This window comes from Pyrgilauda ruficollis, unplaced genomic scaffold, assembly GCF_017590135.1.
Source record: "Pyrgilauda ruficollis isolate IOZ18807 unplaced genomic scaffold, ASM1759013v1 scaffold4, whole genome shotgun sequence".
In the NCBI taxonomy this organism is placed as follows: domain Eukaryota; kingdom Metazoa; phylum Chordata; class Aves; order Passeriformes; family Passeridae; genus Pyrgilauda; species Pyrgilauda ruficollis.
The window spans coordinates 21,757,031-21,820,934 of NW_024525489.1; the positions used below are offsets into that span (position 1 = coordinate 21,757,031).

The 63,904-nt window shown below is 41.1% G+C and overlaps 1 protein-coding gene across 4 annotated transcripts; it reads right to left on the reverse strand.

The window, feature by feature from the left end:
* Positions 1–13,963: 13,963 nt before the first annotated feature.
* Positions 13,964–56,592, reverse strand: AFTPH (aftiphilin). Of its 4 annotated transcripts, XM_041476989.1 has the most exons (10): positions 56,571–56,591; positions 46,264–48,049; positions 35,834–35,985; positions 35,201–35,327; positions 34,833–34,889; positions 33,142–33,264; positions 26,646–26,706; positions 24,909–24,992; positions 20,892–21,015; positions 13,964–15,191 (listed from the first exon to the last, which is right to left on the reverse strand). In XM_041476989.1, exons 2-10 carry the CDS (start codon positions 48,037–48,039, stop codon positions 15,047–15,049), a joined length of 2,649 nt encoding a protein of 882 aa, XP_041332923.1. In that variant the 5' UTR covers positions 48,040–48,049; positions 56,571–56,591; the 3' UTR covers positions 13,964–15,046. The 4 variants fall into 4 exon arrangements, 2 of the variants coding, with proteins under 2 accessions (XP_041332923.1, XP_041332924.1); XR_005955917.1 differs by lacking the exon at positions 13,964–15,191 and having other exon boundaries at positions 20,961–21,015; positions 24,909–25,080; positions 56,571–56,592; XM_041476990.1 differs by lacking the exons at positions 24,909–24,992; positions 56,571–56,591.
* Positions 56,593–63,904: the final 7,312 nt, after the last annotated feature.

Sequence of the window (63,904 nt, forward strand, 5' to 3'; positions counted from 1 at the left end):
TTGGATGCTGTGACACAGGGACACCACGGGCACAGCCCCGAGCTGGCTGTGCTCCAACAGTGTCACCTCACATTCCTTGGAGCAGCCCCTCCTGCTGAGGAACCTCGGAGCACTCAGACTCGCGCCAGGGAGGGAGAACTGCACTGTGCTGCTCTGGGAGCCAGGCTGCTCCCACCTTGGAAAGGAAAAGGATTCAGGGAAACAACAGGGCAGCGGGACTGGGGAAGAGCTGAGCTTGCAGTTTGCTCTTTTTGCCCTCAGATGCAGCTCTGCCAGATCAGCAAAGCCACCCCCATTTGGATGACACCCCTGCTTGGATGACACCCCAAAGACACACAGCAACAGCCACAAACAGAGCAGAATTTCTAAGCAGAGTTCAAAACACCCTCTCCATCCCTCTCCTGACACAGATGAGCCCCCAAACACGGTGTGGCTTCAGCAGTCTCATGGCTTATTACTTACTACAAGCTGAATTCAGGATGGTTTCCTTTATCCAGCCCAAGCGAAGAACTCCAATGCAACAAAAAAAAAAAAAAAAAAAAAAAAAAAGGAAAAATTAAATCACCTCATCACCTCTGCCACTCAATTTGGGTTACTAAAAAGCCTTGACTTAGTGGGTTAGGGATCACCAGCACACCCAGAATCACTTGCAGAGAGGAGCACAACAGTGATTTGTAGACCCGTGGTGTGTCCCAGGGGCTCTGGGGATGGCAGCGATGCAGAACAGCAGCCACAGCAAAACCAGACACTGCGGGAGCAAAGCGAGGGCCCAAACGTGCCGGTGAACCATCCACTGCGAGATGGCTCAGCCAGTCTGGGGTCCCACACACGAAAGCAAGGACAACCCAGCACTGTGTCATCCCTGGCAAAGGAGTGGGGGAAAAAGGGAGAGAAACATGCTGGGCAGGAGGGACGACTCTTCGATGTGGCCCTGGGGATGAGCTTGGACAGGTGGCAAGTCCCAGCTTGCTCCCTCCTGCCAGAAACTCCTATTCCTGCCTCTCCTCCCACGCCCTGTGCTCCTGCTGTGACCTCCCTCCCAGCTCAGCCACCACACAGCCGCTCCCAGGCAGTTCCCCGTGGGGAGCAGAGGGGCAGGGGATGAGGTGAATGAGACTGGGAAGGAGAAGGGCTCCAAGGGCGCAGGACTTGCCAAACAGGAGCATCCCTTAGAAGGGATGGGAGGAAAACCAGCCTTCCCACCGTCGATGGGCTGCTCCTGGGAGATAGCAAATCCACGTGGCTCTAACTCCATTTCACACCCGGACCTGGGGCGGGGTAAGTGCTCTCCAAAGTTATGGATGAAAAAGATGTAATTTAAAAATAAAGAGTAATCCTCTCCAAGATATCCTAGCCTGGCTGGTGCTCGCCAGGCTCAGAGCAGGCACGGTGGCTCCAGCCTGCCCAGCACCCCTGCCCAGGCAAAACTGGTTTTGGCACCAGCTCTGGGTGCCAGAACGTGCCCAGCTGGCTGGGAAGGGCTCTGTGGGACAGTGGCACCAAGGGAAAACTGCAGCCTCAGGAACACACACACACACCGAGCCTGCTCTCTTGTGCTGCTCTAAAAGCTTCACTGCTTCAAGGGAGAGGCATCAAAATTTAAGCCTAAATTAAGATTTAAGATAAACAGCAGGAACAAACCCATTTGGCCCAGCTCCTTTCTCTCCAGCAGACTTGCAATCTGTACCAGGTGAGCAGGGCCCAACCATTTCTGGTTATGGTGTCTGTTCTAAAGCAACTGATCTAAACTTCAGTGAAACAGGCAAATTTGGCTCTGCTGCTCCAGAACACCCTGTGCCATCTGCAGATGATTCTTTACACAGAGAAAATGTGCCCTGACAAACAGAGTTAAACAACCCAATAGCTTCGTGTAATATATAATTTATCACCCAGAGTAACCATAAGAAAAGCACATTTTAAATGTGGGGTTTGACTGTGGTTAACCCTGAAATTAGGGTCTTTCTTTTCTCGATTACTGCACTCCTCTTTTTGAAGCACAGCTACCCCCAGAGCCAAGCTCAGCTCTGCTGCTTTAAACCCAGCTCCTAACCCCTGCTCCTCACACAGCCTTTAGCATGAAACAGGTCCTGCAACTGTACCTTTGGAGCAGCAAAGGCAACACCTGCCATGGAGAAGAAGAGTTAAAAACACCTTGTAAAACACCACCTCCTTGTTAACCCAAGAGAGAAAACCCAGGCACCCACTCCTGGTTTAGTGTCTCACACACCCAGAGCAGCAGAATAATTTACCAACATATAAACAGAGGGCTTAGGGGCAGCTGCACCACATAAACAGTCACGGTGGGGCTCTGAAGTTGCTGTCAGGATATGGGATATAAAGCTGGGTGAATAACTGATTTTTCGGTTCACTGGCAACCCTGAAAAAAGTTTCAAAAGAAAAAAAAAAATTCATTTGGGGTCGACTGAAACAAATGTTTCGCTTTGACTTTTCAGCCCCTTTAACAAAAGTTAGCTCCGAAGATCATTCCAAATGAAAAGTTGCTTCAAATAAGAAGATCTCAAAGCCTTTTATTCAGAAAAGGCTGAAACAAAATAGGTTTGTTTCTTTTCTAGCTAGGAAAAGAAAATGTGGCAAATCAAAACAACTCATTTTCATTTTGCCAAAATTTGCCTTTTTTGCTCAAGATTTTACCCAGCTCCAGCACAACCAATTTGCACATGCAATAACTTAAAGAGAGACACTAGTAAGCCTGATGGAATACAAGTTTGTTTTGTTTTGTTTTTAAAAAAACAAACCAAACAACAACACTGCACAAATGTCCTGAAACTGAAACCCAACAGAAAGTAAGCTCAAAACCACTAAGCTTTTCTTGGCTCGGTTAGAGAATCTTATTAAGTCTCTGAATCATAGAGCCACAGATTTGGGATGTTGTGAAAATTAAATTAGTCTTACTTATTATTAGCAAGGCAAGAAAGGAACCAGGAGATTAGGATGCAGCAAGTGGCATTGTGAGCCAACTTTTCAGCGTGTCCCTGCCTTTCTCCTGCAAACCCACAATTAGTGGCGCCCGCGCTGCTCCGTGGTGTTTTTAATCTCGGGATGCAGGTTCCTGACTCTCCCCTCAGCCTAATGCAAATCCAGGATTTAATGCCACGCCACAGTGAGATTCTCATTTCACTTCCTGCCTTGTTTCATTTGAAGCCTCTGCTTGTCTGTGCTCTGTAGGTGCATCTTACCCTACGGCTGCAAACATTTAAGATCCAGGGAAAGCAGGAGTTAAACCTTTGGGATAGAGGAGGAAAGGCACCCATGCATTTGGACTTCCAGAGAGTACAGTCGGGATGATCCCACCCCTCTCCTCTTTGGCCTTTTTCCCTTGGGAGTTTAATACTGGAGTTTGCTGGCTGCTGGATGGCTCTGATGCCTTGGGGGACAGAGGCTGGCCAGCTGGGACAGGAACACTGCCCTACACCACAGGACCAGAGACAGAGATGGGATTTATCCAGAATTATTCATGCTTTCATTCAGGATTCATTCATTTACTTCACATGCCAGGGAAGAAGTGGGAGCGAGGCACTTTGTTTTTCTAACTGCTGTACTTTTAAATTAAGCCAGGCTATAGCACAGCTCACCTTCGTAACTCACAGCTTCCAGACATCCCACCAGACTCCTCAGTGGAAAGAAAGCAAAGAGCAGATATTCCAAATGCCTCACCCAAGCCTGGGTTTTAAACAGTAGGAAAAAAAAACCAAACTGGTTTTCATATGTCAAAAAGAGACAAAGACAGGCAGTGACAGTTTGCTGGAAATTGTTTTTACAGATCACAACTGAAAGTGGCTTTAAACCCACAGAAGTCCTTGGAAGGTAAAAAAGCCCATCCAAAGGAGAATTTGGACCATCTCAAATCACCGCTACACTATGAAGCCGTAGCCTTCCTGAGGGCAAACTCCAAGGCAATATTTAATGAGCCAATACTTCCATTTATCATGAGCTCATTTGAATACCAGAGTCCCTACATAATAAATCAAACCTGCCTGCAGTGTTTTTATTATTGTTTTGTTTAAACAGCTCCTTTAATCCCCAAACAGCTGGATATCAGCACAGCAGGGCTAGGGGTGAGCAGCTGGGCAGCACAGCACCTCTGGTCCCTCAGGCCACGGGGCTTCCAGCAGGTGAGGTGGGAAGGGCTGTCCTGCTTTCCCAGCCTCAGCTCTCCCAGGAAACAGCACTCACACCAGAGAGGAACCAGACATCTTCAACTCTGCTCAGAGCAAAAAGGAGCTAAAACCTTCCTGGCTGGAGATGGGTTTTAGCCCTGCACACTGGGAGTGGGAGCCCAGGGAGTTCCAGCACCGACTGCACAGCTACAGTCACCACTTCTGTCCTTCAGCCAAGGACAGCAGCTCCTCATCCCTTCCCCCTCCAGGGTACTGCACCCCACAAAACATGCAGGCTTTGCAGAGGGGCTTCCCAGCCTGACTCAAAGAATAAGCAAGGTGCAGAAGAGCATGGAAAGCTGGAGTTCCTGCAGCCAGCACTTCTGCAGTCCTTGGCCACACCTCTGGAAGCGACAAGCTGCAGGGAACTCCCAGCACACACATTCCTGTCCCTTGCGTTTACTCCTGGTTTCACATTTCCTGTGGTGTGCCAGATGAACAGAGGGATGAACCAGATTTGCTCCAAATCTCCCCTCACAGCCTTTTGGGAGCAGAGCTCTTCCCTTGTCAGAGGTCTCCAGCCCAAGGCGAGCACATGCAGCCTGCCAGGATAGAGCAGAGCCCAGAGACTCATTCCTTGGAAAACTGCAGGCTCTCAGAGTACCAGGACCCCAGTACCACCAGGTGAAACCTACAAGAGATGGGATGTGGTGCCACTTCCAGCAGAGAACAAGTAGCTGGGGTTCTGTAAGCACCCTGATCACTGCTGCAGCACTGAAGGTGAGCAGCTCCCATGTGCACTGTGCTCATGAGACACAGCTCTATCAGCCCAAACAGCATCCAGTGCCTCTCAGGATAATTCCAACTGCAGGAAAGGTCTCCCTGTATCAATCATGTGTGTGTGTGTATAATCATATACAACTGTGTATGATAATTATCCAAAATCAGCTCCTCACAGCAAACTCTAGATAAGGAAAATGGTCTGGGCCACATAAATTACACAAAAAAGCAAACATAAATCCCTATTATTTTGACACAAGTTGAAGTGTTTGGCTAGAGAGTGCAGCCTTGAGTTCATCAGCCCCTTCTGTGACCAGCTCCCAACAGGCAGCAAACATCACACTGAGACTGTAGCATCTTTCCTGGCATCTCCCTCGGCAGGGAAAAGACACCTCTAACTCTGGGGCTACACTTCTGCACAGCTACAACAGTAACTGCAGCCTTCACATCAACTTTTGTGAGTTACTGAGTTTCCCACACGCGAGTTTGTTTCACAGGAGAAGAGAAGGCCTACCTCTGCCTCGCTTTCCCCTTTTCCAGGGGCAGCTCTGTTTTTGGGGAGCTTGGAGCAGCAGTGGGGTCTGCAGTGCTCTGACAGGCAGGAGGGAAAGGCAAGCCCTGTTGAAAGTGGAGCAGGATCTCCCTTGTGGTCCTGCCAGCGTTCCCTCGCCCGCCTCCACCTGTTTGGGTTGCTGAGAAGAAACCAGAGCCTATTATCAGGCCGGCTGCTTTGTCAGGTGCTCCTTTGATGTAAATTCAGCCACGATCAGATGTGCTGATGGCAGCAAACAGCCAAAGAGAACTCAACTGCCCTGCACGGTGACCTGCAGAGATTAGAGCCAGCGGGCTGTGGACAAATAATGGAGATTAGACATGAACGAGCTGAGAAGTCTTGGGAGAAGCACCCAGGGAGGCAAAAATAAGCAATGCAGACAGAAAATAGGAAAATGAGGTAGACCAAGGATTGATTAGACCCTACTAATGCAGAAATCAAAGCCCTTCCCCACCTCTTGATACTTCAGCCTTGCCCAAATGCTCCTGCTCCACTTGCTGCAGGCTAGCTGGCTGACAGAAACCCTTAGTGCACCTTTGCTGGATTCTGCCTGTCACAGTCATCACTGCAGAACCAACTCAGCCCTTACAGGGGGTGGGGGGAAACCAGACTTCCCCCACCCACCCTTTTCTTTTATCCTTTTTTCCTTTTTCAAAAATTTGTGGAGAGCTGGTGACCTTTTGCAAGGGTAGAGGACCAGGAGGCCTGAAAGGCCAGACAATCCCACGCCCACATCTAAGTTGAAGCAATGCAGCTTTCCCTCCTGCAGATCTGTCCCTGCCTGCAGCTCAGCTGCATTTTGCAAGGTTTCTTTAAAATTTGGAGAGTAGGACTCTGCTTTTGAAGGTGGAAACATTTAATTTGGGGCAGTATAGCACACCATTGCATTACCTGATTTTTTCATTTTTTATCTGTTGCTAGTGGTGATGTTCTGCCCCTGCAAGCTCCCAGATTTGAGGACCATTTCTGATTTAGGGACCACTCAGCAGTGTGCCAGGTGACAGATGGTATTCAGACACCCAAATTCATGGGGAATACCAGAGAGCGCCAGAGAAAAGTACTTTTTTCACTGATCAACCTTCCTGCAGCTAAAGGAGGCCTGATGCCTTATTACAGGCACATCTATCCTTGGAATCCCAGTTGCAGACAGCATTTTCTGTATCCATCAAAAAGGGAATTTCTCTAGCAACAGCAGCAGAACTGTAAAATTCCTCCTGCAAACATATTAAAATCCCCCTTGCCACCGCACACCATGGCTCTTCTCACCACCACCTGCAAACCAGGGCAGCCACACTCTGTTCATATTTGCAAACACAAGGGTGAATTTTCAACCCCGCTGACCAGAAGTGGCAGAGTAAGACCAAGATGTCATGGAGGCAGATTTCTGCACACCAGGCCATTATTTGCTAACGAGATTTCAGCTGTGATGCTCCTGACTCAAAACAAACTCCAGGGACCAGTACACTCAGGAATTTGTTGTCAGGAAGTCCTGCACTCTTTTCCCTCATGCTATGGTGCCAGGCTGGCCTGGGCAGTGCTGCACCTCACCAGGTATCTCCCTACACCCACCCCCAGCCTCAGGGGAAAGTGGCTTTCAGGAAGAGATGAAAACTGAAACGCACACACTGCAACATTTCAGCAGTGTCCTGAGACAGCTTCACCTCCACAGTGCCAGAAAGGTCCCCCAGTGCACTGCACAAACCAAACACAGGGAATAAGCAGGAGCCTGTGCCAGCTGCAGTGGTCCTACAAGCTGGAAAGGACCAAACTCCCTACCTCTTCAGCCCTGGACTGGGGAGAATTGGCTCAGGCCACCTTCTGAATGAAAGAACAGCTTTCCTAAGGACTGAGCTCACACTGCCAGCCTGCTAAGGAGATGCATTGACTGGAAACCTAAAGGACAGCTGTTTGTACCTCCCTTTCCACCCTGCTTCCTCCTCCCCAGCCAAAGGAGGGGGAAAGTTGCCAGAAGAGACTTCATCTAGGTGGCTAAGGACAGAGAGAAAGGGATAGGACACCTCTTCAAAATGGAAAAGGGGAGAAAATGTTCCCGTAGGAGCACAAAGCAGCCACACAACTGCTCCTTTTGCCTTTGTCAGAGGGAGGCAGCTCAGTCCAAGGGAGAGTGGAGTAACCTGCATGAGTCTGAACAGCTGCAAAGCACCCCACCAGCTGCACTTCAGTTCTTAACTCGCTTCACCATCAACTCAGTGACAAAAGGCTTTAGTGCTCCTAATGAAAACACAGTCCCTGCACCAGTAAAATAACACAGCCTCGAAAAAAAGCCCTTTTTGGTAGCAGAATTCACGTGCAAACAGGTTTCAGGTCCAAGTTGCTGAGATTGGGACAAAATGTTTGATGTTGTTTGGGGCTGGAGACAGGGAGGAAAGGGAGGATTTGAAGGTGTTAGGGAGACACTTCATGACTGCTTTTGATTTGTTTCCAGAATATCCATGTTTTCTATTTGTGCTAATGCTCACTGTAGTTTAAAAGCCAACATGTGATCAAAAAACGCCTTACAGGTCCTGAGCCAGTCTTTGCATTTTTGAAAGTGCCTGGTAGGTATTTTCTGCTCTAAACTCCTGTGGAAGGTGCTCCCACATCCTTCTCCAAGACTGTTGTGAGCAAGTGCTTTAGGGAGAGATTCAGCAAATCTTGCCTTGTCTTCTGTAAATTCCTTGGACTGGTGAGCATAAAGAAGTAAAAAAAAAACCCAAACCAATGGTCCAGCTACTCATGGAGTGTCTGCACACAGCTGCCAGTGTTCACTTGTTCTTTCCAGGTAGTCTCCTCACACACTTCTTTTCCTCAACCGAAAAGACCTGAAAAACCAGCTCCAACCACAGCAAAAATTACAATTCAGACAATATCACAGCTCTGCAGACCTGAGTGACAGCCCAGAGGACACCAGAACATTGAACATTACACAGAGAACATGGAACAAGAACATTAGACAGAGACAGTTCTGCCATGACCAACACATGTGTCTTCTGCACATCCCACTGTACCTCAATCTGCTCCTTTGATCATAGAGCTGTCCACTGGCTTTGGGAAGACATGTTGGGATTAAGCTGTGTGGCATGAGCAGCAGGACTGCCTTCCTTTCCCCTGTATTGCTGTGGCCAAGACTTGCTGCTCCCTCAAGCACTAGGGGAGACCTTTACTAGGGATCCTTTGGGCTACTTACACCAACAAGCTGCAGCTGACAATTAGCAATGCGGATCTAGCATGGGAGAGGCCAATTTGTCTGCTCCTTTTATTACTGGAGTTGGAGTCTGTAACAGACCAACTCCCAGTGTGGCACAAGGTGCTGCATCCATGCCACCAAAAGTGCTTGGGGTGGGATGGACTTTTCCCCCCAGGGTACAAATCCAAAGGGTTCACCCCTGTGCACAGCCAGGCCAGCTCACGTGGCTCACAAGGATGGAGCTGAACACCACCGAGTCTTTGGGGTTTGTGCTGCAGCAAGGTTTGGGGTGCCCACAGCACCATGGCACGACCCCAGCTCCCTGAGGTACCCCTGACAGCTGCTTTTCCTACGAGGTATCCTGCTGAGCAGCTGGAGGCCAGGCAGCACTATAAGGTCTGATCCAAAGAACTTGGTTTTCTCCCCTTGTGCAATGCCTCCTGAAGACCAACTCAGCCAAGGCAACACTTTCTGCTGTTTGTAAGATGAAGACAGTCTTGAAAACTACACCTGGCCTCAGTAAACTGCCCTATCTGCAATTCTGTGCTGAGGGAAAGGAACACTGAGTGTTTAATCACTTAAAGAGTCTAAAACCAACTGAGACACATTTCATTGGAAAAGCAAAACCAAAAGCACACACATGCTGCTGAGCTGAACCTGCCCCTTGGCTTCCCCTCCCTCTCCACATAACTTCCTTGCTTTAAATATGGAAGGTGAGGCTCACACCATGGCAGAAATCCTAGCAGGGAACCTACTGATATTTTGGGGTTTGTTTGCTGGACCTGGTGTGAACCATGCAAACACCAGGACCTGCTCATGCACCAGCACTAACCCCGAGGAGCAAAGATCACTCACAGCAGCTCCACTGACAGTAGGTGTAGCAAACGCCACCTGGGCACACAACCAGTGAGGGCACAGGTGACAGCCCTGCAGAATCCCTCAGGGAATACAGCCCAATCTGATGCCTCAGATCAGTATATGGCACACACAGGGTACATATTCTAAACACACAAAACTATACCAAAAGGATCATTAAGCATATGGAAAACCAAGTCAGAAGAATCATTAAGGATGTTTAGGCAAACATTAAAAATATGTACAATACCCTAGTTTGACTCTCCTTTGAATTATTTTGTTTTCTACAGGACCCCAGTGTCTTCTAGTTCAAGGAGAAATATTTGTTTGCCCCTTCATATTCTAGAAGTAGTCCCAAGCCTAACTTGAGGCACACAATGCAATTACTGCATGGTGTACAGCACCAGAAACCTCTGTAGATATGTGCCAGGGCAGCAGGGTCCTGACAGAATCAGGGGACCTGCAGAGGAAGACTCAGAGACCCTAAACTAAGAAAAATACTTTTCTGTGGTGAGCATATAGTGAATCCAGACATGAGACAGCCAGAATTCCCCTCTGCCTTTGAGATGTGTGTGAGACCTGTGCCAGCTGAGTCCTTCTCAGATATTGCTGACAGAGTTGATCTTCGCAACCTGTCTGTAACACAGGGTTAACAACATATATTACATTTTTTAAGTACAGGTTGACACGATGAAAACAAGAGCTCCATCAGTTTTGAATGCATCACATGTGAACCTGACCCCCAGTGCCACAGAGCCACGACTGAGTATCAAACAAGCAAAGCTCCTAACTGCTTAAGCTGCATCCCACAGAAATTAGCATTTCTGCACATTCCAATCAGGCAACTCATGCTGGGTACCAAATGACAGAAGTGCACAAGTGATCGCCTGCAAAAAAAGCTGGCATGGCCAGCTGCTTCCAGCCAGGAGAGCATCACACTCCTCTGTGCCTGCTCTGCAATTTCCACACAGGGCTACCCCTTCCCTTCAGCCACAGGAAGCAGGGGCCCTTCAGAGAAGAGTTTCACTGCACTACGCCGATTCAGAGAATAAATCTGCGCAGGGCACGAGGCAAGGATCAGGTGAAGACAGAAGGATATGTAGCAACAAATGTCACATTGCAGACACATGACAGGACTGAAGCTGCAGTTCCAAATCCATGGCAGAGCTTTGCTTTGGAGGATTTGATTTTACACCTACAGTGAGAAAAGACATTGTATCTCCTTATCACAAAATAATTTTTGAAAAAGGTCTTCTAACATCTGGACTTGTATCAATGCTATGACAGGCACCAGCAGCTGCATTTAAACCCTCAGTCTGCAGTCCAGCTCTCTACCAACAATAACCGACAGCAATAGGGGGGCTGTGGTGATGCAGCTCCCACGCACCCCACGGCTGTGACACATTTCTTCTGCAGAACAGGAACTCAGACCCGTGCAGCTCCAAGGCTCAGTTCCAGATTTTGGAGGAAAGCAGCCAGTGGGCACAGTGTGTGCACCTGTAATCCAGCCCAGGCTTTCCCTTCTCTCCAAATGCTCCTGCTCCTCATGCTTGTATCCCACTTTCTCCACCATCTGCTCTTCCTACAGCTATCCCAGCTGCCTATACTCTGAGTACTGCTTCACCTTCCTGTTTCTTCTTCTGCTGAGCTCTTGCTTTGTGTTTTCTTCCAGCTCCTCCTCCAATTGTTTTTAGGCCTCTGAATTTAAATGTGTTTCTTCCCATCTCCTTTCACATACCAGACTCTCTGGAGGGAGCAACCAGGCTGCTTGCTGCCTTTAACAGCTATGCTCTTTGGCAGAGGCCAGAAGACAAAAAACTTCTCTGATTTTGTAGCAGACACTCCTAGCAGGTACTATGCAATGATTAGATGACCTACGCTTTTATAAATGATACTCAAGTGTATTTTGCAACTATCCTGTATTTTCAAAATGCTCTGAAATTTACAAGATAAATATGCAGAGTTGCAGAACTGGCACAAAATGTAAATGGTTGGACCAAGGGTGATTAATCTTACATGCACTGGGCTACATCTCTCTCATATCCTAAAAGCCCACCAGATATTCAGCTCAAGTGCAGCAGTCCAACAACCGAACTTTCCACACGATGATTTCACTACCAGGCAAAATTCTGTACAACAACTCAATGTGATAAGAGTTAACTTCAGTACACACTCACTGCATTTGAGGACATGTACACACACTTATTTGCAGCTTTACTTTTGGCATCTCAAAATGAATTAGCTAATGATATTCTGAGAAGGTATCAACGTTCCAGGTGCTGTGGGCAGTCCAGCACTGCCAGCACCTGCAGCAGGTGGTGGTGCTCTGGGTAAGGCAGAGCTGAACCCCCAAGTCTCACAGCACAGTCTTTCAGATAACACTAGCAGAGCCCAGCCCATCTCAGCAGTCATTCAGGAGCCTGCAGCTCACTTCACAGTGGGATCTTTGGACTTTGCTTCATGGCCATGTGCCAACTCAGGGAATTGCATCTGAACCAGGTGTCCTCCGCTGCTTGGGCTGGACGGGCACATAGGCACTCCCTCCTCAGTGACACCAGATCTGGGGGGAAAGTGATGCACCCTGACATGTCTGGTGACAATGCACAGCAACACAAATGTGCACAAAGCATCAACTGCCATCCTGCCCATGAGGCTACTGGCAAGATTAAACCAGACACTGCATGTTGTGTCAATGGGAACAGCATGGAAGGATAACCCCGATGCAGCTGAATCTCTAAGCCAAAACTTTCTGAGTAGGAACAAAGCTGCCTGTACAAGACAGAGAAGCAAGAGGATCCTGTCTGTCCATCCCACCATCAACAACAAAAAAGGAGGCTTAAGCTAGGAAACAAAAAGCAGTCCTACATTTTAAGGCAGGCAGCATCTACTGCAAAAGGCTGAATTTGGATATAAGCTTTACATCTTTCAGCACTGTGAAGGCCTGTGGGATGCAGAAAGAACATAAAAATCCCATAAACACATTCTGGATAGTACCAGGTTTTACAAAGTTTCAGATTGGTACATCAGTCACAATAGAAATCTCCTTTTTCCCCTCCCCCATCCACGGCAGGCCACCAGAACTGCACTCAGGGACTGGAAGACAAATGGGCAGCTGCCTCTGGAGGCAATTGTGAGGAGACTAAAGATCAACTTGCAGCTGGCACTTCCACCCCCACCTCTCCTTAATACTTCAGTCCACTCGCTGCCAGACAAGGATCATGAGTCAGCTCCTAAACATATTCTCCTTGAAACAATAGCTATAGCTCTGTGCTGCAGCTATCCCACTGCTCCAGCTCCAAGGGACATGCCACAGCCACGGAAACAAAGGCACCAATTTTAACCTACAGCAGCCCAGCACCAGAACTGAAGGATACAATAAGCATGCACTACAGAATACTGTGCTAAACCTGGGAGATTAGCAAAGCTAATTTTGACATGTAACGGGCATGAAGTCAGTGCTGTATTGAAAATCTGCAGAAACAGCAAACAGAAGTGGGTTTGGGGCTACATGCTAAAGCAGATGGCTTTTGCTTAAACATTTTCTGCTACAACAGGGTGCAGTTTGATACCACATCATTGTACACTGCAGTACTAATTAGAGGGCAAAGGAGGCAATTTAGCCTTTACAAATTAACTTTACCATAGCCATAGGAGCTGCTCTCTCAATTCCGAGTAGCCACCACTCACTGAAACTCCTGCACTCACAAAGATGGAACCCCAGCACTGGTCTCTCAAGGAGAGTAAAAAGCTTCCTTTTGCAAGGACAAGCTTTCAGCTTACCCAGCTGATGACATCAAACTCAGGTTTTTCCAACCCAAGTGCTGTCAGACAATAAGGAATTCAAATAACAGATAAAAAACACACCAGAGATTTCTCAGAACAAGATGTTAGGTGATGAACTGGTGGTGACTACTAAGCACTTCAAGAGCTGTGCACATAATAAAGACAAGGAAGAGTCTATGTCCATGCACCATCCAGAAACAGCAGCACCCAAAACATGCCTTACCTGCAGCAGCAGAGACCCTGAGAGCCCCATGCCTCAGCTCCACTGAGACCCTCTGATGAGAGGCTGCACACAGAGCTACAGTGCAAGCTAACACACGAGAGGAGAATCCAGTGGCTGCTGTGTTTCTGGTTTTCTGTAGCTAAGAAATCAGCAAACCCAGTTGTCCTTTCTCACCTCACCATAGCTGGTGTTTCTTACAGCTGAATCTTGCCCATTGCTCTGAAGAAGTCTCTAACCCTAAATATCATGAGCCACATTGCCCTACAAGCCAGAAGGGAAATTGGAGACAGAAGTAAAAGACTGACTCCCAACACGACCAAGAGACAGGAAAATTGAAGGAAAATCTGCAGGCCCTGCCAGGTGTGGTTTGTGGGAAGGTCCTATAGCGCATCAACTTTACCACTAACAGAAAAGTGAGCAATGCACACATTCTGTAAAAAAAGATAGCAGGCTGTATACATATGTATCTTTTAAATTATTTTATTTTGTGTAAGCTAAAAGGAAATTTACACACTTAAATCTCAAAAGACCTTGGGCATGCATATTGACCTTTTTAGAGGTTCTTCGACATAGCTCTCTTTTTTCCATAGGAATTTCCCCAGACATTTACAACCCATAGTTTTTTACTGTATATACAGCCTAAAACCATAGCAATCTATGATTATGTCATTTTACACTGTGCAAAATCAAACAGGAATAGTGGTACAACAGAACATAAAAATTTTTAACAGGTAAATTTCATTGTAAGACATTCATATTGTTTTGGTCCTTCTTTTCCAAATCAAACTGATTAAGAGCAGACAACCTTCTAATGACCAAAAAAAAAATAAAAATCAAGTATCAAGTGTTTAGACAGTAATCCATAACTGGAACAAGAAATTACTGACAGCATACCTTTCAAAAGGCTATACAATGACAGAGCCATACTATTGAAGTTCAAGAACATAAAAACTGATCAGCCAACCAATCAAACAGGGGGAGGGGATGGGGGAAAAGAAAAGGAAAAACACATCTTAAGCTTGTTAAAACACAAAAGAAATTACTGGGTTTTAAAGAAACAATAACTGAAAAACCCACAAAAGGGACAACATTACCTTTTGATTTTTTTTTCCAGCAAGAAGTATTTTAATATATGCAGGAAAGAAAAAGTTGCTCAATGCAATCTGAAAGTCTTAAGGGGGAACTTCACAGATTGTGAAGACTGAAGTTTTCATTATGTGTTTATAGGATTTTTTTTTTAACTTTTAAAAGTTTTTTAAGAAGGACACCACCAGTGTATTTCACAAAGACATAAATGTATACAGCCCAGCACAACAAAAAGAATAGATCTTCAAAAAGATTTACCCCCAATTATTTACATTTTTCTCTAATATAAATTTAGGACTCCAGTATGTAAATAAATATACATTACTATGTATACCTTTCTAGTGCTGCTTACCAACAAATCATCTGAACTTGATATTTTTTTAATTAAAGCAAGATTGCTTTTTACGACCCGCAGAGGGAAGAAAAAAAAAATCAATAGAAAACGTCCAATTCACATCACTTTAGTCTACCTTTTCTTGGCAGCTTGTTGAAGGTGTTAATGTGGCTGGGAACATCAACACCTTGGCATGCATGAAAGTTAAGTCAGGAAGGCTAGAAATCACCTTGGCAGCCTCTTCACTAAGATGTTCTTCCTTTTTAGGCTTCCTGTTGGGAAGAAAAGAACAAAGTGCATTAATCCAGTACCTGATAGCCCTGGGATCACTGAAACAATCACTGATTGAAGCAATGTTCTGTCAGCTTGTCTCCCACTGACAGGCACTTCTGTAAGCTACTTGAAGGTAGTCTAATGTTATAATACCTACCTGCCTACCAATAATGTGGTAACAGAGAGAGTCAGCAAAATGTTCCTGTGTATATTGTTGCAATAAGGAAAAGAAGTCCTATTCAAATGATAATTTTTAGAGATTTTTTCCTTTGGTTTTTTAGCAGCTTCAAGAGTCAAGAGACTCACTTGAAGAGTCAATCATGCCCATATTCTAGACATAAAACAGTTGGAGCATTAGTTCTAAACTACCTAAATCTGGTACAATTCTTCAAAAATAAAATGGAAAAGATCTTAAAAGGACATTAAGAAACACCTAAGTTACTTCTCAGTAATTTTAATATAAAAAAGCACTTATCTTGTGTTTTCAACATGACTGTTCTCAGACTGCCCATAATGCCACTCTACATTGTGATCCCAAAACCCTTTTTCCCCTCAGGATTCAGCAGCAGCAGAAGGTGCCTCACAAATAAGTGTATCTACTTGCTTTGAAGTGCAGGAGTATGAGCAGCCACGATGCATACAGCAGTTTGGGAATCACTAGGGTTTACTTTGCCCTTTGCATTATTCACAAGAATTACTGAGCACAAATGAATAAAGAAGTCTGAATCCCATGTCACTTGGTTCTCACTATTATGCAAAAAATTCACACTTCCCAAGTAAAATGAAGCCTGGCTCAGACTGCTACAGACCCCCCTCCTTTGCCCAAACATCCACACTTTACACATATCTGGCTTATCTCTGAAGAACACTGCATACCACTAGAAATATTCAGTTTTCCATCAAACATTATTCCAGTTTCAAAAAGGCACCTGCTAAATCCTGTAATGATGTAAGAAATTGCAACTGAATAAGCTCCCTCACCTTTGTGGGAAAAAAAGCTGAGACAAAATGCTTGAACTAAAGAAACTGCTTTCCCTAGAACGCTTCAGCAATCTCCCTTCTGTATCTGGTCTTATTTATAAACTTTAAACGAAGCCCATGAAAGGGCAATGTCCACTCCAGTCATGAAGCAACAGGTACTTTTGTCAGCACCCATGAGGATTGTTTCCTCAGCTGAGCAGAGACCAGTGGAAAGTAAGGGGCCACATGTTTGCTTCCACAGAAACCTCAGAATTCCTTAGCTAGAAGAAAAAAAGAGCTGGAGTCAAATGCATCCTCGACATCTGATGATTGTGGTGACCATCACCACTGATCATTGTGCTGACACTGAACTATCACTTCTGTTTGCTACTTGAAATCCCCACTTAAGGAAACTTCTCTAGATGAGGCAGCATAAATACTAAATCTGACTTACCTTCACAGAACAGCAATACTTTTTTTTCTCTGCTGCAGTGGAATTTCACGAGCTACTGACTAGGCAGATTACCAAATTCTGGAGGATAAACAAAGCTGTGTGCTGGTTTTATTGAAGGAAGGAGCAGAGAGCCAATATGTGCCTCCTCTAACAACTTCACAGTCAGCTCTGTTTGCACTCAAAGGACTATCTCTGAGCTGTTGAAATGTGGTTCTCACCCACCACTCTGTTATCAGTATCTGGTGCCACTATTAATAATCACTTACCACAAGCCTCTTAAAGGTACCAACTCCTGATGATCAAGGACTTAGAGCTAACAAAGGAGTGTTTGGCAGAGGAAGCCAAGGGAAGAGGGCTGCCTTGGAGATGTTCCTGTAATTGTTCATCAGGCTAGATGGAGCTCACACACTCCTTGCTATTTATATTCCTCTTCCTCCTCTGCTCAATTACAGCATGCTAAGAAACGGCACTGCTGGGTCCCAGAGGCAGTGCTGCCTTTCACTCCGTGGTCACATGCAGCACCTTTGTCACAGGACAGTGCCATCACTCCTGCTGTGCCAGCTGCTCTCTGCAGAACACGCACATCAGTGAGGTGCCAATCTCACCCAGTTACCCACTGCTCCCCTTCTGGCTGGAATATTCCCCTTTGCAATAATTTACCAACTCCAATGCAATGTAAAAGGTATCTCTAAAGCAGGAGAAGCTAATACACTAACACAGCAACCACTGCTTAACTGTGACCAAGACAGAACTATAGATACAACCACTTGCTAATGAGACTCAAACCCTTTCTAGGAATCATCTCAGTGCAGAAAGAGATGAGATGGCCAAAATTCTCCATTCCTCAATGGAGAGAGGCAGGTTCCTCTGCAATACAACAAAACTGGACACTGCAAGCACACTTTCTGGGTAACAATCAACACTTCTGGTAGCAAATATCACCAGAGCAACCCTAAAGAGCTACTCATTAGCTCTAATTTTAAAAGACAAAGTAGCATCACCACTGCAGACAGGTTTTAACTTTTAAAGGTAGCAAACTGCCTACTAACTGTGATGTTCTTTAATACAGGCAAGAGAAGGAACTGTGCATTAACTTCAGGCACCCCTTTTGCTGAAGATGCTCCCATTACCAAGAGCTTCTTTTGCTGAGCCCTGATCTGTGGAAAGGAGCCCTGCAGAGCTTCTCCTGCTCGAGCACTCCTCATTTCTAGGTGCCATGGCTTAAAGAACAGACACCTGAGTGAGTGGACCATCAGTGGCAGCTGTCCTATTTCTGTCTGCTTTGAAATCAGAACTTTTGATTACAAAACCATGAAAGGACCCATCCCTGGATCAAAACAAAGTCTCTGCCTCATTGAGGTTTCAAAATAATCCTCTACAGCACACTTTGCCCCTATCCATCTTTTCTCTTACACTAGGTTACATTCCCTCCCAAGAAAGACAGGAGGGATACCTCTACCCAAGCATTTGTACCAGCCCCTCTATCCGTAGGCACTAAATTTCCTTTTCAAAGGCATGTTAACACTAAGCCACAAGAAATGAACCAGACTTACAGGCAGGAAAGTTGTTGGAAGAAAACCTGGCAAGAAAGAGGGAATGCTTTGTCCATCCATCACTTGCATGTCACTGTTCTATTTTGCATTCCAACCCCTTCCTGCAGCATTCAAGTCTTTCAGGGCTTCAGTCACCTCTCATGTTTGCAAAGGGTTTTTAGGATAGCACCAGCAAGGCCAGGTTTTATCAGCAACAACGAGCTGATTAGAGAAATGCACTTTAAAAACACTCTGTAATTAAGAGTTAGCCTGCTCCATGCAACACCATCCCCAAGGAGTATTTCCAGTTTAAATGAGGGTTTTGGCCATTTCTTGGAAAGGTATCAGTGCTCTGCTTTCCTTCAAAAAGACAGCAGATAAACTTTTGATCTCTGCCAATTCTATGGAACTAGGCAAGGCTGGAGACTGTGGAATGCTGCTCTGGATCCCTGACCTTCAACACTTACTGCTGCTGTCAGGGTTTCAGGCTCAAGCTGAGGGGGAAGTTTTCCTCCTCTCCCAATACTTTCCTGCTGAGAAACAGACTTTCTGGTTCAAGAGATGGCTTTGCAACTAAAGACAGGGCTACTTTAGACAAAGATGACTCTTCACATGGCATCCCACAGCTGAACAGTGGTATTTTCACTCTAAACTTAACCCTAAAGATCCTGAGTTCAGCCAAGTCACAGACACAGGATAGCCTCAGCACAACTAAAGTTGCCATCAAAGTGATCCTAATCCACTGGTTTTGTCTTCCTCAGTCAGTTACCATGGATGTCTAATAGTTAACATTTCCAGGCTGGTGCATGAACCTTATTCTCGTTGAGCTGGCTGTACCCAGCCACTGCTATTTTAAAGTCTCCAGTTCATTACAAAAGAATTAAAAAAACTGAAAAAAACCCCAAATTTATTACAAAAAGCTAACATTGTGCCACACCAGTTGGCATACTGCTGAGGCTATACCTTCTTATTTCTCAGGAGGCTTCTAGCCTGAAAAAACAGACTGTTTTACTTTTGGGGAGTTTGAAATTAAGAAGAAAAAGCACTTGAATTTTTTTTTTAAATTCAGAGTTGATAAGAACATGCAAAATGTATCAAACCATGAAAACAGCTAATCCTTGTGTGTGTCTGAACTTAGCCTCCAAGACTGCGGTCCCAGTCTGACATATTGCTACATCACAGATCTAGAACCAACTCCTGCTGGTAAGCAATGCTCTCCAGAACAGGGGAAGAGCTCTGACATCTGGATAAAGAGCTTTAAGAGCACAAGTAAGAGCTTTCAAGTGCATTGTGGAAGCAATGGGAAAAAACCCCACACCCCTCATATGAAAAAGACAGTACAGAAAAATGAGGGTCAACACTCATTTAAGCAAAGTCTCTTTGAAAACAAAAAGCTAAGACAGCTTTAGCAAGGTACAAATCTAAGAGTGCAGACGCAACAAAGATACATTTAGAGTTTGCATGTCCTGCTGTGGTTACTTTTAAATTAAGCTAGAATATAATACAAAAGTATTTCAACTGTAACTATGTTTTCTAATTCCTGAAAGCCAAACTTCCACTACAGTATCTCCAGGAAGAGTATGTGCACTCCATGGATAGAAAAAGAGGCAATCCAAAATCAGCATCAAAGTGGGGAGTTCCCTCTACTGGTTCTCCCTTGAAATTTCATGGCTTGTTGATTTCATGTTCACTTTCAAAATTATCACTGCAGGAAAACTGGGAAGATAGTTTTCTCAGTAAAAGAGCATGCTTGAAAAGAACTCTTGAAAATTACAAATTAGTCATTTTAAGCAAGCCAGCTCCACCCCACCATTACTGTGCCTCTTCCTAAGGGCTGTTGCATGAAAACACATCTACTTTAAGAGTGCTGAATAAACCCTAAAGCTCACTTGGGGGTGAAGATATGTTATCATGTACTTGTTGCATGTTGAGACATACACTTCCAAAAAACCAGTGTTTTACTTGGTAAAGATTCCTCAACATTTCTTCTATAAAGGACACAGACACTAATTATACGTTAAGACGGTCTAGGATCCTACTACTAAGATACACATAAAAAAATAAGCCCAAAGAACACAAGCTTATAAATGGAGAGATGATTCTGGACCCAATCAACGCCCTGACTTCAAGCAAGCTATTTGATGTCTAAAGCCTTTCTATAGATACTACCTATAAAAAAGCACAAAACTACTTCACATGTGCTCCACTGAGGCAGAAATGACATCCTAAACCAACTACACATTCAATCCTTAACCTGCAATAGCAAAATTAAACTGATGTTTGCTCACTGAAGTTTTGACAGTTGTTAGATATATTTGTGAAGGGACACATATAGTCATAATTATTAGTCTGTTATCATTTTACTTGTGCAACATTTTGTATTTATAAATTACAGAGTCCAAGGAGAGCCTTCTGTCTCAGCCCTAGGTCACGGAGCTGATTCAATTTACCCTGCCCCTCTCAGGAATCAGCTCTGATGTTCAGAAAGTTGCTTCCTCCAGCTCAGTCTTTTCAGTCTTTTTTTTCTAGCTTTTCAGCATAGGTCCTGGTGATCTTTTTCCTTCAGCTCATAAACTCCTACCTATCTCATTTTAGACTTCTCAGATAATTTGAAAGAAGAACTACAGTACAATGAACTTCAGATTTAAAATTAAAAGCCTTTTGATCATTCAGGAACTTCCGTCCTAAAACGGCACACACATTTCACACCACCCTTAGAAACAGAAGAATAATGTGCAATGAAGAGCATTTACCTTGTGGACGTGCTTGCCTTCTCCACTGTGGACATGAGCCTTGCAAAAGCATCAGTCACTCTGCTGCTTGCATTGGAAGTTTCCAGTTTTGAGGTTGTCAATTCATACAACTCAGGATCCACACCTTATAGTATAAAATAATAATCAGTGATGGTTGGAGGCAAGTAGAGTCGTAACTATAATTAGTCATAGACCAACTTGCTAGAGACTGTTTTCTGTAAACATCTGAATCATTTATAATTTCAAGATACATGAAAAGAACATGACAGAACATGTTTGTGTTTCTGAAGCATCATCCTCTCTCCCCATCCTTTTTCAGCAGCTTTTTTAGCTGTAGTACAAAACACATGCCTTGGATCAAGTCTGGCATACAAGGTCTCAGTCTGTGAGTAAACAAAACCAGTCTGATTGACTTTTTAGAGTGAAACCTCTATAAAAATGTCAGCTGTGTCAGAAATGGATTGTTTCAATTATTTCAACTCAACTGGCTGTATTAAAAGAACACTGCATGTTAACAGGGACCAACTCTTCACCTAGAGATTACAAACAACACTGGCATGCAATAGTTTGTCATTCATTTAGTATATGGCTTTTCACTAGGGGTTGTGTTTAAGTTTAAGAAATTTTAAGTGAGGAAAAGAAGCTTTTATGAAACACAGAAGTGGAATGGCATTAAAAAAAAGTTACATACTAATATGCACAGGACCACCAGAACTTTTAGTCTGTGCTCCCTTTTCAACTTTCAAGTATTTCTAACGCATTAAGAATCTGAATGTTTCAGCCCTGAATTTCTAGCTTCAGGTATCTGAGGTCAGATGCTGAATTTTGACATCAATTTTGTTGCAAATGGATTTCAAATTTTAGCAGCAAAGTTCGTTCTGAAAACACTGCAAACAGTAGAAATCTGTATGCAAAAAATATACATGTATGAGTTAAATTCTGTTTAGTATCAAGCATCACATCTCAGTAGGCAGTAGCTCTAGGATTTTTAAATATTACATACTATTTCTTAAAAAAATTATAGGAATTAGAATTACCAAAATAAATCAAGAGGAAAGACTGTTACAGCAAGCTTTGTTGCATTTGAAATTGCTGATACTTCCCTAGTTACAGTTTCAGATATTTTATGCTTCGCAGGTCTCATGAAGCGTGCATATGTGCCATTCACAAGGTGTTTTTCAAAGACAGCACAAAGTTTTTGTTCATAAGCACTGTGTTTATTCACAGACACCTCTGTGCTAAACAGGTGTCACACTTGTGCCTGTTGGTGTGGACAACACAAAAGCATTTCATCCTTCTGCAGAACAAACACTGCAAATACTGGGACCTGGTGGTCCTGTGCAGCTCCCTGATACAAAACCTGCATTTATTAATGTTTGCTGATGATTCTCAGGATCAAGATGCTTTTAGAAGTATTCCTGAAACACCAAAAGATTACTAAAAATAAATGCCAGTGCCTATTGTCCTGCCTTTACCACCACTAACTGCAGCACTGTGTGTGCTAACAGATGATGTTAATCATCCTCAAACCTGCTTTGCATGAGCTCTCTACAAGCAGTGTCTTGACCATTTATCCTTTTGGGACAAGTTAATTCTTCTTTTATTGTGAGGAAACTAAGCTGACCAAAATGTGAAATAAAGAAAATCATCTGGTTAAGTTGCAGGATGTGGAAGATTTGTTCCACATAGTATGAGTTGATTAGAAATTAATCAGTTGTCCTTTTAATATACTTGTTTTTTTAAGTCTGGATTTTGACAGTTAATTTGATCCAGTTCCATGCAAAATATCACAATATGTACTGTCCTGAGACCAGTATACCAAGACTTCTAGAAATGTCAGATGTTTACAGAACTTAGAAATAGGAAAAAGCCTAAATATTCCATAAAATATCCATTTTCAATCAGGGAGAGGAAGCCTTGAAGAAATACACTTTGACTTGCAGAAGCCTGCGAAATCCCATTAAGGTACAAATTGGAAAACTAATTGAAGGAAGGAGCGCTTTGACATGCAACTCTGCAACAAACATTAAATGCAACCTTGTAAATTACATCATTTAGATATTCCCATTTACAGTCCTGTCTTGGGATGTCACTGCTCAATTTACTGCTCTTTAGGCACCTCTTACTCAGCTGCATTTATGTTAAAATATTAACATGAAAAATAAAACAATACACTAAATCTGTGGGAAAATACTAGAAATTAGTAACTTCCTATTCATAACGTGGAATGAAAATTTTTATTAAAAAGTTATTTTGAGTACTGATGAAATCAGACTGAGAAGAATTCTGTCAATCTATAGCCAGTAAAACTACAACTCCAAAGAAAGAATAAACTTCTACTGATAAAAGTATCTTCTTTAAGCAAAAAAAAACCAAACCAGCAATTTGTCTTTCGATTATTTTATGTATTTTTTAAGAGTTGCATATTCTCCATTTTATTCAGATGCTGAGAGAGTATTTAAGGAAACCACTGTAAAACCTTAATGAGATATTGAAGGAAAGTTAGCCAACCAAACCCCACACAAAGCTCCTAAACACACACACGAACACACGAGCTGCAAGCCATGAAACAAATGACTTTCCCAGAAACAAGTCAGTAAGAAAAGAAACCCAAAGCCAAACCAAAAGAAATGAAGAAAAAAAAAAGTAAAAGCACTATAGGGCATACCACAGAAGGTGATACCTGTAACTTGATGAAACAACAACATAAAAAATAAAATGCAATAAAAGACTAACAGAGTATTCCTCCAGTAAGCCCTTCCAGTGTGCACACCTTCTGCACAAGCAATAATGCATGTACCCAACTACACAAGCAATAATAAGTGTAATGGGCACTGGTGACTTGTGTCAGTGGACTTGGCACACATTTACAAAAGAATCTGTAGGACTCAAGCACCTTGACTTTGCTAGCTGTCACTTCCATGACAAATCTGCCCTCTTTCACCTGATAATGGTATTTCTCAAGGGTGGAATAAAAAGTCATTTAGATTGCCATGTCATAAAATTGCTTTCAGTGATTAGATTTTAAAACTAAAAAAGTGTGTTTTTAAAAAGAAAAAAACCATAATAACGATAATAATTTATTTGAAATGTGGGAGGACCCCAAACATCTTATAAATGGGTTTTAAAAATTAAAATCACTAAGAGGAAAAATATCTTTCCTGTGAAGAAATTGATTATCATGGCTTCAGGCATTGAATTGAAGGAGTACTTGCATTATCAATTTAACCTATGCACTGGAACAAATCCCCAAAGTGTTCCCTGAAATTCCTGCAGGAATTTATTCAAAGTGTAGGTTTTCACAAGCTCGTGCAAAATACTCAGAGCACGTAAAAACCACGTGAAAAATGAATTCAATTACTTTCACACATTATTCAATGAGAGAGTGGTGTTTTCATCTCCTTTTTAAGGGAGTAAGTTGCAGATAAAGTGCTTTGGTTTCAAAATTAACATTAATGAATTTCTAATATCCCACAAACATGCAACTATCCTTCTTTTCTATTATAAAGGCTGTTAAAACACCTTTTTCACTGTATTATTAGGAGTAGTCCATGACCTCTTGGGCTGTCATGTATCAAGGTTGATAAATTTATTTTCACACATGGCTTCCAAACATTCTCATAATCCTGTAATTTGGAGGCACTCAGAGAAGAGAGCAAACCTCATCTTTTAGGAATTGCCACATCTACACCATTTTTCCTTAAGTGCTTAGAAGAGTTAACTTCTGGAATTTCTCATTTGAAAAAAGTGTTTTAACATCCTATTTGCAAGAGCATAAAAGCCATTCATTCCTTCAGCAGGTGACAAATACAGAGCTGACAGTACCTTTTAAATACTTCGTACTCGATACAAAACATCAGAAAACAGAACACAGATTAAAGGAAAAACGCAGTAGAGAGACATTTTAGAGAAACGCAATGTAAAACTTCTCCTTGTTTGTAGGAAAGTCAAGTGATGTGCTCATGCTTTTAGTAAGTTGTTATATTCTTACAGTTGTGGTTTGAACACTCTGCTGACCTGGGATTGTGGTGGTGCTGCTAGAGCTACTGTCATCCACGGGCCCAAAGAAATCAAGGTTCAGAAGAGTGGAACCTCCACTAGCTTGAAATTCAGTGACCGTGTTGGTAGGCAGCCATATAGAAGGTAAGCCAAGGGAGGGGTTTATGTGTAAAAAGGGGTAAGACACACACTTGAACATGCAAGTTATAATTAGTACTCAGTACGCAATTTAAAAATCGACATGAAAACAATGCTTACAGTATTAGTTTGTACCTTCTAATATGTTAACAACTTAATTCAGTGCACATTTCCTCATGTACAATGCAGCAAGGAAATCAACACTAGTAACTTTAAAATAGAAATATTTATTTCAATCTAAAAATGAAAGAGAACCAGCACGACCCAGAGAGAGAGATGTGACCAGTTAAAGGGAAACAATATATAGGTCAATTGATAGTTAAAAATAATGGACTTTTTCTCCCCTCACTGAAATTGAAAGCCATTCTTTCATCAGGAAAACTTAGCAGATCCTCCAATAGCAAAGAGCAAAAAGAAAAAAAAAAAACAAACCAAAATTTTATTTAGTGGCTTTAAGCTATTAATTACCATTATCTTAAAGCAGTGTGACCACTGGGTAACAAATGCCACTCTTATGTCCAGTTCCTCACTGGCAAATTATACTGTTCCCCTTTAGTACTAAAACAGAAATCAAACCAAGATACATTTTAAAGTTGTTTGTTAAAAAGAAAGCATGATGATTGACTGAAGTAGTAAGACACCAGACAACAGCAAAAGGGTCCATCCAGGCTTTCCTTCAGCACCATGATATTGCTATCCAAGCTCTTACACCCCGCACATTCTGCAACAACACAGTGTGGCAACACCAGTGCAGTAAGAGATGCACTTTATCTGAGCCTGCCTCTGAACTTGTGTGTCATCAATCAGCTGCCGTCAGCAGGCTCCTTGTAAAGGAGTTTCTCAATAGGTTTCTAGTCTGTCAATTAAACAAATTTCCAGAACTTGTTTTATTTCCTTTGCATGCACTTACATTTCTGACACTGGAGGCAGTGGCACAACTTACTTTGCTATTAAAATAGATATAGGTGAAGGGTCTTTTAGGTGATAACTATATACATTTACAGATACAAACAAGTTTGTAGCTACCTCTTTAATATATTAGCTATAATTAGCTCTATCGTTTAAGCAAAAGTGATAATGAATGAAGTCACATTTTTGAAATATAAAATTATCTTTAAATCTGAAAACTTTCAGCTAAGGAAGTGTATTATTTGCAAACAGTTTGTGGTTAAAATATTGTGCTTTGAAGTAGCCACTTTACAGAAGTTTGTCATTCAGAGGATGTCTAAAGAGATAGCTGACTGGTGAAAAATACTTTTAGGAAGTAAAACTCATCAACCTAAAATGCTCATTTGTTCAGAGTTTCATTATAATCTGCAGTTATACGTAATGAAGTGTTAATATTGCCACTGTGTCACTAGCATATGGCAGGAATCTAAAATAATACTTAACTTCGTATTTTTCAAACTATGTAATACTTCACATAGGGGAACTGTTAATCAGAAAGAAAGCCTGAATTTCCAAAGTTAGGAGTAAGAAATAAGTATTATATATATATTTTTATATATGTGTGTGTGTATATATCTTAAAAAAATAATCAGCAGATAGATGTTTGTCTGAACTTTGTAGCTTTCTTATCTCTAGCTCTGGTGCTAGAGGCTCTACGGAGAGACGTACCATCTAAAGGGTTAGTAAGGCCACTGCTACTCCAGTCAAACTGGACAGGTGGTAGAGATTCCTAGAGTTGAAAAGTCAGAAATCAGATTTTATAGTCAGTTCAGGTTACAACAATGCAAAGCAGTTCAAACAACAGATTCTTTAGCGTCTAAACACTAAAAAAGACAACTAAATGATCAAGCTCCAACTTTTGGGAGGTATGTCTTTTTATAATATGCACTAGAAATCCAAGTATATTTGTTCTACCATAGGAAGTCCATTAAATTCTGATCAGCACAGATTAGAGATTAGGTAACTTCTAACTCAAATAGGATTTGCAAATTAACTAAAACATTAATTGAATAACAAACCTTAAGGCACCATTGAAAATTAAACTATTACTTTCATGGAAGATGAGGCACTTAGCATAAAAAGTTATGTATACACAATTACAGGGCAAATTCAGAACAGTGAAAGCTGTCTTTGTCTTGATCATATATATTATTTATCATAAAACAACCAATCATTCTTTTGGTTTGTTTTGCTCTTAAGAAACACAATCCCCACATGTGAGGGACAAACTATCAACACCCTCTCCACTTCACCCCCTTTAAAAATAAAAGTCCTGCAACTTATTATCCTTTCACAATTACCTCATCTGATCTATATACAAACCATTGGCAGCAATGCTTGAACAAGAAGAGTATGGAAACACTGACTCCTTCTGGGAGCCCTTCCTTGCCTTTTGATTTCCTCTTGTTAAGCCTTTTGGACACAAGCAAGCAGCAGGGACCATGCTCTGCAGGGAAGGTGTGTTCAGGTGCAGTGTGACTTGCAAGCACTGTCTTCCTGTACTCTCAGGACACAAACTGATGGGACAGTAGCAGAAATGTCTGAAAGAAGATGCTACTTCTGTGCATTACACTCTGCTCTCTCCCCATTGAAGTCAACTGGGAAGGGACTGGGAAAGGATGTGCCCTCAACTTCTAAAGAAACACAGTATGGAAGAAAAATGATGGATGTTCTCAGCAACAATCTTTAAAACACATCAGTACTTGTTAAGCTTCCAGTGGCTGAGACATACCTTCTCCTTGCTTTTGTAGAAAATCAGCCTTCATTTTATAATTTTAAAACTTCCCAACATCTGACACTGAAGAAAAATGCAGATTCACTAATCGAGACTGTAGCAACCTGAGGTAGCTTTGTAGCACAATTAAGCTCACTGTAAAAGGCATTTCCTCGGTGCTAGATGTTTGCAGGAAGCAAAACAAAGGGAGGGAGCTTTCTGTATTTACTTGTAGGAAAGATTTTCCTAAGCACGACATTTACTATCGAATGTCTTAAAAATACTTTCAGTACTGAGCACAGCTTGAACAGTACTTTCTCCATGGAGGTTAAGAAACTGATTCTTCACTTTTTACTTTGCTTTGGGAATGGTATTGTGGGCATTGAAATGATTTGCATATAGATATAATGTCAGCAGTGTGGAAGCTCCAGCAGATGAAGTAATGATCACTGTTATCAGCAGCTTGTTTAAACTTTGTCACATGTAAACTATATTAACATTAAAAGAAGTTTGTAGGAAAAGAAAAGGGTAGTGAATATGACAATTTACTAGCTTTCTGCCCTGAGCAAAATGAACTCAAATTGAAATAAAGTGGCTTCCTACCAACTCTTACTGAGGAAAACACCCAGTAGATTTTGTGTCAAAGGCCTGAGTCACAACTGATGACTGCCAGAGCTGCATGGAAAAAGTGGCAGCAATGGCTTGCTAAGAGTTTGCCTTTAATGATGGCCTGACTCTCAGATTTGACAAGGAAAGGACAAAGGATGTGATGAATTCTTCCTAAAGTGGGAAAAAACAAGTCTGACTCCAAATGAATAAGAATATACCAAGTATATTAGTCTGCTCTGTGGGATGAGGCCACTCTGCTGACTTCAACTACTTTGCAAAAGAGAGGGTAAGTAAAGCAGCCCTCACCTACACAGATGCTGACAAGTCCCAATCTACACAGTAGCTAACGAAGTGAAAGGAAAAGGCAGAGGAAAAAGCAAAATTAAACAGAAAGTTTTCTGTTTCTTGTTACCTCAGCCCTAGAAACACCTGAACACAGGCACTGAAACCTCAGCCAGCGGGAACATACCCAGCAAATGGGAATATAATGTTCAGCCTTTCTGAAACAGTGAGGTTGTTAGGTCATTACAATTATTATTTTAGTTACATGCTTTAAGGAAAAGTGCCCAATCTAGGAGAATACTGAGAAATGGACCTCATTGCTTTCACTCCTCAAGACCTCCATCTTAGATTACAGGACACAGTACAGAAATGAAAAAGTATACTCAGCTGTCAAAGTACTATTCTGAATGTTAAGGAAGTAAGAAAGAGGAAATTAAAATGCCTGCGTGTTTTACTGCATCATATTTCACTTTGATACAAGTGAGAGATGTTTTCACACAGTAATTTTAGAATGCATTATGTAAGAGCTCTCATAATCCAAAAAAGTAAAATGTAAATGTTTGTGTCTGTGCCAATAATTACTCAAGGAAAATTAAACAAAATTAAAAAAAAAAGGCAGCATTTTGTTTTCTTAAAGCTGGGCAAAAAGAATAAAAGGACTTGTAATACAAATAGAAGGTCAATATTCAGATGGATCCCAAAAATGAGCATCATACACATTCCAGAAAAAGCTTTACATGCAAGTAATTCATACATTTCATTGTGTGTATTCATTGGCAAAATTTTACCAGTTCTGAAAATTGCTCTTTTCCAACAACCCCTTTACACAGCTGTCACATCTGAGAATAACAGCAAGTTCTGTAGCATCTCTTACCCGCAAATCTTTCTTTCTTACTCTGTCAACAAAGCTACACACACTCTCACACTCTTGGATCTTTCTCACACATATAACTGGAGAGCAGTTCCTGATGGAGCCTTTGGCTGGTGGCCAATAATATGGTAGTTTGCATCTGTCATTGTTAGAAGTCCTGATGGTCTCTTATGTAATTAAAAGTGTTTTTAGAGACTGTCACCCCATGGGGTTTAATTAAGGTTCAGTCCCTAATAGCCACCAAGTGTAAAATGTATATTTCTATTATAACCTGATCCCTAATTCAGTGGCTTACATGCAAGCAGATGTGCTGTAAGAGGCACCTGCAGAAAAGAAGCACTGGTAATTTTCTTCTAGAAAGGTCTGGGTCACTGCAGATTTTTATTCCAATATAAAACTTACTAAGTAAAACTTGGCAGGTAACCCTGCAAAAGAAACATAGTCCCAAACGGAAAGAAGAGAATGCTTTGAAGCAATAGCAGAAGAGCAAAAGTATCTGGACAACTTTCTTCAAAAAATGTAAAGAGAAGCAGATAAATAAACTTTAAAACAACATTAACCAGAAAACAGTATCAAACCAAGAGAAGGCAGTCATCATTAAGTCCAGACAGCAACCCTTTAGACAAACACTGGAACATATTTTGCATGCACTGCCTGAAGACTTGGCTGTCATTTAGAAGCCCACTAGAGCTGTACAAAAAAGAAGAGAAAGGCACCTGTCTTGGGTCTCACAATCAAAGGGTGCCTATTTCACCAGCCACTCCTTACACCTGATGTGCCTTGACAAAGCCTTTTACTTCAGCCCTGTGAAGTCTTTGAGACACCATGCTTAGATCAAGGCAACAGTAATCAGGGGATTATTTCATATTCTGTTTACTGCCTTACAGTTATGAGCACAGAGGAGCAGAGAAATAAACCCCTCAATTGTCAAGATAAACAACAGATCAAAAAAGAATTTAGATTCCACCTTCAAATATAAAAGAGAATGACTCTACAAAAATCATCTTTATACAATAAACTAATGTGACAATCCAGTCAGTGACTTGCTTGAGAACTCAATTTCAAAACCCTTGTCCTTATAGCTTAAATGGCTCAGATGGAAATTTGTCCACTCTATTTCCCCAGCCTAACTCAGTGAGACCCACTGGAGGGAATGAAGGCAAAACATTCAGAGTTTGTATCATAACTAGGAAGAAACATTGCACCTCATTTGCTGCTTTTTACCTCATTCTATTAGTTCTAAAGTTCTCCATTTTAAATCTCTGCATGCTTTTGTCTGCTTTCCTACAACAAAAACATTTAGGAGGCATTCCTGTGTTTCTACAAATGTTCTTTCCACTATTACTTTCGCCTCATCAGTCTTCCAAAGTCTTATTCCCTTAGCAGGAAGTCATACACATACATGCACAGACACTGATCTGTATACAAGCGCCATAAATGCCAGCCCTCAGAGGAGAACTTTTCCCCGAGCAAAGAACATGAATCTATCAACCAGAGCCTCTCCTTCCAAAGAGAATGTCAATATTCTGAAGTTTCTGAAAATATGGATAAATCTTCATTCTGAAAATGGAGGAATTTAGAAGTTTAACTAAATAATTACACATTAACCAGGTACACTAAAGAAATACTTGAATTGCTGCACCTAAATAACTTGCACTTAGAATAAGTTTCAGAATAAGAATAATTTTAGAATAAGAAGTTTCAGAGTCCACTAAAACTGCTTGTATTTCTACTGATGTGTGTTTGTAGCATAGCTCCTAATGAAATGTTTGGGCACATCATCTTATTACCACAACAATCTGGAATATTCTGAAAGAGCCACTTACTTGCACAACGTGACATGAAACTGGATTTTCCCCAAAGCAAACAGAAGCCACCAATCATTGACAGAAGATGAGACCAAGAAAGAAAGGAGGTCTCTGAGGTGGAGAATTGATCGTTCATGCCCTAAAAGTTTCAGAATGTCATCTAACTGTAGCCTCCTAGAGTTCTGAATGGTTACAATCTCTAACCCATCTCTTCCCCAAAAGCTTATTGTAGTGTTTTTCTCTTTGGAAAAGCTAACTTAATGCCAACAGTGCAGACAGCACAGAAGCTTCTCAGATGTACTCATGGACCACAACTATTGAACAGAGACGGCCTTATCAGAACAAGCTGTAGGCCAAGATTATCACACTGTGACAAGTAATGGGAAATTCTCTAGCAGGAATTCATAATTGCAGGGAAAGAGAGACTTTGCTAAGTAGAGATTCTTATTTTCAGCACTATGACTGTCAAGCAACTGAGAAAATGGCACTTGTCAGGGATGTTGTTACTTCAGGCTCTTGCAGCTCTCTACACTGTTTAGTGTATGGCTTAATTTATGTTTCCTCCTCTGTAAAAAAGGGTACTTTGGATGCTGCAAAAAGACTCTGAAATTTTCCTACTTTCTTACCACACAGTAGATTTCTACAGGTCAGACTATTTGCAGTAATCACTGTTGTTACCTTTTCTTATATCCATTTCAGCTGCTCAGTTCCACCACATATGAGGAGAGCACAGGAAGCACCAAAGGTGTATTGCTTTATAAAGCAATGTGAGCTCCGAGCCCACTGACAAACTGCTGCTCAACAATGAAAGAGAATTCTCCTCTGCTACAAGCATGTCACACTTAGAGCTCTGCAGTGTGGCAGAGCAAGGACTGCAAGAACATCACTACAGTCACAAGTACCTACTGTTAAGGTTAGGTGTAGCCCAAGAATAATTCTCTCTGGAATGCCTTCAATCAGAAGTCACGAGCATAGCAGGTAACTGAAGATGCTGGGTGGATTAAACAAGACCTGCACTTAGGAGGGACACAGCTGAGTCTCTCCTGAGCTGAATATGTACTGAGCATCACTGTAATGAGACTGAAAACGAAGTATCTCTGCATATCCCATTAGCTTGTTGACAACCACACACATTGCAACATGCATGGCATTCAAGTGCTCCTCTAATATCCTTACATCAAAACAACAGCAACAAAGAACTCGTGAAATTCAAAAGCTCACCCCTAAACTCCTCTGAATTAATTTTGTATCAGGCTTTAAAGACAGAGAAGCCAGCAAAGCAACTGTGTGTAATGGATAATTCCATAAAATGTGGCACAAAGGGCCGAGAGAATTCATACAATCAAAAAGTCAGACACGCATGCTTGTAATGACCACACCCAAAATCTCTCTCCAGGCAGCTGGGCTGCTTTTCCTGACACTCTGAAGAAGAAAGGGCAAAAGAAATGAACATGAATAGTAAAAATGTAAATAGGATCATTCAGAAAATCGAGTCCTAACCAACATGTAGAACAACCTCCAACAAGAAGCTCCAGAATAAGCAAAGATGAAGAACCTTAGCCAGAGGTCAGATGAGTCTAACATTACATATAAAATCTGTCTACCTGCCCACTGCCTTTGAGAGCAAACTGCTTTGTAACAGTAAGGATCATCAGGACTCTGAAATGGTGGCCACCAATTGCTACAGCCTCATCACAGGGACTCCCAGTCACACATGAAAAGCAGATCCAAGAGCAGGACTTCATCTGACACAAGCAACACCTGCCTTTTACATACAGGTGTCTTTGAATACACCATCCAGATATGTTCAACAAAGAGGCATCCCATTATTTCCCTCATTCTTTCTTTGCCTCTCCTCATCCTTCTCTCCCTGTTTTTTACCTGGAACTGATCAGATGCACATGTGCTCATCTCTGGTGATACAGGAGGTGTCTGTCCTATTGAAGCTATTTTTTCTGCTGCAGATATTGGTTTCAAAGGTTCCTTGGTAGGTTCTAACATACCCTGAATAAACAAACAACAAACAAGTAAATAAATAATCTAATTTAAAAAAAAATACTTGCACACACAGACATATTTACAGGCATTTCAAGAACTGCAGATGCCAAAAACTAGAACACACTACTAGGTAGTACTACCCTCAACTAAGAGCTTGGGGGTAACCATGTATCTCTGGGACACTTTCAGTGTGTTGAGAGGGGCAGGAGTAGATGGAGCAGGGGAAAAATCATCATGGGTCCTTAGGCCTAAGAAACATTTCAGAGCTAGTAACAAAAACCCAAGTGTTGAGCTGGAGCTTGCTTTCAACTTTCAATAGTGTAATTTAAGCTGGAGAAAACAGTTACTTGATAAGGTGATGTCTTCTCCTCCCAGTTGTGTGTAGACTATTCCAGAAATATCAAATGACCCATCACAGAAGTACAACTGCATTCATTCCATTTCAACAATTAAGTAATCCAAAAGAAACAAACCAAATGATCAGTTTTCAGAATGATACCAAGAATGATAATTACTGAGATGGAAATAAACGCATTAAGAAGCATTAAGAAAATAAATTCACATTTTTAATTTTAAGCAAACAATTCAAATATGAATAGTGTTATGAAAAATGTCTTGAAAAAACCGAGGGTCAGAAGATGTACAGAAAGCTCAAAGTTTGCACTGAGACATGCCAACCATCCGAGAACAACGAGAAACTCCCAAACAAAAGCACGGGATTTGCAACTACAGCATTTTAAACCATTCTCAGAAAGTCACCTGCCAAGATCAACTGTTTCACAAATGTTTCTACACCGTATTAGGGGAGCTTTGAATTTACCCACCAGTTAAATAATTTATTTTGGACAGCAGAGAAACACAGAAAGCAATGTGGAAACAGAAAGCAACAAGACCCTTCACTCCTACTATTGCTGCTATCCAGCTTATTGTGTGCAAAAGTATATTAAAAATTTAGGAGACAATTAATCAGCAACAAGAATCTGTTGCAAAAAATAACTGCATGTGTTGCAAACATAGTCCTGCTCACAAACAGGAAGAAAAAAGCAATATCTCAGAGTTGTTTTAACTACCTGTATCAGAATACCATGTTGACATCCAAAGTAGTACACAAGCTGACCTTGATGCATGAAAAAAACTGTAGAAGCCACTCTATAAAATTAACCTACATAATTAAATCAGCCTAATATAAACCAAAGAAAACTATTTTTTTACTATTCCATTTGTGGATGATCATATGAAAACATAGGTGTGTTTGTCTGTGTGTATACATATACACGCACTGTTTTTTGAGAAAAAAAGAACATTTATTCTGCTGAGACAAGCAAAAATCACAAACCTTATCTTCTCCCTGTTTTTACCAAATACTTCTTTCACTTAAAATCAAGTATGTGCTTGCACACATAATGAAAATGATTTATTTGATAATTCTTTTCTAGCATTTCTACTGATGCCTAAGCCGTAACTGTACTCACAAAAATATCTCTCAGCACGCTTGGTGTTTAATGTAATTTAATATATTTCATTATATGATGTTACTTGAACTATAACAAAAAATAATACTAAAAAAAGCTTACCAGTCCTGCTGCATACATGGGTACTATAACAGGCTGCTTCTTGTTGCCTGTAAAGAGCTGATAAAACAAAGAATTTACTTAAGAGTTTCTTCTATGTCAGCGATGGAAATGTTTTTCAATGCTACATAATTTAAATAAGGTTAGTATCACAGAATAAATACTATGTTAATTATAACACAGTGGTTAAAAACTAATGCAACTACTTATATTAATAGGGTTGTAAAAGGTTGCCAGGTGGTCTGTCATGAACAGCCATGTTCTGTGCAACTATGCAATTAGGAGAAGGCATTCACACAAAACACTTCCACCTGATTCTACTTATAAAGCAGCTTCCTTATTTAGAAAGGCAGTTTTGCTGGCAGACTCACAATATTTCTTGTGTCAATTCCCAGGGAGCACAGAAGCTTTTTGTTGCTGTGGGAGCCACCCCACTGGTATCTCAGTCCGTATGCATCGTGGATGTCCTGCAGCTCTGCCCACACGTCCATCAGTTCCCTGCACAACCCATCATAAATCAAGTCATCATTCAGAAAAACAGCTTAGCAGCCTGGAATATTTATTCTGGTTTTTAATGCAAGTGACTTATTATACATTCCAATTAAATTTATGCCCAAGCACAATACCCAGGGGAAGTAAAACTGCACAGTGTTCTCAGAACAATTACAGTTCAGACTTCTTACTGGAAAATGATGTTCACGGCAGACAGGACAAAGCCCACTTAGACTTCATCATCACATGAATAAATACAGTAATTTATAGCAAGTGTAACTAATAAGACATATTTGGTTAATTCAGAGACATTATTGAAAAGAAGATGATAGGCTGCTGAGTTGCTAAGTGAAGTACTCCTGGTGTATGTAGTCACTGAAAACTAGAATTCTGATAGACAGATGATTTTCACTCAATGGCTTCTCAAAACACTTGAAGCAAACACCTCATTTTAAATTAATGCCATACGTGTTTCAAGCTCATCTTATATTTGTTGCATTGTGGTTTCTTACCCAGTACTTCCTAAGGTCTCCTCAGTTGTTATCTGCTTTTCACCTGCTTCCAGCAAATGATTCAAGGAACTTATTTCTTCTTCAATTTCAGCAACAGGAATGGAAGGAAAACAGACTTCAAATATTCGTTCCAGACGACTTAGCAATGTTGTCTATACCAAAGAGAAAATATTTATGTCAAATTTTGCTAACTGCTATAAAGGTAAGTCCAATAAAAACAACTTATAGCTAACATGAGATTTCATTTACCACAAAATATTAACTGTCAGAGGACCACAAGACTCTTTAAACACCAAATACGGGCTAGGATCCTGTACAGCAAACAGTAAGGATCTTGCCCTCTGCAAAGTGAGTTCTTAGAGAAGTGTCCAAAGTCACTCTGTTAGAAATTAGCAGAAAATGTATGCAATAAAATGTATGCTATATAAGGATAATGTCTCGGCAATATAAACAGCATATATTGGAACTAATGGTTTCCAGACATTTTAATTCCAAAGCATGCACTGGGCCCTGGCAGATGGATCTAACATGAAAAACAAAGTCAAACAACCTCCTGACCTCACAAAAACAAAAAAATCCCCCCCCTTTTTTTCTGACAAGCATAGTATGCTTTCTTCTTTTCAAGTTCTTCCCTTATGTTTCTCTTTTCTCTTTAGTATTTCCATATAGACAGGATTTCAACTTCTTGTACCTCTGTTAACTGGTCTTGGACATCAGATGTACTAATGATATGGATTTTTTTTCCCAACCCATTAAAAACAGGTAAGCATCAAGCTTTTATTATTGATTAAAATACCAATTTTTCAATGGTATTTTTTGCAAGGTATGCTTGTAAAAATTAAATTAAAGCATTTTTAAATGTACTCATTTTTGCCGGAAACACCTGAATCTCTTTTCTTGCTAAGGAAAGGAGGCACAAGCCTGGCATTCAGTCGAGTGTTTCCATCTTTCTAGTTTAGTGTTCCTCAACAACCACTTTTCCAGTGCTCTGCTGCAACACACACAGGGCAGCATCCAGCAGCTCCAGCACCTGCTTTTCTACTGGGGAAATGGAAAAGAAACAGAGTAGGCAGAAATCCCAGGAGCATCCCACGGCGTGTGCTGTTTTAGCTGTGCCAGCAGAGCCCTCCTGTGGAGATGCAGCATATTCCAGCAACAATGTTGAATTTACACACATAAGCCTCAAAACAGAGGGTTTTTTTGTTACAACTGAGATGATTTAAAGCTCAGAAAAGCAAGGCTGTAGGAGGAAGTTACCTATTTTAGTTAGGCAAATCGATACAACTGGGACAAACCTTCATGCAGCAAAACATCTGCCTCACAATTCCAAGAATTATCTGCAACATTTCTTATTTGAACTTTTAGCTGAAAATTTGCCTTGTCTCTCATCTCAGCTAAGCAACTCATTGACCATGTACATTAGCAAACATAACAGAGGTAAACATGTTATCAGAATATCTGCATTCTGTATTGGAGTTGGGGTGATGAGTCAGGAACTGGGATCGAGTCTGTCCAGACTATTCTTTCTGTTCAGCCACTAACTGCAAAAAACAGGAAAATTAATTAGCTTAGAGCATCAGCTCTTGAGTTTACTGCCTGTGAAAGAAATGTCTGAGAGGGACAGCCACCAGGTACAGTCACTTGCAAACCATAATGTAAAAATGTGCAAAGATCTGAATTCAGAGCACACCTGACTCACCCTGTTTTGTTTTGTGTGTTTGTTTCTTCTTCATTACCTCTCCGGTAAATTCTAACCATAATGAGCCATGTTCTAAAGTAAATTTTCCTTTTAATAATCTCTCAATGCTCAGTCATTCTGGCCATACACTAAGTTGCAATACTTGTAGGCTGTTTCCTGTTTGTTGACCAGAACTAAGACACTACCTTATATTTTTAGGAAGTAAAACTAAACAGTATTCCACATTCTAGCCTAATGCTTCACACTAACACAGTAAAACATACACTGCTTCAGTTTTAAACCTTAACTTTGCCTACAATATATCACTTCCCCTTATCTTACATTAACAGGTGATGCTTACTTCACTTCTGTAATACAGCAAGAGTACAAATCCCCAGGGAAAAGCAAGAGGCAGATGAATGGCATTGGATCATGGAAACAGCAAGGCATCACATTTCTTGAAAAGGATCAACACTTGAGAACATGCTAGTAACTAAAAATATGCTTGCTTAGGTAATGACAGAATTAACAGAAGATCTCCAAGAACCAAGCAGAATCTCAGTCAATGTCACATTTCAAATGTGAGTTTAAGAATTGTGCCAAAATTTCAGGAACAGTTTAACTATAGCACTCTTTACACTTCCTGTCATCTTTTCTAAATTCCCAGTCATGCTTAGCCCTTATTTCTATATGACAAAGAATGGTTTCCATAGCAAACCAGAATAATTAATTCTGTACGTGCAAATGGACAAAGGGATGAGTGCACAAGCACACACCTCCACGCAGTGGCAATGGAAGCAGCTGAACTTGTTTTTGTAACTGGTGATGAAATCCTGTGGTCACAGCTTCCAGGTATTAAGGGCATCACCAAGATTTTAAAGCTGGTAAATGTCCACCTCCTACAAACTTTAATCTATTGTTGCATAAATCAGACTGCAAAAAAATACTGTGGATGACCGGAAGTAATGTCATGTCTGTCTTTCTGGAAAAAAAAAAGGCAGAAACCAAGAATTTTTATCCACTTCTCATGTCACTAAAAGTATTTGATACATGATTGTTCTCCATGGCTATTCAAGAAGAATAATTCTTGAAGGCACTTACAGAAGATGTGAAAAGGCTACAGCTGCCTTTAAACATTAGCTGTGATTCTCCAAACAGTTGATAAATAGATAAATAAATTTATTAATTTATTGATAAATTTAAAGCTTCATAGTTTCTGTAAATGCATTTTGGTAGACACTTAAGATATGTGGTAATCACCACCAGAACCAAACAAAGTATCAGAGATACTTTTTTAAAATAAGCATAACCACAGGATTAGTATTTATCTCTGTGGCAATTAAACAGGGGTCAAGATCCACTCCTCACAGCTGAAAGCCCAAAGTACTTGGTTTACACAATTTAATTTTTCTTCTTCTCCACCACAAGGTCATACAATCCACGAACTCCTTCAACACAGCAATTCTTCACTGACCACACAGCACACCAAATCCTCCACAGCTCCTCCCACACGAACCCAACAGTGACAGGTCACTGCCTTTCTTCAGAGCTATGAAAAAAGGAGATAATAAAATTTGCCATAAAAACAACGCACTTAAGTCCCACTACAGAAACAGCAGACACAGTGGACACAAATGGCAGTTTTCACCATGTAACTCCTGTAATGCTTCTGTGGGTGAAGTTTTGGGGAACTCTGTGTGCAAAAGTGGAAAAAACCAGTCTTGCTTCTCTCCATGGTTCTGGTCCCATATAAGCTACAAGAATTCATCCAGGTGAACTCTCCTTCAAAAAGTGGAGTGGCACTTTGTCCTTCCATCCTCTCCCCTTTCCTGGAGGGCACAGTCCCATTTTTTAACACAAGCCCTTATTTTCCCTTAGGAAATCTCTTACATCCCAAGCATCACTGCTCTGGCAGCCTCCAGAGGTGCTTTAAGAAGGGGAGAGTCAAAAACAGAGCATGCCTTCAACCCTCCTCATCCTGCTACCAAGAAAAGAGGTCACAGAGGAAACAACACAACTCTGGGATGTTTGCCTCTACCAAACACCAAACTGGAAGACCTAAGAATAAATAAAAACAGTGTAACAGTTAAATTGTTGAGCATGTTTAGATATTCAAGCTTACGTGAAAAGTAATAAAAGAAAAAACATTAAAGGAGATGGAAATGAGCCTATGAAAGATCCAAGATACTAAACATATAAAGCAGGAAAGGAATAAAGTCCATATGGACATGACTGGCTTCTGGTTGGAACTCAGAAGCTGAATGAAAGCTCTCAAAAAATGACAGAACAAAGCTCAGGGGCCAAGAAAAGAAAATTATTAACCACTGAGATTTTATTTAACTTAAATCATGAACTCACTGTTCTGCAGAGTGCCTAGCACAGCTTTTTATGACTATTTTAATAAAATAAAGGTTAAATGAGAAACTGCCTTTGCTGGGTTTTTTTAACAACCAAAACAATTTTCTGGTAACACATTTGCCTGTGAAGAGCTAAGTAGCCATTTACTCTTCTACCTTCACCATGTGTGTGTAAGGGATGGGTGTATTTGGGGTTTTTGTTTGGTCAGTTTTAGTGATGTTCTTGGAGTATTTTGGGGTGGTGGGTTTGGGGATTTTTGAAGAGCTAAACTTCATGACCATATAGCTAACACAAGGGAGCTGAAGAACCAATTTCAATGGATGCAACTCACCACGGGGAACACACAATCAACTTCCTCAAAATTTTCTGGACTCAAGCATTAAACGAAGTTAAATGGTTAACTAAAACCACACAAGCAATCAAACAAATATCTAAGTTCTCAATTAAATGCTGACAACTTTTTCTTTGAATCAGCTTATGGACTGTTTAAACTATGAATCCATTTCCTTTTCACATAGGAACAATTTCTTTGTCTGAAGCACAGGCAACACCTCCTCAGAAGCAATGGGACAGCAGCTGCAGGCAGAAAAACTCCTGAGTAAAGAAGACAAGCAAAGCTTACAAAGAACACTAGTTTAACTTCTCATGTTTCAAATGTGATGGCTTGTCTCCATCCCCAGTTTAAAAGCAGGTTAATATAAGGTAGTGCCATATATTTCTTAGGTGTAAAAAACTGAATTGAAATATATGTTTTTATTTACATGGGAAATTTATAATGGAAACACTCGTCCCAAACTGAGATTTGCAAGGCAGAAAGAGGATGACACAATGACCAGAGCTAAAGAGCTGAAAAAACCTCCATCAACATAAAATGAGGATTTTTTTAAACAATAATTTAAAGAATTAAATAAGGCCATGTTAGTCCTAAATATCCCAAACCCATTTTAAAAGAGTAACTATACAAGTTTTGAGCTCAGCTGCAAAGCAAATCTGAAAATGTAGTGGCTTAAGGGAAAAAATAAGAGATTAAGACTTTTTTCTGGACTCAAGCATTAAACGAAGTTAAATGGTTAACTAAAACCACATAAGCAATCAAACAAATATCTATGTTCTCAATTAAATGCTCACAGCTTTTTCTATGAATCAGCTTATGGACTGTTTAAACTATGAATCCATTTCCTTTTCACATAGGAACAATTTCTTTGTCTGAAGCACAGGCAACACCTCCTCAGAAGCAATGGGACAGCAGCTGCAGGCAGAAAAACTCCTGAGTAAAGAAGACAAGCAAAGCTTACAAAGAACACTAGTTTAACTTCTCATGTTTCAAATGTGATGGCTTGTCTCCATCCCCAGTTTAAAAGCAGGTTAATATAAGGTAGTGCCATATATTTCTTAGGTGTAAAAAACTGAATTGAAATATATGTTTTTATTTACATGGGAAATTTATAATGGAAACACTCGTCCCAAACTGAGATTTGCAAGGCAGAAAGAGGATGACACAATGACCAGAGCTAAAGAGCTGAAAAAACCTCCATCAACATAAAATGAGGATTTTTTTAAACAATAATTTAAAGAATTAAATAAGGCCATGTTAGTCCTAAATATCCCAAACCCATTTTAAAAGAGTAACTATACAAGTTTTGAGCTCAGCTGCAAAGCAAATCTGAAAATGTAGTGGCTTAAGGGAAAAAAAAAGAGGTTAAGACTTCTCTGCTCTTTTTACTGCTTGATCTGAGAGAAACTGCAGGGAAGTTCAGGCTAGAAATATGAAGCTGTCTCTCTCCTTCCTGCTGGAAGCTTCACCATTTATTCTCCCTCAGCTGAAGAATGCACCAAATATTGCATCTTCCATGCAGGCAAAGTACAGTTTAACAGTTATTTATTGTGACTACATAAAACTCACTGACCATTTCAGTTTGTCATGTTGTTATTATCTACTGGTGTTATACTAACTTTTCAGTCAGACCCTGAGAGGAAGTACAGCAGATGACACTTACGTGTCGTGGAAAAATGGAAAATAATTTTGTCCATAAATAGTAATGCTAAAACAACCCCCTCTCAAACTATTTTCTTTTGTAAGATTCCCCTCAGCCAGTCTGCTGTGAAAACCAGCAATTATTGGCTACTTTTAATAGTCTGATTTTTATTGTTATTCAGCTGCAAATACTTCAGAACTGTGCTATGGATTTAAAACTCCCAAACCTTTCCAAAAGGGTATATTTACCTAAGTAGCCAATACTATTTTAAATTACCTTACTGAACTGAAGGGTTGAAGTCTTTATGGTCATAATTACTTTTCTCCAAAAGGATGCTGATTGTCCAAGACACAGTACACTCCAAATGACAGTGATCCAGGGTTTTCTTTGTCTGGGTGCCTATTCATGGCTCAGTAACTGTGCCTCGCCCACACTGATTAATCTGAAGAGGCAGAGCCTTCAAGCACAGGCTCTCTAATAAGTGGAGAACCTTAAAACCCACTTGGAGGATTGTTCACCTTTTCCTTCATCCCTTGCCAGGATTTGTTAAGTCTCAGGTAAATCAGGTAAGATTTGGCCTTCCAACCAAGCCCTTCTTTAGCTCCTATTGCTCTGGAGATGCCCATGCTCCTTGCACACAGGCAGGCACAGTCATATTCCCCACCCACACGATTACCATGGATTATTACTGCTCTTGTGCCTCACTGCTGAATCCTATATATATATATACACATATATATACTTATATATATGTATATATATATTCTTAATGCAGCAGAGTAACCCCCTCAGCTGACTAATGTTCAGCATTATCTCATGGAAAAAGCTGCACTACAAGTCTTATATTTATCATAAACAAAACTTGGTAGTGTGCAATGAGATTTCATAGAAGGGACTAATGCTTGTGCAGATTTGCTCAAGACTTGCTGGATCAACCATTAATCTGTTACTGGACACAAAGGCACATCTCTAATGCAAAGTGCAGCCATACTGAAACCAAGCATTAGATCTTTTCAGCTGCAGACAGAAACCAAATGGATTAAGGAATATGTAGCATTAACATAGGTTCAGATGGTAGTCTATGTGCACACCATGCCCTTCCTCCTCTCCCCTCTACAGAGAACTACTGAACAGAAGAGGTCAGCATGTTACAAATCCTGCACTGCAAATTGTGTGCAGAATTCAGAGAGGCTGAGACCAAAGGCAAGGAAGAAAAGACTGTGATCTTTCTGCCACTACATGTGACTATATAAGGTCATTTTGTGAACTCCCCACCTCTTAGTTTCATCCTTTATATTGTATATTTTCTAATAAAAACTGGATTAAATAGTTGAATTGAAGCAAAGCCTATTTTTAATTAAAGATTATACCAAATCCAGTCTTTAAACAGTTTGCCCATCATACATACATCGTGCAATCACGACTGCATTCAGAAAGCACAATATTTTACTGCCATCTCCACATTCAGAATCTACAAACTAAGAAACAAAGGAAAATACACAGAGATCTTTTCAATGGAAACTTGAGCTACTGATAAATAACTTTGCTTTCATGCTGCATTCTGATGGATGAAAATTGCTGTATACATTATTTCCACATTTAAACAGCAGTGCTGCTGGCTAAGTATCCTTTTCAATTTTCTGCTTTTGCAAAGAATTCCATTAGAATCATTCTGTTTATAAACCATTCAGGATTCTTTCATCACCACATTACAGTGACTCTTCCAGCCTCACCATCACTGATCAAGTGTATTCAGTATCTTGTAAACGATCCCAGCTCACCTTTAGCCTAAGCTGAGATCTGTTTTCCCATCTATCTCAAGTGTCTAACACATGCAGTATTTGCACACAGCCTGCTCCCTTTGGGTTGCTACAGCAAATGCTTTTTAGATCTGCCAGCAATACACTGATGCAAGCAATCCCCTCCTCCCTATCCTTCTTTAGGCTGGGTAATAAAAAACTTTGTTCTCTTCCCTCTCACCAGATTTATCTTGCCTGCCAGTATTTCTGCTCCTGCATCACACAGCTGCAGAACCAAGTTTAATACATGTCAAACAGAAGATTAGCAATTACTTTAAAATGCCATATTTTGTGTTTTGACCTCATTGACAACCTCTTAAATGACAGCAAGGAAGCTGATCAAAATCTGAGTTTAATTTTACTAAGATTTTCTGTACTCAGAGTACCAGGGCTGTCTGCTGGCTCATGCTGACTCATTAGTTAACCTCTGTTTCTAACAGCAATTTACTAAAATTGGCTCAATGGATTATAAACAGAATCACTATTTAATCTTAAAACAAGTATTTTTTAATATAAAAAAAGTTTTAATAGATCCTTCTGAAACTTAAAGCACTTACAAAATAACTACTGTTTTCAAGAGTTAACTGAAAAAAAAATGTAGCAACTGACATTGCAAGGCTAAAGAAACTATTGCAACAGAGAAAACAGGTCCAGCTCTACTTCCTCTCCAGTTTATTTGTGTAAAATGTTCTCTCAGCTGTACTTCCTCACTGGCAGAGGAGGGAGAACATCACTTTAGATCCAAACAGTCACAACTGACTGTTGCATAAAGAGAAGGAATGAAAAAACTTGAAGTCTTAAAATTTGCTTTACAATTGCACTTCATGGCAGACTTTAAGTAAGGAATTTCCAATTTACTTGACTTATCTTAAGGCTTGGGGAAGGAAAACTTAATTACAGAGCCTCTGAGGGTTCTGTTTTTATAAACATGTACATTCAGAAGTGTTTTCTATGGAAAACCTATCATAAAATTACAGAAAACTTTAAGTAAAAATAACTATTTGAAACCTTCAGGCTATCCCTTAATATTAATCACTCACTAGAAAAAAGGGATGATTTACTAGAATCATCTCCCCAGCCCATTTCTTTCTCAGATTCTGGACAGTCTTTCAAGCGGCAAGAGAAACAATTGAGATTAATTGCAATAATCTTAGCACTCTCCAATTTTATGGGTGAATAGGTAACAATAGATTTGTGCTTTCAACTTAAGAAATGGACCAACACATTCAGGTGACAAGCAAGGTCTTACACAGACACAAAAATCTGCCTGCAGGTTTACTCAGGAGCCTTTTTTTTTTTTTTTGGCTTGTGAAATCTCTTTGAGGTTTGGAGTGTTAGTCACTGCATGGAACAGCAAGCAGGAAGAGTAAGGACCTGAGGCTCACAGCTTTTAACGTGACAAGAAATCAGTGCTAAGTCCCAAAAGCTCCATTCCATTTGCTGATGCTGGCAGAGCTCCAGCTGGCACAACCTTCTGAAAAGCCATTTCACCTGTCACTGGTAGGAAATGGGAAGAGGCAGGGCTGTCACCAAGCAAGGTCCTGAAAGAAAGGACTTACCTCATTTCCTTTTATTGCCAGAGAAGATCCAAACCTTTCAGACACATATTACCACTAACATCCTTTACTGCTGGTGCTGCTGCTGCATGCTTCAAAAAGACAGAGCATACTCTAAACTACTCACATGGAATGACATGAATAAAAAGAAGCTTTGAAGAAAATTCTGTTCTGAATTTTGCAAAAGTATTATCAAATGCTTAACAAAAAAAGTCTTTGCGTGAATAGCCACAGATCTCAAAATGACTGTTAAAAAGACTTACGAAGTAACTAATTAGGAATTAATAAATATTTAGCAACGAAAGCAGAAAACATAAGAGAGGTGGTAAGAAATAAACCTATTTACTTCCCCTTCCTGGAAACTTCTAATTAGAAATAGCAGCAGCTTTAACAAATCACCAGTCCTCTGACGTTGCTATAATATGCAGCTTCCCACAACTAATACCTAACAGAGACTTATTTTTAAAGATCTTTTAAAGAGTTAACTTCCCAGGAGTTTGAATACCCGAGACAGAATTCCACTGCTTGTGTTTTATCATGCCGTCTGCTCTAAGTGAATTAGTGCAGCTATTTACAAATCAAATCATCATTTTTAATCAGGTTTTGAAAACATTGATAGAGAAGGGTGATGGAAAATTTTGGGAACCAGTAATCCCAGCTTCCGGTCACACCACTATTTTACAAAAAAGTAACAGAGTGCCTCTCCAAAAGGCAGTAAATAATGAAGCAAGAGGAAAAGCTATCACAGGCTCTGAAATGTTAGTGTTGGCTTATTCCTTTGATCAATTTATATAAAGGATCACATGTAATCATCAAAACACATTCCTACAAGTTCCAGCACACCCTGCTCATTTGTCTGTGGGAAGTAACAGTGCTGCAAAGATCTGCAAGATCCAAACACAGCATAATGTTTCCTATCAGCCCATCTCACAGAGCACATTAAATCTCTCCTAAAAGGCAAACAAGGACTATTCAAATATTTGCTGTACGCAGATGCAGGAACCAGGAAGAACTGTATGCATAAGAGCAGAACAAGACTGAGGAAAACAAAGTAAGCCCTTACCTGAACAGAAGGTGATAGCTCTTGGGATTGCTTACTGATAGTCCCTTGGAAAGATGCTAGAGCAACACTTTCAGTCTTGTGCAATACTGGGCCATCACTCCTGGCAGACGTGTCTGTCCTATGTGACTGCCACGTCTCTTTTCTGTGATGAGATTCACCAGCCTGCTCATCTCCAAAGGCAGCCCAAGAACAGCTGTCTTTTTGTTCATCTTCAAAAGCATTCCAGTCTGCAGCCTGGTTACAACCTGCTGAACTGAAGTCTGCAAAGTCATCCGAGTCCTGGAAAGCAACACTCTCATCTTGAGCTTTTGGCACTGAATCGAAGTCTCCAAATTCAGTATCATCACCATTTCCTACCTCAGTAGTATGCTGGAAGTCTACCCCAGAAGTTTTACTGGTAGTATCACATTCTAAAGTGTCAGCAGCCTGATTTAGTTCAGCTTGGTCCAAACTTGCTGGCTGCTGACAAACAGTACTCGTGTCCCTGAATTCACCAAATTCCTCGTTAGGTTCGCTAATGTGCGCAGGCTGTTCAGAAGTTCTTTCTGAATCGAGAGGATTTATTGAGTCTTGAGCAATCCTGAAGGTGGGAGACGCACTGCTGACTGAACCAAAGTCACCAAACACATCATCATGTTTGTCACTGCAAGCTAAAACTTCAGTGCTACTTCCACCATTCTTGAGATCTTCACCACCACCCAGTTTGTCTCCTGCAGGATCACAGCTGAGGCTTTGGATCTTATCAGCCTTAAAGTCTGCTGCTTCTGAAGAATCCTCAGGCCTGCTAAAATCTTTGCCATTCTCTATGTGATGTTGTTTTCTCCTCCCACTGTGCTCTCCATTCTCTGTAGTGCATACTGAACTTCCAGTTGTTTGAGACGTACTAGAAATTGCGAATTCCAGTGCTGAGGGACCCTGTTCACAACTAATTTCTGAAATGCAAATCTCTTCTTCACTATGAGTTACTCTGTTTATCCTGTTGTTCTCCTGAATGTTCACTGAGTCTCTTTCATTAAGAACACTGCATATTGTAGGCCCTGTTCCCTCTAAATGGATTGGGGTTTTGTTTGAGAAGGTAGCAAAATCTGCAACATCTCCACCTGAGCTAGGCATTGAGTTCAAATTTTGCTCGGTACTATGGGTCCTAACAGTTTTCAGTCCCTTTGAGTCACCAATACTGTCTAGATCTTCTGTTCCCTGAGGATTTACAGGGTCTGATGCTGCAAATCCGTTTGTTAGAATCTCTAGACATGGAAGTTTCTCACCATTACAAGCATCTATTTGCTCCTCCTGCCTCTCAACTGTTACACCAGTTCTAACCACACAAGAAGAAAAACCCTCTGATTTTCCAGTGTTGTCTCTTTGTTCCCCCTTTCTGTTTACATCTTCTAAAGCGGTACCTGAAGTTCTAAACTTAGATTTTTCTTTGATAGTACTAGTAGCTGACATATCAGAAAGCTCCTTAGTATGAGTAGGAAGCTCTGCAATGCAGTCTTTATCTTTACCATTTTTAACAGATGTGAAAGTTGCAATGCTAGCTACATTGTCAGAATAATCATGGAGTGGGATGAAATGATTTGTGGGTATAAACTCTTCCTTTGGATGACTGTAGTCCGCTGTATCAAAATCAGCAAAAGCTACACCAGCAGTGCTCACACCAGAAAATCCTCCAAACTCATCTTCATCATCATCATCAGCTCCATTGTCAAGTGGTGGAGGGGATGAGGAGTACATTCGAATAATGTCTGGTTCCATTGTTTGGTTCTGTTTCAACATTAATGTATTTCTGTATGAGGGAAAAACAGAGCTATGTTAGAACTTGGCTAGCTTTTGTGTTCTTACATATTTCATTTTTACAGTTTCATGCCTCATTTTTTTAAGAGCATATATAGGTCAATATCTGTATTAGATATCAGAAAGAAGCATTCCCCAAACCCATGTGTTTTACAAGTCACAAAGAATCTATTGGGACAGTTCAAGTCTTTTCTAAATTACTACATGATCAGATTGTCAGCAGACAGTGCTGAAATGATAGTCTTGAAGTGACAGTCTGTTGTGCAACACTGGCACAACTAAATTCAGTTTTAATTCATCAGTTCTCTACTTCCCATCACCAGCAGTTCACAAAACTGCTAGTGACCCTGGTCCATGTTCTGCCACACGCCTTTGTGTGCTCAGGTGTTTGACAGGAATTAAGCCACTCCCTGTGGCTATGCCACAACAGCCCTACACAAAAGGGACCTTCACCACTGTCAAAGACTTCAAAAACTGTTTCCATAAGCTCTGAAATTGTGAAGGAGTGGAGGAAGGAACTGCTGTTAGAACCACTAGCTATGATCTGCTGCCCTACTCTCTTTCTACCAGACCATGAGTTTCTATTTGGTTGCCCTCTTCTCTGGATTTCCTACCCACAAGCCAACACACTGCCTCCACAGCTGCTGCCACCAGCCTGCTTCTGTCTTAGAACTGCCTCTGCATTCCTCTTATCTGGTAAGAGAAATGAGAAATGCCATCATGATGCCACCAGTAAAGCCAAGAGCCAAACACACTTCATCAAAACTTATTCTCAAAAAGAGAGCTGAGCACAATTATTCATAAAATATTTAACCACAAATCACTAAACCACAGGGGGAAAAGAAAAAAGAAGAAAGTATTCCCATGGCCTAGATAGAAACAGATTAAGGACTTTCTCTGTCTTAACATTGCAAACCATTACAGGAACAAGCCAGGTATGGATGGAAATTTTTCTTTCCTAAAGAATGATCTTGACTTTTTCAATGCTGTGTGCAATTAATGAAATAACTACTAGTATGTACAAATTCAGTTGTACACACCACTGAACTAGTTCATACCTTAAAACCCTTCCAAGAAGAGCTCACACCATTTCAAATGACACTTGACATGAATTAACCGCAATAACACTAAGCCTCACCTACAGAAGAAGAGTGGAAACAACCTATACATATTGGGAAATATTTGAACTAACCACCAGAATAAGTGTGGACTTGACAACACTAGTTATGCAACACAGATAAAACATGATCCTTATATCCAGTGCCTTTAGCAAACAACTTTGTAAAAGCACCTTAAGAGCAGCACACAAAGGGTAAAAAAGCAACAAATGAAGCTCTGCAGTTCTTCTCAAGTGCAACATACCAAGCACTTGATATTTGCCAGGAAACTGGCATCCTTGAGCTGACTAACACATTTAAAATTTCTTTCTGAAAGGGTAGTTTGCAGTTACAAAAGTACATCATGCTTATCAGATGAAACCATGAAATAATTTGTAACATAACATGCAAACTGAAGAGAACTGCAAAGGAATTTTGTTTAGAATAAAGCCTAAGTTGTCAACAAGCTCCCACATAGGCTTACTCAGCACCAGCTGCTTAACAAGGTATTTGAGAGAAGAGCTTCACTCACTCTAAACTTCTGAACTTTCCCATTAAAAGAAAAATTTGTCTGTATAGTTCACCAAAGCCCATGTGTTTTAAGTGTTTTCAGATTTATAAGCTTGTATAGGTTGGTTTTCACCTAAGTCATTTGAAATATCACATTCAGGTCTGTATTAATAACTACATCACCTTATATTAGTGGATCTCATTTTGGCAAAACATGCCAAGAAAAATTAATTCTTAACCTACAGTAGCCATAGATCCATATACTATCCATCAAAACAACTCTACCCATTTTTTTTGTTGACCATTTACTGTATGACTACTTTAACCTCAGCTAAAAATAAATCACAACAGAGTTGAGAACATCCTTGGAGGCAAGGATGATCTAAAATAACCCAAATATGCAGTTTCAGAAAACAAACTGAATAATGTGAGAAGAGTAAGCATCACAATCACAGGGAATTTATCCACAAGACTCCTTTTCTTTCCAGTTAACATAAAAAAGGGGTGACAAGGAACAAGAATAATAAGGATAAGCACAGGACAAAGATAACTGCATGGGAGCTGAAGCAAACAGCAAAACCCAATTGAACATGTAGGCAGATGTCTGACCATTTAAAATTTTTCCCTCCTGCAACTTTTGACATAGAGCAGAAAAAACTTCCTTCAATTTTTCATTTCAAAGCACTTTTAAAACATCACAGGGATCATTTACAAAGCAGCACAGCACAATGCCCCAGCTACATTTCAATAGCAGTTGCCAAAACAGGATCTGCAAGGAACATTAACTGTACATTTAAAAATTTGATCACAGGTTTGATAGTCTACTATAGTCTTAACCCACAAGAACCCACTGCATAACCAACTGTATGGACTTCTGTATACTTATTTTTTAAATGTCAGGTATTTCCAGTTATGCTACTGCTGCATTTTAAAAGCCAAACACTGAGAGCTCCAAAATGTATGAATCTGCATTATAAATGAGTGTAAGGTTACAACTGACACAATTTAATTGTTGTTGACAGAACTCAAGCTGTAACAAAAGAAAAAAAGTCATAATAGTATACCCCTCCTCTTGACTAATCAGTGATAAATTTTTAAACTGGGCATAATCCCAATTCTCCTCACAATATAAAACAGCATTAGTATTTTATAGTCTTAATGTAGTTTTCTTCAGAAAGAATTTCATTATGGTCCTCTTTCATGACTTCCAAAAGTGTTCTATCTGCCAGCTAGAAACCAAATTAGTTATTGTCCATTGAAACTTGTGGTGAAAACCCACAGGTCTGACAGAACAACTACTTCGTTCCTTATTTCATTTAGTTAATCCCTGCTTTGTCTGGCATTTCAAATACAGCTGGAACCATGGCTTCATCTTTTGTAGTCCTTTTACCCAACTCAGGCATATTCCTGGTCAAGACATTCTGCTACATTATTTTGCAAACCTGGTATTTCAAGTGATGTTTACAATGTGATTTAACCTGAAGTATAATTTGAACAAGTTCTATGACCAATAATATGGATATGATAAATAATATTTATCATCTTATTTTTGAGCCAGTTGGTGATCAAATTTAAAAGTCAAGTATAAAGCTAATATGCTCTGTTCACTTATAGATTCTTTAAACATGTATTTCTTAAAAGAAATCACCAATTTTTCAGTACACTACATAATAAGAATTGTGATTTGAAGGAAATTATAACAGTCTTTACTTGTGTAACAGAGCATAACTTGCCTAACTTCTGTGATTTGTAATAAGTAACAACCCAGGTTTCTGGCATCAGACCTTACACCCTGAGGTGAGGAATCTGACACAGTTAAAGCGTTCATGTTTAGTGCATTGCTTTAGTCACAAACACAGACTTATGTTGACAAATTCCAGTAACTTCTGCAGATCTCAACAGTTTAAGATTAGACTGAAGACAGATTTCTATCAATTGCTCATGGCAAGTGATTGTACCAAGGCTTTCTAGGAAAAATAAAGAATTGTATTCTCTCTCAGATACCATTTTCTGTATTTCTTTCTTTTACCTGTTTTCTTGTTGGGTTTTTATTAACTGGAAATGCTAGTTCCTGCTTCCATATGCTTCTTTATATTCACATTCTAACGTTCACCGTCAAGGAATTTCTCAAAACTTTCAGTATCACTAACAGGAGACCACTGTGTAAATCATACTATAAATGCAATTCACCAATAAACTCACAATACATATTGACATTGTACTCTAAAGAAGAAAAATGTTGATTAATTAATTAAGATTCAAGGTTCAAACGTCTTTCCCAAGTCACATGCATTTAAGAATGCAATTCAAGTGAATTTGAAACATCAAAAAAAAAAAAAAAAAAACAAAAAAAAACAAACAGAAATCAGTAACGCTAGAAAAATTTTGATAGGCAAGGAACTGGAAAGAGAAAATGCATATTCTCTGAGCACTAACTAGGTTTTCAAAACATTTACAACAAAACCAGGCTATCTGATTATTTGTTTGCAGTAAATAGGGAACAATATGTGCTTTCCTCACACACAGATCACATCCTTATTCACTACCTTTTTGTAGAGTAATAGCAACAGCCTAACAAAGACTAGGCAGCATAGAGAACAATGCAATTACACTACACAAAAGCAGGTATAAATAGTTCCTTCTCTGTGTATCTTCTAAGGCAAAACTTGAAACAGCATGTTTGGCTCTTATATAAGACCTAAAAAAATCAGGAGGTCGCTAAGAGTATCTCTAAAGAAATACTTGAGGCATGTAAATTCAAAAGAAACCCCTTGTAAAGCAGAATGTTTCCTTTAACTTGAGAGGAAGCAGAGCAATGAATAACCTCTCAGCTGTGGATTATTCTGAAGAAAAGCTGAGTTAAGCAAACCACCTCCTTAAAGCATACAGGAAACACAATAATCAGAAATGGCACAATCAAGATCTCCATGACAGAAATTACAACGTTACTGAAATACCTCACAGTAAAAGCCTTGCAATGGCAAGGAGATGGATTCAAGTCATTAGCTGCTAGCCTCTGATCTTTCCAAGAACATTTAACTCTTACTGCAAGGGAATTCCTCTAGCAAATGCCAAAAATATCACAGTATGGACCAAATTTAGACTTCTTATTACAGCACAGTGTTGGCTTTCAGTAGGAAAAGCTGTCCTCTTCCATTATCTCTTTGCCTTTTCTTTGTCTTATGACCAATGGAAACCAGATTCCCAGTCTTTCTGCACCTGAGAACCTATTTCTAGAATGGTAGTTGTAAATGAGGAGAGCCTGTCTGTTAGAATGCCATTTCTGCAACCCAAATCCACTCTAGAGAGAGAGTGTCTATCCAGGCTGAAGTCAATATGTTCTTAAATTGGTTTAATAAGCTTATTTTTATTTTTGGAAATAGTTACCAGCAAACAAAATACAGCAAGAAAATGTTTACTTCATAAAGCCTCCAAGAAATCAATGTTTTCGATTTTGAACTTAATGCTGTTACAGCCAGAAGGTCCATTACCCAAAGCAGGACTTTCAGAGCACCTTTTCTTGGACTAGTATGAGTTGAGGAAAACAATGTTCTCCAGTTCCAGTAAGGCAAACTTATCTAAGCCTTATTTCTCACTACCAAACATTTGGAATTAATCAATTCCACCGTACATTACTGTGGTTTCAAACACTAAATTTGCTGGACACTTTCTATTACAAAGTGTTGTATGTATAATGAACATTAAAGTAACAGAACTCGGGACAGCTTCACCAAGAATCTGGCACTAATCTCAGGCAGCTCATTCTTCCTGTTCTCCTGAACTCCCCAGGCTGGCATTAAACATCAGGAACCCCTATACAATCCAGCCTATTCAATACTCAAACCTCTTTGACAGTGCTGCTCTTCCTCTCATCATTGACAATGCAGGAAGACCAAGCTAGGTGGCACAAATGTGAAATTTGAACAGACCCTGGATATAAGCATTTTCATTTTAAATGTTAAGCTATATAAAGGAGCAAACATGTATTTTCAGTATTTGTGCTGCTTCATTTCTCCCTGTTTCATTTTGGCTTAGCTGTAGAATCAGAGGAGCTGTTGGAAAACATTACTCTAAATGTTCTGTTGGTTCATTAAACTCCTTTTTTAAACCAAGAATAGCATTACGCCCCAAACCTAAAAGATCAGGTTATCCCCAAAGTTACTATAAGCAAAAAAATGTTTCAATTCAAAGTCTACTGATGTGCTGTAACAGCTGCAGTTGAAGATGCTGCCTGTACATAAATCTGTAAACAGAAAGTGGGAAAAATGTTGTAAGAACAAGCACATCTTAAATTCATACGGGCAAACACAACTGGCTGGGACAGTCAATCAGGTTACAATCTGGCTCTGTGGAATGCAGTATTTGTGTCTAACACACAGCCACACAATGTGTAAAGACAGATGTCGTAAGTAACCCATAACTCAGATGTTTTCATTCTTATGATTTCTTAAATTCCTTTCAAAACAGTGCTCAACTCAGCGAGAAATCTATTTCTGGATGTTACCCTCAAACATACTAGCTGGGAATGTGTTCTAAATTAGGATAAAAAGATGCTAGATTAGAAAGTATTAGAACTAGATTACCTAGGGTCAAATGTTCTCAGAGGCTTCCTCACAGAGGAGTATGATCTCCATCACATATAAACCCTTCAAACTTCACACAGACTGCAGCACAGGGTGGATCAGAACTGCCCAGGGCTGCACTCTGCTGTGACAGCTTCTCCCACAGCCTGGCAGAGGAAATACAGCTGCACAAGGAAAACAACCACGGGTCTTCTTCCCATTACTGCAAATGTACTTACTGCTTGTTTTTCAGTGAGCAGGCTTACTTATTCACCATTTATCCCACCTACAGACATTACCTCATATTAAAAACACAGTACAGGAGGGACACCTAATACTCCAAAGAATAAAATCTATTTTCCATTGCTTATCAATAGACATATGAACTTGAGGTTTCATGTTTCCTTCACCCTACTTCCAAACATACTAAATTGAAGAGAGGATTTGCCCTTCCCTGTGGTTCTCCCAACACGGGACACTTTGATTTGAAAAACCCAAATTATTAGCTTTACAGCAGATTTCTTAGATCACCTTGCAAGTGGCACCAATACAGAAATATTCCTTGCAATTGAAAACTTTAATTGCCTAAGCCATTAGCATGAAAGTCTACAGAAAATCAAACTGTCAATTTTCAAACAAGGCATATTTCAAGGCTTTTTTTCTCTCTGTGTGTGTGTGTGCAATAGCAGCAGCTTACTCAGTGTGGTTTTTTTGCACAAAGGAGAAAATCTAACAGACAAAATTCCTAACACCTAGGAATGAGTAGGATCTAAGGCATTTCTCTGACTATCCAGAAAAATTATAAGTATTTTGAATCCCCACGAAAGGGTTAGCATGTCATTGCTCTGAAATGTTCACAAAGAAGCAGTTTAAGTTGTCAAACAGCACAATAGCACAGAGAGGAATGAACATTCTGTCGAGATAGATAATGGTATCTGCAAGAAAATTATGCTGCTGAGTGTAGTGAAAACAACTCGATCGAGCATCAGTTTCTTTACCACTGGATTTCCAATTGATACCACCACATATCTGCAAGGACAGCTCAATGAATATTTCAAGAGGAAAAGGCAGAGTAGACTGAGGTCCACCTAAGGTGCTCTATTATTTCCACTGTGAAAGACAAGTCTTTTCAAAGGACTGCGAGTTTCAGAATATTACTTTGGGTAATTAAGGTGTTAAAAGGCTTGTGTTAGCTTAGTAAGCTACTGGTGGAGTTTTTAAGTAGGAATGTAGAGATCACACAGAGCCCTCATCACCAGCAATATGTAACACAAATATGATTCACTGTGTGAACTCCAGATTTTATAGTCTATTAAATCCTTTACAAAACAAAAACACAATCTGAGCAAAAACAAGGTACATTAAAAAAACAAATGAGCCTGAGATCCTTCAACTGCTTACTTATAAACAAATTAAGGAAATAAAAACAAGAGGTCATACTTTCACATGACCTTAAAAGGTCATACAATGTGTACTTTATGCAACCATCAATGCAGAATGAAAACACCAGAGCTCCATTACCTTTTCTACGTATTTTTAAGTCTCATTCTCACATTCATGCTCTTTATCCTTACTGACATGACTGTTTAAAATAAACAAAACAAGCCCAGTAGTCACAGGTACTCCAACTCTTCCCCAGGCTCCCACAATTAATGTCACATTCCTCAGGTCCAGCTCCAACTTCAGGAGGAGAAACTGCTACCTGTGCATTGCATGAGCAAACCTCTGCCTGTGCTGACAATACAACAGACCATTTTTATTTTTAAACTAGGCTAATTGCCTTTCCAAGTCTAGTTCATATGTCCAGAGAATAAAACAAGGAGGAAATACTTTTAATTTTGTTCAGTCTCCAAGGACCAATCCAGCTAAAAAGCAGCATCCATCAAACTCACTCTACCACGGGCTCAACAGCTGAAAAATGAGTTCTAATGAAGCATGTTGGGCTCTAAACCATGCATGGAAACAAAACTTGTAAAACCAATCCAGGGCAGCTCCTGTCAACAATGTTTCTCTACTCACTCCAGTCATTTATGAACAGATGTTTGCTTAAGGAGCATTAAACTGCCAGTTTCCATTTCTGTGCTGAAGATGGAAAGAAAGGCTGTCATTAAAAGGCCAATTTACTGACACTTAAAAGGAATCCCAAGGTTTAACCGTTGTTTTTAAGGCATTGTCTTCTCTAAAGAAAAAATTATATTTTGGTTCATCAAGTGGACACTTTTCATCGCAAACTGAAGTGTCAGGACCTAAAAGCATTTGAGCAATTTCGCCCTATTCCAGAATGGCATTACCTCTTCTACAAAAAGAAAAACACCATACTTAAATCATCGTAACTCTGTTCTACCTGTCATGTCCAGGTGCATTTAGCAACAGACACGCTTTACGCCCCTCGAAAGAGAAAGCTTGTCAGGAACAGCCAAACACACAGGACAGCTCAACTTCTTGCACCACATCCCCGAGCCCTCTCCCAGCTGCGGCGCCGCTGAACCCCAGCACAACGCGGGCCCCGCCGCAGGACAAAGCCGAGCCCCCCGCTCCGGCTGCGGCGGGACGAGCCCGGCGAGCCGCGGGGCTTCCCCCCTGCCCTGCCCTGCCCCGCCCGGGCCCCGCCGCCCTCCCCCGCGGGCCAAGGGGAAGGACGGCGCTGCCCCGACAGGCCCCGGCCGCCGCCGCCCCCCGAGGGCAGCGCCGCGGGGTCCCCGGCGCCCTTCGGCGGCCAGGCCCGGCGGGAACGAGCCGCCCCCCGCCATCTCTTACCTGCGGGCTGAGGGAGAAGGGGAGAGGGGCCGCGGCCGGTTATCTGCGGCCTCCCGCGGCAACCGCCATGGAGGGGAGCCCCTGTGGGCGACAGGAACCGCGTCGCTGCGGCCCGGCCCCCTCCGGCCGCCGCCTCCCGCCCGCCACCGCCCACCGCGCTCCCGGCACGCACCGCGCCGCCGCCCCCGCCCGCGTCACGTCCGGCCCGGCCCGCGCTCGCTCGAGAAGAGCGCTGCGGTGAAGGGCTGAGAGAGGGAGCCGGGTGCTCGTGTGGGTCCCGCTGTGCCGGCAGGACACAGAATGCTAGAGCGGCTTGGGCTTGGAAGAGACCCTAAATGCCAGCTAGTTCCAAGCTCAAGCGAGCGTGTGTTAAAATTGTAAAGAATAACGTTTAGAAGAGTAGCGCTTAGGTAGCGTGCAAAGCCTGGCATTCGTCCTGGGGCCGTGGTTAACTGAGCAGCGGTCACACCGCGGTGCGAATTGCGTTAATACAGTAGCGAGTGAAGTGTAACATTAGAGCTTTGTTACGGAGTCACGGCGTGAATTGGGTTGGGAAAGACCTCTGAGGTCAGCGGGCCCGGCCCGTGAGGCGGCGCCGCGGTGTCGGCCCGACCGCGGCACCGAGTGCCACCGCCGGCGACGGCGACTCCGCCGCCTCCCCGGGCAGCCCATTCCAAGCTCAATCACCTTTTCTGTGAAGAAATTCCTCCCAGTGTCCAACCTAAACCTTCGTTTGTTTACAACTATGGCCTCTTGTCCTGTCACCGGTGGCCTGGGAGGAGAGGCCGACCCCACCTGGCTGCAGCCTCATGTAGGAGCGATAAGGTCACCCCAGAGCCTGTGCTCCTCCAGGCTCTAGATACCCACACACCATGTTTAAACACACGGGGATTCGGCTGAAAAAGGCTTAAAACATTGAACTGAACACGTTTCAGATAGGTTCGTGGAATAAAAATACCTCAAATGTGTTTAAGGGTAATTAATCTGCTAATTTAATCAGCAATGGAAGGCTTCTGTGAAGCAGGGGGGAATTATATTGTTAATGCAACGTTTCTGTGACGTTCTGAATCCTGTTACAATAGCTGCAGATAATCATGGGTGACTATTAATGAGTCTGTGTGACTATTAATGAGGCTCGATTACTTCGCCTCCTGGTGGCTGTTCTCTTTTGACAGCTTAGTGTCAGAAGCGCAGAGTGAAGCTTGTGCTGACCCGGCAGGACAGAAGGAGAAGCCTGAGGGAACAGGAAATAGGGAAATGTAGCGCTCAGTGCTCTTTGACCTTCACCCCGTGTACAACAATGTGATTTACAAATCGAAAGGCTATAGAGAAGATCGTGTAAAAACAGTGACATACTTTGCTGTAAAGCAACAGAGAAATGAGATCTTTCGCCCCCCTCTCCCCTTAATATCTGGCAGTAGCCATGAAGTTCCAAAGGCCCGAAGCATCCCTTACTGTGTGGTGCAGCTTCGTGAATAATCATTTTCCATTCCATCTGTGTTTCATTGGTGGTCATTAGCTATGACTGTTAATCGTCCTGTTGTAAATAATGTAATTGGAGAAGGTAAAAAATAAATATGCCTTCTCTTTTACGTCTGCCTAACCAATCATTTCAATGATACATGAAATAAACATGCTGCCTGTAAACTCCCCAGACAGCAACATAAGCCCCAGTGTTGTCCAGAAAAATCAGATTTTTTACCCAGTGCAACAAGCCAATAATTACACACTCAAGAGAGACACTGGTTATTTATCCCAGAGTTGCACAAGCCTGGGTCCTCTGTGGTATTCCACAAATCAAGCACACCAACTATAAAAACTTTTAACTATTTATACATTTTAGCAAACAAAGGAATTAGTGTTCATTGGCTACAAGTTACACAGTTCTCTTGCTAATTGGTATTCTCTCCTCTATTGTTTAATGACTCTCGCTTCTCATGCTGATTAGTCTGCATGCTCAGGCTTTCCCTTGCTCTGAGGTGGGCTCTCGGCTGGTAGTTGTGATCTGTCCCTGCTGGATTTACCTTTTACCCAGGCAGAACTGATTCAGCACGGTCACTGAGTTGTCTTTATTGGTTTCTTCCTTATCTTGGGAGTTCTGCTCAACATCCTTGGGGCCCATAAATTCTGCATTCTTTGTGTCCACTATCAGTGGTACATCCTTCTGCCCAAGCCTGGTTAACCTCCCCCTGGGTCTGAGATCATGGAAGCAAGTCCAGCCCTAAGCCTTAACGAGGCAATTCTACCCACGAGTAATTTGTTTTTCTCACACCTGTATGTCAGACCTTGTTAGCTGCTGTCTGTTCAAATCTCCCTTCTTGTTGATTTGGCTTGAAAGTTTATAAAGACCAAACATTAAAGAACATCCTTTCTTAAGAAAATTTTACATGTTACACATTTTGCAACACCAGCGCCCTAAAGAAAAACAAAATAGTAAAGCCCTTCTTGTGCAAAAGCCCACAGCTGCAGAACAATCATGTATCTCAGAAAAAAATCCAGGAAGATAAATGGTGTCAGTAATCAGGTTCTAGATTAGAAGGAAATTTGTTAAGTAAAATTTCAGATGCTTTGAAGAAGTGACTCATATCCTAAGCTATAAAGAAAGGCAAAGAATTCCTCCAAATAGTCCCTGCCAGTCTGATGTGGTGAAAATTTCCTTCTCTTTCTTGGTGGCATTCAGAAGTTTCCAGGACCAGAAGCATTAATCAATATGCAGTTGTGAGTCCATAAAATTCACTTAACTTGAATGCAAGATCAGATGAGAGGTAAGATTGTCACACAAAAAAATGAAGTTAATATTCACTTAGGCATAGTGTGAATGATTGACAAGATGTGTGGGATTTCTTCAGTCATTCCTGCATAAGCTTTGCTGGTTGAAGGAGAGTACATTTGCTTCTGAAGGCAGACTGACTCTTTATAATAGCATTAGCCATATCATGTATTAGCTCAGTAAAATGGAATTCACGGGTTACAACAGTAATTTCAATGTTATATTTTTAACATATGAAAGTTTCCTTTACAGAATTGTATGGATTGTAAACACTGTATCTTAATTGGAGATTATTCTAGCACGGTGCTCTATCCATTTTCAAATAAATGGTGAGGTGTTTTTAAAGCAAATACTTTCAAGCCATTTGTTTTCTTAAAGCATGGTGATAAAATTTATAATTTTGATATATCCATCTCAACGTGAAGCCCTTCTGCACCGTGCAATAGAGGTTTTAAGTCGAGCTGGTCAGGTCTAGGTAGGTCCGAGGCTGAGCCTTGGCTTGTTGACTGCAGCAAAGTGGCTTTATCAGTCCCTGCTACCGAGCGCTGAACTGTCAGGAGAGGGCGCAGCCTTCCCAGAAGTCTCAGATGGAAAAAGGTACTCTGGTGTGCCAGAATGATTCAGAAAGGTTCTCCCAAAACCCTGTGTGATCTGGAGGTTCAGACACTCCTCCTGGTTTGGGAATTGAGGACGGTGGAAAGAACCTGCTATGGTCTGCATGCTTGTCCTTCATAAAACTTAGTCATTCATAATTCTCAAAAAAGAATGAGGATGTAGTATTTACATAGAAGAAATTTAGGGTTTATTTCTCATTTTGAAGACTACAACATGGCTCCTGAATTTTGGTTTAGTAAATATTGGTTTTATATAAGCTGTACCATATATTGTGTAGTCTGATGCAGAAAATCTTCTGAAAGATGTACTGCTGGTAGTGGATAGTGCAGTTATTTTTCTTTTTTTCTTTTTAATTTCAAAATTACATACAGTGTAACATGGCTCATGCCAGTGCAAAATTTTTTAGCTTCCCCACGGAGTGAGGAAGAAATTTGCTATAATCAAAGGCTAGATAAGTCTCCAAAATTCAGGCAGTGTGCTTCCCTCTCTGCAGTGTCTGGCAATGCTGCTGATCAAAAACTATCTAGTGTCCTGAGAAATTATCATCCTTGCTTTTCCTTATTACTTTTTCTTTTTAAATTCACAATCAAATCAGACATTTGAAGATTTTTCTATTATCCATAGAATGAATTTTAAATAGTCTTTTAACGTACCAAATAGTTTCATTTCATTAATGCCTTATGCTTTCATTTCTGCTATTGGCTCCATCCTCAGCAAGTGCTCTTCAGCATCTTTTTAGGGGTGCAGGACTCAAAGGAATACTAAAATTGCTGATGTCACTAAATTGGGATGGGCCCCTCAAAGCCAGAGAGGCCCTGCAGAGAGACCTTGAGGAATTAGAGAACTGGGCAGTCCCCAACCATGTGAAGTTTAACAAGGGCAAATGCCAGATTCTGCACCTGGGGTGGTGCAGCCCTGGATGCACAGACTGAGGAGCGAGAGGCTGGAGAGCAGTGCCATGGAAAGGGACCTGGGGAACCTGGTCCATGGCAAGTTGAACATGAGCCAGCAGTGCCCTGGCAGCCAGGAGGGCCACCCGTGTCCTGGGGGGCAACAGGCATAGCATCCCCAGCCAGGCAAGGGAGGGGATTGTCCTGCTCTGCTCTGCACTGGGGCAGCCTCACCTCCAGTGCTGGGGGCAGCTTTGGGTGCCATGGTATAAAAAAGACATTAAGGTATTAGAGAGTGTCCAAGGGAGGCCACAAGGATGGTGAAGGGTCTGGAGGGGAAGCTGTGTGAGGAGTGGCTGAGATCACTTGGTCTGTCCAGCCTGGAGAAGAGGAGACTGAGGGGAGACCTCAGTGGGGTTTTTGACTTCCTCACTGGGGGCAGAAGAGGGGCAGCGCGAATCTCTGCTGGTGACCAGTGATAGGAGTTGAGGAAACAGCCTGAAGCTGAACTGGAGGAGGTTTAGGTTGGATATTAGGAAAAGGTTCTTCACCCAGAGGATGGTTGGGCACTGGAACAGCTTCCCAGGAAAGTGGTCACAGCACCAAGCCTGGCAGAGTTCTGGAAAGATTTGAGCAAGACTCTCAGGTACATTGTGTGATTGTTGGGATGTCGTGCGCAGAGCCAGGAGCTGGAACTCAACGATCCTGACGTGTCCCTTCCAACTCAGCATATTCTAGCGTTCTAATATTCTGTGAAATCATTGCAATTCATCTTCACAGAGTGTTTTGACTTTTTCTCATTCTGACATGAAACTGAATTGGCACATTTCTCTGAAATGTTTTCAATTCAGTAAAACTGCCTTTATTTTAGACCCTTAGAGCTGAAATAACCCTACAACTGCATTAACAAGCAGAAAGGTCTTTTCTGACTGAATTCACTAATCAGCCTCAAAAGCTTTATATGAAAGTTATTTGTGCCTGTGGTTTCATGAGGTGGGCATTATGAAAGCTACTTGAATGAATAATATGTGCTTTCTGCTGGCTTCTAAATGGACATCAGTCAATAAAAGAAAAATTCTGCAGTCACTGCTGGCTGAGTTAAACAAAGCTGCAGCTGAGCAGAGAATGAACTGTTGCTAAAGCAGCCTGTTGCTGAGCCCCACTGTCCTTTGGCATGGGAAGGTGGTAAAACAGATTTATGAGCAGCGGATACTTGTTTCTTTGGGGAGTGGTTGGTGCCTTGAGCTCCACCCTGAATCAGTGCACACTGCCTGGCTCATCCCCAGGGCCGTGCTGGGCTCTCACCTCTGTTAGAGTTAAGGGAACCAAGAGTGCCTCTCTTGGCCCCAGGACATCACCCAGCCACATCAGAGACCCCTTGTGAAGAGCCCATCCGGGTCTGCAAACTTCCCCACATCTGCATCGCTGCTACTCCCCTTAGCACTGATCTCTGGGCGTGCAGAATGACCAGGCACTGGTTTCTCTGGTTTTGGGGATCCAGCAAAGGTGGTTCAGATTTTCCCAGCTCCCCAAGCAAGGGACTGTTTCCATTCTGTTCCAGCTGCAATGGCATAAAATATAAAACATAGTAACATATGTTTCAGATGCAACATGTAAGTATTCTGTTTGATGCAGTGCAAGTTTGCTGGAACTTTTCACAAGTCTCCCTGGATATCTTTGCTGAAGTCCTAGTACAAAAGTAAGAAGGCATTGTTATGTCAGCAGCTCATTCTCTTGTGATTACCAAGCCACTAAAATTTTCAGAATTGTCCTTCAACAGGCCTGAATATATTAACTACAAAGAACCCAGTGTAGTTACAGAGAACAGAAATAACAGTTATTTTAGAAGTCTCTTACATCTGAGTGTAGGTTCTTTGGGGTTTGGCTCAGGCTTATTTGGGCAAGAATACAGTTGTTGACACTCAACAGTGTTTGTTGGGAGGGTTTGGGTTTTTCTGGGGGGATTCATGTGGTGGTACTTTTTTTTAAAATTTTTTTTTTTGTGTGTGTGTGTATTTGTGTGTGTTTTGTTTTGGATTGGAGTTTGGGTTTTTCTGGGGGGATTCATGTGGTGGTACTTTTTTTTAAATTTTTTTTTTTGATGTGTGTGTGTGTTTGTGTGTGTTTTGTTTTGGATTGGCTCTTTGGTTTGGTTTGGTTGTATGTTTCTTTTAAAGAGGTTCTTTCTGAGTTTTGACCATGCTGGCAGGTGATTTGGAGCATCTAATGAAGATGAAGGCTCACATTCTTGCCATATGAGGGCTTACCGAGTGGATTAACCAGATCATGAATGTCTAAAGAGCCCCATTTTACCTGCTGTGACCTAGACCACATCCTCCAAGTGGCACAAGTTAATGACTTCAGTGTGGCAATGCTACGTGTGCACCTGGCCTCAGCATATTTGCATACATAACTCATCAGCAAGGTGTGCAAAGTGTATTTTAGTGTATGTACACATTAATGGTGATGAAGCTTGTCAACAGAGTCCATAACAATCCCAGGTCTGACAATACTTCCTTGTCCTAGAAGATGGTATTGAGTACCTCAGTTGTCATCAGGAAAGCAAGATTTCTGGTGCCCACAGCAGCAAAGCTTTCCAGTGCAACTAGTTATTTCAGTTTGGCTCTTGTTGGTTTTTGTTTTGGC

What these genes read in the sequence shown, in the direction of transcription:
- AFTPH (XM_041476989.1), bottom strand. Translation starts at nt 48,039, where the DNA reads ATGTTGAAACAGAACCAAACAATGGAACCAGACATTATTCGAATGTAC. An exon ending in AGCTATCACCTTCTGTTCAG is followed by an intron (nt 35,986 to 46,263) that starts GTAAGGGCTTAC and finishes TCTTTGGTATAG; the next exon opens with ACAACATTGCTAAGTCGTCT. An exon ending in CCTTACTAACCCTTTAGATG is followed by an intron (nt 24,993 to 26,645) that starts GTACGTCTCTCC and finishes CTGAATTTCAAG; the next exon opens with CTAGTGGAGGTTCCACTCTT.